General features: G+C 30.0%; 9 protein-coding genes and 1 long non-coding RNA gene across 15 annotated transcripts in view; 5 read left to right on the top strand and 5 right to left on the bottom strand.

Annotated features, from left to right (window-relative positions):
- The first annotated feature begins 1,782 nt into the window (after positions 1-1,782).
- On the top strand, positions 1,783-7,500 carry LOC119668510 (serine/threonine-protein kinase PRP4 homolog). Of its 4 annotated transcripts, none has more exons than XR_005251505.1 (9): positions 1,783-2,109; positions 2,169-2,594; positions 2,677-3,694; positions 3,752-4,018; positions 4,109-4,341; positions 5,222-5,330; positions 5,581-6,088; positions 6,492-6,557; positions 6,619-6,707. XR_005251505.1 is itself a non-coding variant. In XM_038078046.1 (9 exons), the coding sequence occupies exons 1-9, from the start codon at positions 2,090-2,092 to the stop codon at positions 6,992-6,994; spliced, it is 2,814 nt and encodes a 937-aa protein (XP_037933974.1). In that variant the 5' UTR covers positions 1,783-2,089; the 3' UTR covers positions 6,995-7,500. The 4 variants fall into 4 exon arrangements, 1 of the variants encoding a protein (XP_037933974.1); XR_005251506.1 differs by having other exon boundaries at positions 6,492-6,548; positions 6,619-6,704; XM_038078046.1 differs by lacking the exon at positions 6,492-6,557 and adding an exon at positions 6,791-7,500 and having other exon boundaries at positions 5,581-6,013; positions 6,619-6,722.
- Positions 7,501-10,149: 2,649 nt separating this feature from the next.
- Positions 10,150-11,157, bottom strand: LOC119668512 (uncharacterized protein C3orf38 homolog). 2 transcript variants are annotated; one of them, XM_038078048.1, is made up of 2 exons: positions 10,942-11,157; positions 10,150-10,857 (listed from the first exon to the last, which is right to left on the bottom strand). In XM_038078048.1, exons 1-2 carry the CDS (start codon positions 11,069-11,071, stop codon positions 10,232-10,234), a joined length of 756 nt encoding a protein of 251 aa, XP_037933976.1. In that variant the 5' UTR covers positions 11,072-11,157; the 3' UTR covers positions 10,150-10,231. The 2 variants fall into 2 exon arrangements, with proteins under 2 accessions (XP_037933976.1, XP_037933975.1); XM_038078047.1 differs by having other exon boundaries at positions 10,150-10,884.
- A 1,132-nt stretch (positions 11,158-12,289) lies between these two features.
- LOC119668513 (glycerol kinase) lies at positions 12,290-17,979 on the top strand. Its single transcript, XM_038078049.1, has 4 exons — positions 12,290-12,729; positions 16,522-17,417; positions 17,474-17,711; positions 17,766-17,979. Exons 1-4 carry the CDS (start codon positions 12,493-12,495, stop codon positions 17,955-17,957), a joined length of 1,563 nt encoding a protein of 520 aa, XP_037933977.1. The 5' UTR covers positions 12,290-12,492; the 3' UTR covers positions 17,958-17,979.
- On the bottom strand, positions 12,760-14,361 carry LOC119668514 (nitrilase and fragile histidine triad fusion protein NitFhit). Its single transcript, XM_038078050.1, has one exon. The coding sequence runs from the start codon at positions 14,289-14,291 to the stop codon at positions 12,831-12,833; it is 1,461 nt and encodes a 486-aa protein (XP_037933978.1). The 5' UTR covers positions 14,292-14,361; the 3' UTR covers positions 12,760-12,830.
- A 96-nt stretch (positions 17,980-18,075) lies between the features above and the next one.
- On the bottom strand, positions 18,076-20,707 carry LOC119668515 (BTB/POZ domain-containing protein 10). The gene is made up of 6 exons (XM_038078052.1): positions 20,326-20,707; positions 19,775-20,235; positions 19,382-19,579; positions 19,159-19,322; positions 18,942-19,095; positions 18,076-18,468 (listed from the first exon to the last, which is right to left on the bottom strand). The coding sequence occupies exons 1-6, from the start codon at positions 20,475-20,477 to the stop codon at positions 18,308-18,310; spliced, it is 1,290 nt and encodes a 429-aa protein (XP_037933980.1). The 5' UTR covers positions 20,478-20,707; the 3' UTR covers positions 18,076-18,307.
- A 2,478-nt stretch (positions 20,708-23,185) lies between these two features.
- LOC119672183 lies at positions 23,186-25,614 on the top strand. Its single transcript, XR_005251873.1, has 4 exons — positions 23,186-23,508; positions 24,187-24,318; positions 24,380-24,943; positions 25,477-25,614. It is a non-coding gene; the product is annotated as an uncharacterized LOC119672183 (long non-coding RNA).
- A 41-nt stretch (positions 25,615-25,655) lies between these two features.
- LOC119672184 (PHD finger protein rhinoceros) lies at positions 25,656-38,141 on the top strand. Its single transcript, XM_038083176.1, has 6 exons — positions 25,656-26,085; positions 26,157-26,351; positions 26,420-26,636; positions 26,693-26,882; positions 27,534-28,081; positions 28,211-38,141. The coding sequence occupies exons 1-6, from the start codon at positions 25,718-25,720 to the stop codon at positions 38,072-38,074; spliced, it is 11,382 nt and encodes a 3,793-aa protein (XP_037939104.1). The 5' UTR covers positions 25,656-25,717; the 3' UTR covers positions 38,075-38,141.
- A 14,007-nt stretch (positions 38,142-52,148) lies between these two features.
- Positions 52,149-55,898, bottom strand: LOC119673180 (JNK-interacting protein 1-like). 2 transcript variants are annotated; one of them, XM_038084415.1, is made up of 6 exons: positions 55,522-55,898; positions 54,971-55,317; positions 52,975-53,574; positions 52,699-52,826; positions 52,445-52,629; positions 52,149-52,382 (listed from the first exon to the last, which is right to left on the bottom strand). In XM_038084415.1, the coding sequence occupies exons 1-6, from the start codon at positions 55,629-55,631 to the stop codon at positions 52,310-52,312; spliced, it is 1,443 nt and encodes a 480-aa protein (XP_037940343.1). In that variant the 5' UTR covers positions 55,632-55,898; the 3' UTR covers positions 52,149-52,309. The 2 variants fall into 2 exon arrangements, with proteins under 2 accessions (XP_037940343.1, XP_037940342.1); XM_038084414.1 differs by having other exon boundaries at positions 52,975-53,595.
- Positions 55,899-62,277: 6,379 nt separating this feature from the next.
- Positions 62,278-71,213, top strand: LOC119672813 (tryptophan 5-hydroxylase 1-like). Its single transcript, XM_038083953.1, has 9 exons — positions 62,278-62,761; positions 65,979-66,129; positions 66,187-66,352; positions 66,539-66,589; positions 66,668-66,759; positions 67,539-67,728; positions 67,789-67,915; positions 67,983-68,215; positions 70,900-71,213. Exons 1-9 carry the CDS (start codon positions 62,375-62,377, stop codon positions 71,198-71,200), a joined length of 1,698 nt encoding a protein of 565 aa, XP_037939881.1. The 5' UTR covers positions 62,278-62,374; the 3' UTR covers positions 71,201-71,213.
- A 2-nt stretch (positions 71,214-71,215) lies between these two features.
- The window catches only part of LOC119672812, a 936-nt gene continuing 877 nt past the window's right edge, over positions 71,216-71,274 (bottom strand). The window contains exon 2 of the mRNA XM_038083952.1: positions 71,216-71,274. This exon is cut by the window's right edge and continues 645 nt beyond it. The gene's annotated coding sequence lies outside the window, so the exon portion shown is untranslated.

A 71,274-nucleotide genomic window follows, 5' to 3' on the forward strand; every position in this document is an offset into this window, starting at 1 on the left:
TATTACTTGCCCCATCAATTCTCTATAAACATAGTGTTTATAGTTTCAAATGCTTATTTTTTCGTAATATAAGATATAAACGAAACAAATTTTACAATACGAAAATTTTAATTTAGACCAGCTATTATGATTATAAATATAATTTTTCGTGTTATATTTTATTAATTTCTTCTATATAAAAAATTGGAATAAAAGAAATTTGGAATTTATGGGACTCCATTTTATAATAAATTTTGTGTAAAGATTCATTCCAATTAGCTATTTTGGTTCAGTAGATACAACTCCTAAATTATTAATAATAGAATAATATTATTAATAATCCTTTTAATAACTTCATTGATTACTTTATTTTTTTATCTTCGTTTAACTTATTCAGCATTTATAATAAATTTGTTTGAATCAAAAATTCTATATTATAATTTAATTAAAAATAAGTTTAATTTTATTTATTTAGTAATTTCATATTTTTCTAGATTTGGACTATTATTAGTTTCAATAATTTTTTACCTTTATTAAATTAAAGGTTTTAAGTTAATAAAAAATGTAACCAACTTGAAAAAATTTAAGTCCGACATTAAATTTAATATATAGTATGCATATCATAAATGGTATAAATGCAGAGAATGCTTTCTTGATCGATATGGCTAGCTTAAATAAATTTGTAAATACAAATACTAAGCTTCTTAAATCTTTTCTCCCTTATTACTAGAATCTAATTTCAGTCAGATACTTTATAAGTCTGATGGCTAAGGTTTTTCAATTCATGTGGGTTTTGATCCTTTCCACATGCTATAATAAAAATAACATTTATCGATATAATGAAAAAAAATGTGTATAATAGAACTAGGAGCTTCATTTTAAATAACTGAGTGAAAAGATCATTGGTAACATAAGTAAATAAGAAAAGATCATACGAAAAAAAATTCATTTAAAAAATAATTCAAAAGCATTATTTAAATTTCTTTAACTACATATGTACATATTTAGTCCTTTAAATCTCTATATAAAAAGAAGCTTGTAAATTATAACAGTTCGAGGTAATTTTTAGAAAAATTTTCGATAATTTTTTTTCAAAATACTTTATCAATATATTATTATCTAATATTAACTTTTTAATCTAGCTGAAGAGTTTATAATTGTGCACAATATGTTTAGTATTAAATTCCTTTTCTACTTGTGCTTGTTTCATAAAAAATTTTTAAATAGTAATTGATTCTGAGTGTGATGACAAAATATGTATATTAAAACATTGAAAACAGATTTATGTTATGGCATTTATATAAATTGAATTAACTCGTTTTAATGCAGTACTAGACTTAATATTCATAGTACAAGTCTACACTATGTTTATACTGTCGCATTAAACCCAAATTCACTTTTATTTTAATATTTGCATAGCGTTTACCGTATAATATCCTCACGAAATCTTTGCAAGCCCTATGAGATAAAGGTGTATTTATTTTTTAAAGGCATTCATTTAGTGATGGATGTCTTCAAACATTCTTATGAGAAAAAATGAAGCCGCGAATCCAAACAAATTTGAAATTGTAAACAAAAGCACACTAGAAAATGATTTTTATGATGATGGTTGTTGTTAATTAATTTATTGTATACTTTAAGAAATTTAACTTTAATTAAAAAGAAATTATGGCACTGATGGGTATTGAACAGCAAATTTCAAAGAATTTTAATATCTTCGATTAATTTTCTATTCACGAACATTTAAAACTAAAATTCAGTTTAAAAACAAAGTTCTTTTATGCAAAAATTACTGACTCATATTATTTTTTGATCAATTTATATAAATTATGAAAAGTTAACCGATTCATCAATGCAATTACTTCGATAATTAATCGAAACGCTGGCAGTGCCATCTAGCATAAAACAAAAAACATTTAAATGTCAATGTCAAACCATTTGCTTTTGTTCCTTATTTATTGGGCACTATTGGTTATATACTAGTTTTGCATTCTATTAATTCATATTTAAAAAAAAGAATCTATTTCAAACAATAAGAAATTCAATTTCGTGCGCTCATATTAGTTCAAATAAGACTAATCAGAAATAATTTATTATTATATAGTTTGAGATGTCAAGTGATGAAAATAGGTAAGTAAGAAATTGAGGTTATGAAAAAGAAGTTTAATAGTTTGTTTTTCTGTTAATAGCGACGACTTAAGTGCGTGCACTGATAGCGAAAAACGTTCCAAACGTCTGTCCGGATCACACAAAAAATCGAAAAAACATAAAAAGCAGAAGAAATCTAACAAAACTGAAAAATTTCATAAGAGTCACAAGAAATATAAAAAAAGACGTAGACAAAGTGAATCTTCAGATATGGCATCTGAAGTTTCCACTACTAAGCGTACACCAGCCACTTTAAATGAAAAATTTGCGGAAATAATGCAAAAAGCCAGCAAGGATACGACAAGTTTTCTACGTGTTGAACAACACGCCAATGGTAATAAATTTAGTATAACAAGACCTAATATGCAAACAGATCCCAGTAGTTTAGTTGAAGAAATTACTAGAACCATACAAACCAAAGTCTTGCCTGTAATGGAAGTTGGAAGTTCGGGTAGTGATAGCGAAGTGTAAGTAGATTAAAATGTGTTACTCGTATATATAAATATTTTAGTTTCATAATTTTACGTAATTTCTTTTTAATGAATAAAGTCCAAATGATGATGTTAGTCCCGAAGTGGCAATAATTGAAGACGATCTTAACTTAGAAGACCTGATGAAACAGAAAGCCTTACTACAAGCGCGCTTAGGTGCTTACATGTCAGAATCCGAGGGTGAGGATAAACATACAAATTTAATTGAGAAACAGCAAGACAGTGCACAGCAAAATTTTGACATAACTGTGGCAGTAGGAGCCAAGGAAAAGACTTCCAGCCCTTCAACTTCACATATTAGTAAAAATAATAATAAAATTTCTAAATCAAATTCTACTGAACCAGTTGTAATATTATTGGATGATTCTAGTGGTCATAATACACCGGAAAGGCAACGCAAACCTCGTGTTAGCAGTAATGATACAAAGAAAGACCAACGTATAAGTTCACCAAAACGGTCATCAGCTCGCAAAGAGTATGAAAATGAATACCATAAACAGCGAAGACGTACACGAAGCCGAACACCACGGCGGGAATTAGATACATATAAAAATCAACGAGAAAGTAGTCGAAGTCTTCAGCGTCGTGAACTTATTGATCAAAATAGACATAAAGAAGATTTACGTCAGGAAATTAATCGTGATAAGGAACGTGAAAGAAACAGCAGGGAGCGTGAACGCAAAGCAAGAGAAAATAGGTCACGTTATGATGATAGTTCTGTCAGAGGACGTGATCGGGAACGTGATAGAGATAGGGGTAGAGACAGAGAAAGAGGTCGTGATAGAGATCGTTGGAATCGTGAACGTTCACATAGTCGTAGTAAAGAAGAATCAGATCGTCGACGCAATGAACGTGATCGCTTACAACGAGAGAGAGAAGAAAGGCGTAGTGATCGTGATCGTCCTCGTGTTCGTCCAGATAAATATCGTGATTCTCTTAGTGAAGGTCAAAACCAAAAAATGAATGAATCGAGTAGCGACGGCGAACTGAATTTAGATATAGATATAAATGACGAAGATGACGATGAAGAAAAAATTATTGAGATGCGGCGTAAACAACGAGAGGAGCTTTTAAAAGTATATAAATCAAAATTTAACATAACATTTTCTAATCATATGTATTTATTTTGATAGAAATTAAAATCTAATAGCGATACTGAAGACGTAACAAAAGCTGAACCAAATGAAAAGAAGGATGTTAAGCCGCTCCCTATAGTAACGAAAAGCGAAAATAAATCTACAAATCTAGAGAACACAACAGATAAGATAATAGAGTCTACTGAAGGTAACAATGAGTCCGCAACAGGTGAGGGAAAAAAGCAACAAACTAAAAATAGTGGTAAAGAAAAACGACCAGAGTGGGATATGTTTGCAGACCAAGATGTAGATTCAAAGTTCGATGTGAGTTTTGTGTTTGTAACTATCGCAAATGAATAGACATATATATAAAAAAAGAAATATGCTTACAATTTTAATGTTTTTATTTTCAAGTCACCAAATACAATTGTTCATAACAAAAACCAAATTGAAAACCCGGCACTTACTGATAATTGGGACGATGCAGAAGGATACTATCGCGTGCGTATTGGCGAAACATTAGATAATCGTTACACAGTTTCTGGCTACACAGGTCAAGGTGTATTTAGTAATGTTGTAAGAGCACGTGACCAGGCACGTGGAAATGCTAATGTTGCTGTTAAAATCATACGCAATAATGAAATAATGTAAGTATATCTCTATATATATTAATACTAATCAAAAGGGATCTTGAAAGATATACAAATTTGTTTTTACTTAACATTATAAATTACTGGGAAAGCAAGATTTTGTTATTTTTGTGTTAAAACTGTAAAAAATATATTATAAGTGGTACTTACGAAAAAGCATAACGAGTTCGATAACCGTTAACGAGCTCGATGCCTGAGTTACAAGCTCAATGATCAAGTAACACGCTCGATGACCGAATAAGGAAATCGATAGCCTAATAAAAAAACTCGGTGACCGACTACTCGGTGACATAGTAACAAGCTCGATGACCGAGTAACGAGCTCGATGACCGAGTAAATAACTCGATGATCGACTAATGAGCTCTATGACCGAGTAACAAGATCGATGGCCGAGTAGCAAGCTCGATGACCGAGTAACAAGCTTGATGAACGAGTAACTAGCTCGATGACATAGTAAAAAACTCGATGACCGAATAACGAATTCGATGACCGAGTAATGAGCGCGATGATCGAGAAACAAGCTCGATGACTGAGTAACATTAGTAAGAATGCAAAGCGGCAAGACCAAAACACTTTTGGAGTGAATGAATTTTATAACTGCTGCTCTTTATATTGTTACCATTTTAGTAAGTATTGAACTCGTTACTTGTGATCGTGAATACCACTAGTGTATTTTTCTGTTTATCAACAAAATTCATTTAATCTTTTGTTTTTCAACCAATCATTGCAAAAGAGAAAACACTAAAGAATAACATTCATCTCTGAATACAAAATTTCCAATGATCTATTTAGATTTATTTTACTATTTATTTTAAATATTATAAATTTATCATTAATAACAAAATGTAACTTACATGATTTCGTTTTTAAAAATAAGGCATAAAACGGGTTTACGAGAATTGGAGATACTAAAAAAACTAAACGATGCAGATCCAGAAGATCGCTTCCACTGCTTACGCTTGTACAGGCATTTTTTTCATAAGCAGGTAATATTTTCCTATTACAATAAACATTATAATAAACTAGTGAATTTGTGTTATTGTGTTATTAAAGGCTCTTGTAAATCTGAATAAAAAAAAGTTTTAAGTTAGTTTGTTTTATTTTATATAGTTATTATCTGTATAAATATCGCTGACGGTTTGAAATTTCAGATTCACAGAAGCTTTTAATAATACACATAAAACCAAAAACGCGTGAACTCGTAACTATTCTAATAATAAATTTTATATAACGCAGCATCTCTGTATGGTTTTTGAACCACTTGCTATGAATCTACGGGAGGTCTTGAAAAAATATGGTAAAAATGTGGGACTGCATATAAAGGCAGTTCGTAGTTATACTCAGCAATTGTTCCTTGCACTTAAACTACTTAAAAAAACTGGAATACTACATGCCGATATTAAACCGGATAATATATTAGTGAACGAAAACAATTTAATTCTGAAACTTTGTGATTTTGGATCGGCATCAACTATAAATGATAATGATATCACACCCTATCTGGTTTCGCGTTTCTATCGTGCGCCCGAAATAATATTGGGCATACCGTATGACTACGGCATAGATATGTGGTCAGCTGGTTGTACTATATATGAGCTATATACTGGTAAAATATTGTTTAGTGGCAAGAGCAATAATCAAATGCTAAAATACTTTATGGATCTTAAAGGTGCGTATATTTAAGAGCAAAATTAAGGAAGAGACAACCTGAGGTGGCATTTTAGAAATGTCTTTACTTAAGTGGGTTAGTACACAATTCTTAAAAATCACTTTTTCAATGTGTTTAATGCTAAGCAGAGATAAAAGTATATTTTATTAGTTTAATGATATACATTTTGCTGCTGTTTAGTCAAAATAGTGTACAAATAAAATGTATTTAATTAGTTGTTTATTTGAATAGACACAGTTTTTAACTCCAGTCATCCAGTTACCTCTCTTGAGCATGCACAATTAAATGGTTCTGTATGTGAAAGCTAACACACAATTGAACAATTGACAATTGAATAAAACAATCTCTAATGGTAATACAATTTTTTGAAGCTAATGTTTAATTAACTATGTTTGTGTATTACGATTTAATTAACTTAATAACAACTTAAAACTGACTTAATACTGAAATTAAATTTTGATTAATTTTTCTTTTACAGAAAAACAGCAGTCCTACTGCAACTAACAGTAAAGTGAAAACTATAAATGCACCTTAGGTTATAATAGTTAAATATTTTAAAAAATCAGAGAAACTTTTTTTTAAAAATTCTCATATATCACAAACAGGTAAGATGCCAAATCGACTAATACGTAAAGGGCAGTTTAAGGACTTACATTTTGACCAAAGCTGTAGTTTTCTGTATCATGAAATTGATAAGTTAACTGAAAGGGTGAGTAGTTAAAAAAGTTAAGTCAACTTTTTATATTCATATATTTTTATACCTTTAATTTATAATAGGAAAAAATTGTTGTTATGCCAGTGGTTAAGGCTAGTCGGAATCTTCCACAGGAATTGGTAGCAGACCAAAATTTGCCTGACGATCAACACAGAAAAGTTGGACAGCTTAAGGACCTCTTGGATAACATGTTTGCGCTTGATCCCGCGAAACGTATTTCATTGAATCAGGCATTGACACATCCATTTATACAAGAGAAGATGTAGATGCAGAGATATTACAAAGATATTCGATTGCTTCGATGAAACGATATTAACTGCAAGGAGTTCAATGTAATTTGCCTCTCAAGAACACAAATGCTGAGTTTTAAGCTTTAAGTATAATTATTTTGTTATTATGAAATTAAAGAAAACAAACATAAAATTTAACTTGACGATAGTAAGAATTTTGTTAACGGAAATGTGTTTGGGAAAACATATTGCTGGACTGTAAATTTGTAATGAGAACTCTTGTATTTTAGGCTATATTTTCTCACTAATACTAAACGTAATTCAAAATGTAATTTACTTTAAATTGTAAGCCCATTCAATTTTGTAAAAGAGTGTCGACTAGACATTTTTTTTATTAACATTGACACTAACATAAATTATTAAACGATAAACTCAGTTAATGTGTAAATGAAGTATCTTTTATTAATTTTGTTAATTGGAATTACTTCTAACAGAACATAAGTTTGTTATTTTTCTATTTTCTCAATCTTAAATCATTGTTGTTGGAAAAAATCTAAAAAATTGATTTAATTTCAGAGCTTGCAGAAGAATCGTCGCTGATGATTGCAGAAGAATTGAGCAAATTTGCACAGAAATAATGCGCTGTTATTAGCAGCTTTTCACTTTCTTGGGCATGAAGAGAGTTGCGTCTCTGGTAATAATATGGGCCATTAAACACTTATTTATACTAAATATCAAAATGTTTGAATTACTTTACTACTTTACTTATATGACGTCATTGTAATTTGTTAATTTGATTACAATTTCATAAATTTTAAAAATGACGTAATATAATAATTATTGACAAACAAAGAAAAAAAAACAAAACCGATAAGTACATTAAAATTGTATTCATTTGGAACACTTTTTCCACTTTTCAGGCTTAAAATTAACAACAAACTAGGAAAATTTCGTTTGGGTAAAAATAAAAATTTCGCATTAAGTGGCGTAAGTTAAAGAGTTCGCAGAAATTAATAATGTTAGTAAAAGATATATGTTTTTTTTTATTTTTTAGGGGCACAACCTCAAATGAAAACAAAGCTTTTGTCTTTCCATAATAGAAAAAAGCAGCAGCTTAAGGTTTATTTTTCGACAATCACCGAACACTTGGACATTCCATTTTTATGAATTTGTTCAACGAAGTCCACACCAGAAACCAAGCGTCTATGTTAAATATTGAGAGTTATTAGATTCGAAGATTCGATAATAAAATCACTCAATCACTACAGTTTATGATCAGCATTAAATTCATTATGCGTTTTATAATTTGCGCAAAGTTATTTATTATTAAAAATATATGATTTAGTCATATAATTTACAGTAAGCTTTTCTGATATTTTTAGGACTCCAAACATCAATCATCATAGAATAATAATACTTTTCTGAAAAACCTGTCGATCAATATCTGAAACAATAAATAATTCGACAAATAACAACAACTGTTATGTGTGGGTATGCTTATTGATGTAACCATTTCAGTAGGCAACTCCAGATTTATAATCGAGAGACCCCGCCTCGCCGCACTTTAAAACAGCGTCACATCAATGATGAATATTTTTTAAACAGAATAAAACAAAATTCTAACATATATCCCTAGAAAATTACTACATGCATAATACACATTGAAACAAAAGCATAGCCTGGGTCAAATCCCACCGTCTGGTTTAAAAACACGCTTTAAAAGTCTTCAAAAAATACTATGATGGCTCCATAATTGGGAGCTTCAAGGAGTATTAAGATTCACAAAAATAATAACTATCACAAGTCTACACAGAAGTTCACCTCCAGCGAGTACCGATAGAGACCAAAATAGGTGTATGCGTTGTATATGGTCAGCTAGATTTAAAAATTTAATCTATAACTTTATGCCGAAATAACATAAGTGACATCTGTGACAAAGTGATCCAAATATAATAAGTTGAAACATACAATTATCTGCACACCACTACTTATCAGAGTAGGAAAACACATCACAAAAGCCTGAGGTCAAAATGTCAGACAGACATGCGGCAATGGCAATAAAAGATTTTATAAAAGATAAAACAAATATCTTTATGTCTGTATTGGATGTGTGTACATCCGTCGGAAAACGGTCTCAAAAAGCATCCTTTCATATCCGTTTCAATAATGCATATACATGGGTTTTAATTAAAAATATTCTGGATGAAGGTAGAGATGCTTCGTCGTTTCAATGTGTCGAAATCAAAGATCGATATGGCTCAAATTGGTGTGTGCATTGGGTATCAGAGCAGACTATATGGAGTTGAGTTATGGTTGTGGCATACATTGAATTCATGATCTCAATTGGGTTAGTAAAGTTTTTGTTAAACCAGGAAACGCCGTTCTTCCCTAGAGATGAGTTGATCAGGTGGTATTGGGAACTTTGTTGTTATACATTCATGTTCTCGAAGAGGAAACTGCTTCCGTATGGAGGAGGAGTGTTAGCTCACTTTTGTATTCAAACACAATTATTCAGTTGCAACATGCATCTGTATATAAGGATACAAAAAAAGAAATCGATCGGCGGATGCTTCTACGAATAATGTTACTATTGTAATGGCCATCTGTTTAGATAATACTTATTGCTTAGACATTAGTTGATTGGGCTCAGTATAAACCGCAATAGCACGTCCTATGTTTTGTTTCTCCAGCAGGGTTATTTTATTTAAACTTAAATGAGCCTGCGGAGGCATTTAGGACATTAGTCATTTTGGTTGAGTTGTATTGGGAATTCTGAATTCACGGATGTTAATGGACAAAGTCATGGGTACCTCTTTAATCCATTTGGTAAAGACGATAGCAGATTTCATTCATTTTTATCACTAAAGAATAATGCCATAGTGTGAAGATATATGATATGACACTGATTCCTTTAGGAGGTTTCATTAGTGGGAAATTGTGATACTAGCCTTTGTAAAACATGCGTTTTGGTTATGACCAAAAAAAATCTTTAAAATTGTCATGACCATTCCTCACATGACCGTTAGTTTAATATGGCCCTTAGTGCCCTATGGAGTAAAGGCGTTATTAAATTCAAAGCAAACCAATCATACTAAAGATTTTGTTATATTTAACTACATTTTATTAAATAGATGTTTTTGCTAATTGTTACTTAAGCTGTATATAGTTTTTTATACATTATAAATTACCTATTTTCATATATACAAACGTTAGTTATAGTTTATTAACTTAACAATATTAGATCCGAACTTATAAATACATAAACTTTAGAATTTATTCCAATTCCTTCAGACTTAGATTTGGTGATATTGCTTGACTACGGAAGCAAGATTTTATTGTTTTTATTTTGTAATTGTTTTCAGCAAAAGGATCACGCAACAACCCAAATGTGCACTCAAACACGCCAATACAGATTTCTTGTTTATGAAGCGTTCCACATATAAGTACAATCACTAAACCGTGCATATCAACGCAACCTTGACAACCATCGTTGTCAAAGTTTGGATGGAAATATATTTGAAATGTGTGTTTTGTATCCAGTAAACTATGCAAAACATTAGAAGCACCAGTAATTTGCTTTTCATTAATGCGATCCCCATCCACTAACTGCAATGTCAGCTGCGCATCAGCATAGAAGTCATTTGCATTTAATGTTTCATCATTATAACGTTGGAAAAACCATTTACTAAAAGTGTGTGCCAACACACTATTGACATCTTTCTCAATAATCGTTTCCTTAACATCAGTTAAATTATTGCTTTTCCAATAAGCTAATGTACTTTGAATTAATGCCAATTTTGTGAAATCAAGTGATACTTGTACATTTCTTTTGTGTAAATATTTGAATAACACTTCTTTTGTCACATATCGTTTATTTAGTATGGTTATTGAGTCGTTCACTGTTGTAAAAATAAAATTTAGAGTATCTACAAAATGGTTAAAATAAGAATGTAAAAAAAATAATCAAAAGAAATTTATTATACCTTCAGGTTTCGTTGCGTTACATTCGTTTTTACTAAAACTTTTCGCTAGCTGCCACAAAATACTTTGATTTTTCTCTTCAGTTATAAATAAATCAGAAAAGCCTGCCTTTTCTTGATCGGTAATATCCATAGTTGCATTAGAATAACTTATTTGTTGTCTTAATATTTTTAGATTATTAAATCACACACTTTTGTTTTTTTTCTTTTTCGACATATTTAAACAGAAATGTCAAAACGAAAAAAACTTTGACATATGATTTTTATTTATGACTCTATTGTGAATTTTTGCGCTATTGTTATTGTTTGAGTCGTATAAGTAACTGGTTAATCTATTGAATTGCAAAACCAATAATTATCACCTATACTCCGCTACATATAATTTGGATTATTCAAAAGTGCTTGCTTACTCGTTGAAGTGAAATATATATATGGGTACTCACCCTTACGAGTAACAAGCTCGGTAAATAGTAAAATCGGGTACTCTAAAAACAGTGAGCATTTAAACGTATTGATCTATAAAATGATTTTACCTCAGAATACTTTAATAAGTTTTTTAATATATTTTTGTCCTTTCACGTGGACTTTATTGAATATTTTAATTTTGTAACTTATTAGCTTCTAACAAATTAATACGTATTAAGGTATAAATATTCTAAACTGTTATTAATTTTGTTGTAAAAGGAAATTTTAAAATTTCCTGCATTCTTAACATAGATTTAAATAAATTAATTTAAATTTCTATATTAATTGTTAATTTTTATACAAAAAAAATTATGCTTGCATTATGTGTACATACATATGCAAAATTTCCTACTTGCGAAAACATAACAACAGACCCTGTTGTGACAGATTGCAACAGTGATACCAATATCTCGTTTAGTGCCTATACTAAGCAACTCGCTGTTGTTTTTCTTATACATTTATATAAATTTATTTATTAATGTGTTTGTATTTATAAGTATGTAAACTGTGAATAAAATATGATTTTAACGGATGACTGAAATTTTGCAATATATTTCTAGTGAACATTTGTAATAGACTGGTTATTGAGTTTGGCTGCACTAAAACTTAAGACGTAAAATTTTTCGTTAGCATAACCTAGCTCAGAAGATTTTAAGAGCATTTTAATTTCTTCACAGTTTTTCTTTCGTAAGTTGCGAGTATCTTTTTCTTACTCTGATTGAAAAATTTATGGCTAGTGATAAGACATGTGAACTTTTATTTTTGCTTTTTAATAAAAGATGTCACTTCATAATTTTTGACGGGTGATATGCAAATAAAAAATTCGTGTAAATACAGTAGAAGATATTCTTTGGTGCTTATTTTGTGGTGTAACGACTTTGAACTCTGATTACTTACTTCTGTGATAACTAATACTATTGTGAATAGCTTTGGGTGAAGAAATTGATAAGAAACGGCAATAATAAGAAAATACAAGAAGTTGTTTTGCAAGCAATTATTCTTGCCTTATCGTTTTAACGTTTAATGCCATAATAGCTCTCTAAATAATTGTTAAAAGAAGTGTTCAAAGTTCATTTGGTTTAAGATAAAATGGATATGAAATTCGGAAAACTGATTGGCGCCATAGACGAGGGAACTTCATCGGCTCGTTTTATCATATTTAAAGCTGGAACTGACGAGATAGTATGCATGCATCAAGTAACAGTAGAATCTTCCTACCCCCGTGAAGGTTGGGTTGAACAAAGCCCTACGGCTATATACGATGCAGTGTACGTTTGCATTGAAGAAGCTGTGTCAAAGCTTAAAGATCTTGGAGGTAACCCTAAGGTAAGAGATAAATACATTGCTGAAGTTTTTTACTTTTATTTTCAATATAATTTGTAAGATTTTTTACATATGGTATACATATAGTCTTATATATTTTAATTTCAAACTATTTTGTTATCGTAGTTAGTGTTTTCAGCTTTTAAAAACTCTCGATATATTTGTGCTTCACTGATTCGTTCTTCAATCGTGCGCTCCCGTTGATTTTCAACTCGGTCCTCCAGTTTAACATAAATTTGATCATTATGCCCAAAATCGCCTGGACGTCTGGGCATTACATGAAAATGTACATGTGGTACTGTTTGGCCTGCATCGGTTCCATCCTGTACGGTCACAGTTGCTGATGTAGTCTTGTATATTTTTTCAAGCATACGTTGTATTTTACAAACGGCTTCAAAAAGTTCTGCCATTTCGTGACAGTTCAAACCGCTAAGTCTTGGCGTAACGCGTTTAGTAGATACCAGAACATGACCTTCCACAACGCAAGTTAAATTAGTGAACGCATAACAATGCTCCGATTCGTAAAATATTGTTTCCTTCAGGATTTTGTTGTTGGCAAAATTGCGGTCTTCGGTTGGCTCAAACGTGGCTGTACCGTAAGCAGTAAGACAATAAATATCTCCGCGTCTATGATCAAAACATGGCATGCTTTTGCGTATTGGTAATATTGAGCTTAAGTCAATTTCTACTGTTGCAACGGCGGATTCGCACTCTCCACCCATGTCAGTCAATATTTTTCCCCAAGGATCTATTACCATTGCATGGCCCCAGCTGCGACGTTTCTGGTTGTGATAGCCAATTTGTGCTGGAGCAATAACAAAACATTGATTTTCAATCGCTCGCGAACGTAACAAAGTTTCCCAATGCGCTTTGCCTGTCGTGAAGGCAAATGCGGACGGATATGTAAGAATTTGAGCACCAGATTTTCGAAGTAACACACTTGTTTCAGCAAATCGTAAATCATAACAAATTTGTAAACCTAAATAACCGATAGGCGTTGCTATAGGTGACACCAAACGAGGGCCGGCTGTTACGACATCAGATTCACGGAATCGAAACTCGGGCGTGTCAACATCAAATAAATGCAGCTTCCTATATACTGTTACCACTTCTCCCAGATCATTTACTATTACGTGAGCATTATATATTTTATCTGTTTTGCAAGAGTTATCATCCAATATGCTTTCGTGTATACCACCGAGTGATAACCATATTTTATGCTGTTTTGCTAGTTTCTGGTACTGCTTCATTGTTGCGCCTGTGAGCGGTTCGGAAAGCTCAATTGTTTCCTTTCTGTTTTCACCCACAAAGTCACAACATTCCGGCAAAAATAAAAATGAAGCTTGTTGTGATTTTGCCTCTTCCACTAATTTCTGCACTTCAGCAAAATTTTCTTCTTTGTTGTTTGTTGTACGCATTTGGGAAATCGCAATTATGGATTTTCCAGTAGCGCCTTCCGATGTAGCTGCGGACATTCTGGATACAACACCACTATGGAATTTATTTAAATTTTGTCTGGTGTTGTTGCCGACTTTTCTGACAACCACATTCAACACCCGTAACATCGAAAATTGTTTTAAGTTTTTATGTTAACTTCTATATAATCTTATCATATGCCTTTTACTTCTTATTTTGTTTTTATTATCCAATTTCTTTGCGCAAGGTCATACGTAATTCACAATATTTTTTAGTGCCGATGGTTGTGTATTTGGTACTTGATTTATCAGTTACTTTTGCAACCATGACCAACTCATTTGAATAAACAAATTTAAAATAAATTAATTATTTTAATTCAAATATAAAAAACAAAATTATTTTACTAATAGGAGAGGTATTAAATAGTAGTAAATACTAACAACTTCAAAATTTTCAAAATTTCGTCAACCTATATATATTATATATTAATATTGGCATTTTCGGTGGCTCACAAGTATGGCAAAAAACAGCAAGTTGCTGGCCTATACTGGGCAAAATGTACGCAAAACAACAATACTTTTTTCTCTATCTAGGTCAGTAGTTGTATACTGGCCCCACACTTCGGCCAGTAAAAAGAAGTGGTATCAACACAATAAGCGAACTATTGTGAACCTTCTTTGGAAATTCCAACGAATATTGCAATCATTTGTCAAAAATTATATGTAAATAAAAATTGAAACGAAATTCAAAAATTTCATAAACTTGAAAATTGGGAAAAAAGTAAAATTTCAGTGTCTTATTTTCAAATTTCGCAAATTTTTACCATTCCTTTTCATTCTGTATTAATTTTAATTTCCAATTTAACACTTAATTTTCATAACACTTGACAGTTATAACAGTGATGCCAATGTCTCGCTTAGCGAATATAGCCCATCATGCCTTTTTTTGGCACACTTGCGAGCCACCGAAAACGCCTATACTTTTAACATAACTGACTTTAAAAATTAAATTTAATATATAAAAAATATTTTCCAATTTCCCGTTCTCACTTTTGCAATCGAAGAGTAACATGAGCATAACTTTATTGTAATAAGTTATAAAAAAAGATATATTTCTATATAAAAAAAAAAGAAAAACTGTAAATATATTTATTACATAATGTCTACCAAAAGAATATTACTTAAATTATCATAATTAAAAAATTATAATAGTTAATAGCAATTTCTTTAAGCTCTGACCAATAAGCTTGCGACAAGTGCTTAGGTTGTTATCTTTTGAGAAATCAGAAAAGAATATCAAAAATGTTTAAATTTGAATAATAAAAGTTTCGTGCAGTTTTGTCTATTTCTGTTAAAACATGCTACTAATCTTTGTCTTTGCTAATAAATTGTCCTATTCAAAGTTGTAAGGTTGATACTAATAAGTCAGACATTAGGTCTGTTCCACGATCTACTCGTAGTAACTTTGAGTAACACTGTGTATATGCAAGTGTGTTCCACCAACAAATTTTCGAGTAAATGAGATCATTTTCGAGAACATAACATCCCTGTCGAAATTTGAAAATGCTACACAGATTATACTCGAACATTTTATTTCAAGTAAAATTTGTGTTAATGTGTCAATCAGCTGTTTTGGTTTGAATTAAAATTTTTATATTGTTTATTTGCGCGGCACTGATAATCTCAGCAGATTTTACACAAAGCTTTTCCATGAAAATCTGTGAAAAGAGCGTAATTTGGCTCTTTATTTGTGTTACGCTCTCAGTTTGTAATTTACTTGTGTTTTACTACGAGTTGCCCGTGGACCAGATCTATTATATGATGAGCATATAATGAGCATTTCAAAATATTAAAAACAAACAGACAAGTATGCATTTAGTTTAAAATAGAATTCTGAAAAGAGAACATTTAAATTAGTTGTTAATATAAACTATATCTTATAATTTATAAATCCTGTCTGCAGACAATCTATTACTTTAGACATACTTAAAAGACTTCTATTTATACAGACTCCAACATCTTAATAAATATGTTAATCAGATGTACTGTTTTTATCGGAACAGTTCCATTAAACGATCATTAAATTATATGCAATATTTTCTTAATTCAATTAATTTTTGTATTTTTTTATTTTCTTACCATACATACAAATAATAATATATATAGCCATAGAGTCTATATATAGACTTTAAACATAGCTAGATAAGTGAGATCTTCTACCAAATTAGAATTAGAATTCATAATTTCTTTCCTCTCATTAATATTGAGTAATATAGATACATTTAAGTTAGTATGGACAATCTGGGACTTTTAATTTAACGGAGTAATTGAGCAACATAATATATATATATATATATCACATAATCTATTTTATTTCTAGGATATTGTTGCTATTGGTGTAACTAATCAACGTGAGTCGGTTATTGTATGGGATAGGCGTACAGGTAGACCATTACATAATGCAATAATTTGGCTAGATAATCGAACATCTTCCACTGTGGATAAACTATTGGACGGTATACCAGAGGAAGTTCGATCAAAAAGCTATTTACAAAAACGATGCGGCCTACCTTTATCACCTTATTTTTCTGCCTTGAAACTCCGTTGGTTGTATGATAACGACACAAAAATCGCCAAAACGATGGAAGAAGGCAACTGTCTTGTAGGTAATGTTGATTCTTGGCTAATATATATATTAACGGGCGGACCAAGAAATGGTGGTATACATGTAACAGACGTAACAAATGCATCACGAACAATGCTTATGAATATCAACACATTGCAATGGGACGATGAATTAATTAAATTTTTTGGTTTACCAAAGAAAATTTTGCCAAAAATTCGTTCTAGTGCTGAAAGATACGGATATGTAAAAATTGGTAGTTTAACAGGTGTTGAAATAACGGCTTGTTTAGGTGATCAGCAAGCTGCATTGGTTGGCCAAAGATGTTTACAACGTGGCTTGTGCAAATCAACATTTGGCACGGGAGCCTTCCTACTTTGTAATACCGGCAACTCTGTTGTATATTCGGATCATGGTTTACTGACCACTGTTGCATACCAGTTCGGTGCTGACAGCAAACCTGTTTACGCTTTGGAAGGTAGTGTTGCGATTGCAGGTGCAGCTTTAAGTTGGTTACGTGATAATCTGGGACTATTTAGTTCAACGCAGCAAGTTGAACAAATGGCGCGAATGGTGGACAATGTTTTGGACGTATATTTTGTTCCCGCATTTAATGGTTTATATGCACCATATTGGGATCAGAACGCACGCGGGTATGTGTATTTATTGTTTATATTTTGAATTTTTACATTATTTTTTTTTATAAAAGTGTTATATGTGGTCTGAGCGAGGAGACGACTAGTGAACACATTGTCCGTGCCACACTTGAAGCTGTGAGTTTTCAGGTTCATGACATACTTGATGCAATGAAAAAGGATTTTGGTTACCCAATTGCTAAATTGATGGTTGATGGAGGAATGACTGTAAACACGCTATTTCTCCAGTTGCAGTCCGATCTGCTAGGCATAGATGTTATCCGTTCACGTATTGCAGAAACAACAGCATTAGTAAGACAGTTAATAGTCAATTAAATATTTCCTACTAAAATTACGTTTTAACAGGGCGCAGCGTTGGCAGCATATAAAGCAATTGAACCAAGCTTTAATATTGATAACGATTTGAATCAATTTGATTCTACATTGTTGTATAAGCCTCTTATCAGCAGTAGTGACAGAGAGTCCAGATACAAAAAGTGGAAGATGGCCGTTGACCGTTCTCTGGCTTGGGAATCAGCTGAAGATTTAGAAGATTAAAATATGCTTTTGAATTATATTATGGGAGGCAGTTTTATTTTCATGAAAGCTTTAAAATTTTAACATAGTTTTTATAATTACATAAGTGACGATAATTGTTTTGTTTTGGTTTAAATTTTTTTTTGTTAATGGACTACAATTTAATTGTGGTATCAAAATTGACTATAATAAATTTTGTTGCTTTTGCAAATGCGAAATTTAGATCTTATAAGATATTATAAATATATTTGTATACATATAAATTTGTAAAAACCGAACGAAAAGAAATATTAATATCAAAATAATGAGGCTTAGTTTATCGCGTTGAAATATGATCCCGTTAGAATATTTTACTTTTTTATATGTACGCCTTAACTTTCGAAAGATTCATCAACACCTCCACCTCCGGCTGCCTGCTCTAGCTCATTAAGCATAATAATTCCCCCAGCTGCTTCATCTACTGCAACTGGCTGAACCCTTGCTTCTGCATTACCATTTAAATTTGCGTTAGGCGGCGGAATCGGGTTACCACCTAAAAAGTATAAAAACGAAACAATAATTACAAAACTAAGATAAAAAAGGAATTTTTTTTTTTTAAATAAAACCTGATTCAACCAAATGAATTATAAAGTTTAAAGCTATGAAACGCACATGTAAAATAAAGGACATAATCTTCTTTTGTAAAAAAATCTGACAATAGCATGGTAACTAAATTATCTAAATGACGATAGAAAAATCCAAATTATACTTAGTTAATGTTATATATGTATATATATTAGAACAAAGATATCGGTAACTATAATATTTTCAAGGACGCTTTCAGCGTTCTTAACAATAGCATGTTGTTATTTTTATGAAAATAAACGTAAAATTATTTGCGCTTAGTGTGATTGATAGTAATTTCTATCAACTTCTATTAATCTATAGTAATTTTAGCTAATGTTTAAAATAGTAAATAATTTCTATAGTTTTTTTTTTAGATTAATGAGTCAGTTTATTACTTACTTGAATCAATTTCCAATGGAGGATCAGCAGTTGCTTCAGCCAAATTTGTTACAGATTTCGATTTGACACACTGGAAATCTACATGACGACTCTTTGCTTCCTCTTTTTCCCACGACATGTGTATAAACGGACGTTGCACATAACTATAAATAACCTAAATTGTTGTTTGTTTATTGTTAATTTATGTACTTAAAAATTTAAATAGACATAAATTTACTTCAGCACGGCCACCTGGGCGCCTGCGTATCTTTTCTTTGTGCGTTGGATATCCTTCAATTCCGCATCTAATTTTTTTTAGACCTCGGTCTTTCATTACTTGCTTGGCAACATCTCGGTTCTCAATATACTTGAAAAATCGATGCATTGCTGTGCTGTGTACAGCTATTAAACATTACCATTAATCACAAATTTGTTTCATAAATATTATTTGTATTATATACTTTGACAATATTCTTCTCCCATTTGAGGTGGAAACTCCTCATCCCAATCGACAACATCATCGTCTAATAAAACTACAACGTGACATTCTCGATCACCGCGTTGTGCGCTATCAACCATCAATGGCAATATTAAGTCTTCAAGAAAAACTTCAAATTGTTGACGAGCACCTTCATTGCTAAGTTCATGTAGAAGACCTCCTTTTTGGAAAAATATTTAGTAAGGAAACGTGGAAGCAATAAATAAAAACAGTAAAAAATAAAAAAAAATATATTACTAAGCTAAAAATTCCTATTTTGTCCCCATAGCATAAAATTTGTTTTAGGTGTCCTTTCGCATTATATGAATGCATTTCTAATATATTTATATTTATTTTGATTATCAAGTCAACTTACGCAAATTTTGGCAGCGGACTGTTGTGGCATCAAATGGTATTAGTAAATAATCACAAGCTTCTTTTAATTCTGGTACCGACACTGTCGGTGGGCACTTTATAATACCACTTTTATAATATTCCAGAATAGCACGAAAAACTATGTGTGATATGCCTTCAGCAACTTCATATTCACCACGGTCGTTCGAATGTACAAATTGGAATCCTGTACTGAACATTGTACCGAGCATCGTATTAGGATGTGCAGTCACCAATGCCTGTTCAATTACAAAACGTACATTATCTACTAACAGCGTAATACGTTCACCAGGTGTAGTTCTAGAACCACTTGCGCTACTTGAACTGGCAGTGATAGCGGTATCACTATGCTTCGACACAGCACCACTTGATGAACTCATAATAGTGTTAGACTTTTGTTGTGGTAATTTGTTACTTATATTACGTTGCATATATGATGTGCTTCTATGTTTGAAATTAAATAAATTTTCAATATATCCATATATTAATGAAAGGAAATAAAATCTGTGCTAACTTTCAAATAGGAAATCTTACCTGTTTCTGTTTTTAATGATTCTTCGTCGTCTTTCTTCAGACTCTAAATTTTCCTCTTCAATGGAAGAGTCACTGTATGAATCTCCGTTCCTTTGTTGTACCTGTTTCTTATTGCTGCTACTATTATTTGAGTTTGGAGAAGTTGTTGACATTTTTTGTAACCAAAAGCAGAGAGGATTTATTCCTCTGCACCTACTCCACTTTGAAGTTGATATAAATCAACAAATTATATGTGAATTTGAGCTGTAAGTCTAAGTTTATTTTTTGGGTTATTTCATTTTGATATAAGGAAACAGAAAATATATAATAAACTGTTGCAAAACTATTTTATTTTTCTCAAATAAAAAATTTTCACTGCAATTTTCTTTGTGCAATATATGTTACTATTATTGACAGAGTTGCCAACGCTGAAATCTTAACAATTTACGTATACTATAAAAGTGTATACAATAGGTCACACATGCGAACTAAAATTTTACTATTTTACCGTATATCATATATACATTCACAAATTTATAAAGCTATGTACTGTATTTATATTTTTACAAACATTTACATTTATTTTAGAGTTACGAAACCCAGGACATCGAAAAGTTTTTTACAAAATCAATAAATGTTTTTATAACAATATATATTGTAAAATATATGTAGCTCAAATATGTGTATTATATCGCTAATATTTGTAAGCAATTACACTAAACTGTTAATTTAATTTGATATTAACATAAATTTATCTGTGTACTTACATTTTTTTAAATACATTGACCATATATAGTAGTAAGTGGACACAAAAAAGCGTTAATCAAGTTCGATAATTGTAGGTGTAAACATAGTAAACCCTTTCAAGGCCCTAGCATAATATTTCCGTGTTAAATAGCAATAGTTTCATAGTAATAATTTCCTAAATAGAAACGTTTTATGAACAAATTATATAGCAGCATTTGACCTAAGAATGTAAAAAAATATTTGCTTATAGCAAAAAATACATACACCAAGCTAAAAAGCCAAAATAACATGCTGCGTGTGAAATTATATTCTAAAGTTTGATATTTTAAAATTTCCTACAAATATTTAGCAAATATTTTGGTAGGTTAACATTTTAGTTATTTAGTACCCTAGGTATATATCATGAAGTAAACTAGTAACAATTTTTTATTTAATCATTTTCGTGTTTATCTGGATAAAATTTTACGGTTTAAGCATATTGGCCATACAAAATCATAGTATATGTGTGCGAGATAAATGCGTACTTAGTTATTAAGTTTATGGGTTTAAAAAAAAATTCCAATATGGCAGTTATGTATGCAAGTTGTAATGAACTCAAAGAGAAAATAAAGCTGCGAATCAAAATAAATTTCAAACAAAAACAAATTGTAAATAAGTGCAGCAGCGAATGAATTTTTAATTTCTTATATAAAATCAATTTTATTCAATAAATTTAAATTTTTTTATATATTATCTATTACATACCGTGTAATACTTAATTTTCAGTAAGGAAAACTATAGTGGGATAATATTAAAAAGTATTTTTAAAAAAAATATTTGTTTCACCATTCGATTAGATAACAAATTGCATATATTAAAAGGTTTCTTAAGCTAAAATTGGTAATTTATATAAGCAAAAATTAAAAAATACTATAAAATGTATAAGGATTTTATATTTTTTTTGTAAGTAAAATTTGTACCAATTTGTAAAAGCTTTCACGAGTTTTTGGTTCTCGTTCAGTACAAATTAGTAAAAACTGTTAAGTGAGATAAGGAAAAATTGTAAGTTTTTACTAGCAATATAACGTATAAAAAGAAGACGGTATACTTCCAGAACAAATGATTTTTTTTCAACTATTGGCAAATGTACAGAACTGCAAAATTTATAAAGATTTCAATACAAAAGTTAGAGAAAATATTTGTTGTATCAAAATTTCAATAAATATTCTATGAATTATTTAAAATAAAACTCATATATAATAAAGTTAGAATTACTTATTATTTACTTAATTAATGATGCTGATATTATTTTTGCTTTTCAATTTCATTTTCCCTTTTTTTTACAAATTTTAAATTTACAAATCAGCTCTTTGTATTTGCTTCATAAAGTGTTTATTGCTAGTAAAAATATGATATATATTATATCTCACTGATTCTGTTCCTTGTACAATTTTAATTGACTTTTGTTAAGGGAGTGCAGAGCTAGCAAATATCAATACTAATTGCTTTAAAGTTCACATGTGGGAATACACCTAATCTTATTAGTTAGAAGCAGTAAAAGAATTCAAACAATTGAAAGCAGCTTATTTATGTAAGCATTATATACGAAATTCGTTAATAGAAAATAGAATAATATAGAAAATAAACGTGACAACTGTATTAAGTTAGAAGAATTTTGGTTTTAGCACATAACTCCTTCAATTAAATTTATAATTATATATAAACTTTTGATTTTACATTTTGTGATCCTCCTTTAGTTACAATTTGTGCTTAATGTATGTTTCCGTGGATTTTCACGTAATTGTGAGAGTTTCAGGTCAGTTTAAATATTTCATTAAAGAGAACAACAGTTATATATGCTTTTATTGAGAAAAATACAGGAACACAGCTATTGTGTTATTTGATCAGCTGATATGTTTTTCATCTTCAAGTACATTGATGTATGGAATGTAAAATATTTGCATGTAGTATTCATTTTATAATATTTACAAATAATTGCAACACGAAATATGTACGATTGTGAAATATTTAAAACTTTTACTAATAAATTAATTTATTGTATAATATTCTTCTTAAATGCAACACTGCATAAAAATATTTTCACAAAATGGCGGAATTCGCCTGTGAAAAAAAACAACAAAATTAATTGTGACAAGAGCAATTGTGCACTAAAGAATAAAAAAGAAATAATGTAATAGAAATTATAAATACAAAGTGTAACTAATTTACGCGTGTTAAATAAATCGCGTACTATTTGAAAACTAAAAAATTCTTAAAATGGATTGTACGACGAATTTGTTAAAAAGTAGATAGTGCGGTGAAAAGCGCGACAAGGGCCATACGATTACGGCACGGAGTGCTAGAGCAAAAATTTTTGTTGCAATTCGCATAAACCGATCATGCCTTAAATGTAATTATGGGCGATTATATTGGTGGCAGATATGTTTTTTTCATGGTTTTAAGGGATAAATAAAAAATGTATGGAAAATATTTAATTAAAGTTGATATAAAAACATAACATGAAATTGTGTAAAAGAATCTTATTTTCAATAAAGTTGCGGCGAATAAATTCATGAACACTTTTTTTTTAGAAAATGCATATACAGTGAAACTAGGAAAAAAATTTTTTAATATGTGTGAAGAAAACAATTATCATATGGTTGTTTCTTTCTAACCCCACGGAATTGTTGAAAGTAAATAATAGCCTGTTTTGTAGAAATTCGCAGTTTGGTAGATTAATTCGCCGTGCAAATTGTATGACAGCGCGCGATTGAAGTGACATCTCTAGTCCAAAATATATACCTTAATGATGATTCCACGGCGAAAACAAACGAATTTACGGAAAAAAACAAAAGCGATGTAAATTATAAAATATACTTATTTGTTCAAAATTTAATAATACACAAATCATACACTAAAATTTATGTACTATATACATAAATATATACATGTAAATATATGTATATAATGTATATGAATTTTTGAAAACATTGAATTTCTTCCGCTATTGTGTTATTAATTTCATTTAATACACAAATGTATTTATTTAAATTCTATAGTTGATAAAAATTCTGTAGTTAATTGATTATGTTTATATAACCTTATAACTTATTTTTGTTTAAAATAATAATTTTTATATTTTCTTTGACTCGGTAGAAACATGTTAACAGCTCTGTTATTTAACATTGGTATATGTGGCGAAAACAATAAATAGCAATAAAAGAAACAACAAAAATTACAGCGAAAATTTAATAAACCCATTTTGTTTTCAGTTCATACAAAACAAGCGTAAATATATTAAATATAAAATTATATTAATTAAAATAAAAATCGAATATTCCTCATAAAGATGAAATAAGAACTGAACTGAACTGAGAAGCATAAAGTAAAATTTGTGGCACGTCTAAAGGAAAATATACATAAATACACACTGCGAATACAGTGCAAAGTGAAGGCGGAAAATCGACACTAAAAAACAATAAGGTGAAAAACTGTTTTCATACATAAAAGTAAACGCAATTAAAAGTATTCTAAAAAGTTGATTGTTTTTTAAAAAAAGGAATTTATTGTAACTATTTTCGCGCCAAAAAACACAAAAACACAAAAAAACAAAACAATTTTACTGAACTAACAAATACGACGGGAGTGATGAAAGAAGTTGGTGGATGACTTCCACACCTACTTTTTGTTAAAAATTATTATTGCAAAAGTGGCTTTTCTGTGGAATAATTTGTGTGTCTTCATGTTGTCCAGGCGGCGGCTGCCACCTCCACACTATTCGCTCAGCAGCGTTACAATTCCCAATCCTCAAATTGTAATTTTATATTTATTTACATTATTGATCCGAGAGGGTCTTCTTCATAAATACAACACAAGTTGCAGTTGGTGCGGCGTTTGTGGCCTTAAGCATGTAGTGAGTATAATAAAATTCTATTTATTCCTAAAATATTTGAAATTGCATAATATTAATTAATATGGAATGTTTAAGATATTTAAACACAGAGCGATTAAGATGTATATACCTTGGCGGTTACTCTAAGCAAAATATAAACTTTTCCTAGCTTTAGTTTTGGTTAAGCTGAACGATTGAACGATTCTAGAAATTGAGATATATCTACCAAGTACCAAGTCAAGTAGTTAAAAACTTATAATAATGGCATATATGGAGTGGGAGTTTGCACATATTATTATCATTATTTTAATAAAGTCATAAAATAGTGAAATTTCATTTATATGTTCTAGTTAATGCAAAATTTGAATACATCATTGAATTTTTCTAAACTTCATTCTGATTTATTTGAGTCCGCAATTTTTGTATATTTAGCTTTAGTCGTATCAAAACATTCAGTATTGATTTTATTATTTCATCTTTAGATTGTATATTTTTATAAAACAAAATAAAACAAGTGTTAAAATACTTAATTATATCAATATTTTATTTTTCAGGTCTTGTAATCTTCGTTTCTAAAGCGCGCAAAAAAGAACAAATTAATATATCACTCCATCCAAAAACGAAAATCATACATACCTAAGTTAAATTAAAAGGATTATTGTAAATGAATATTAATAAAGTGCACACCACAGCATAAAAAATAACATTATAAATGTTGTGCTAAATAGCGTTAAAATAAAAAAAAACATATCTCTACTATCTCTTTCGACAATATTTTCTTAATACCAATGAAAAATGTCACAAAGAGGTAAACGAGGTAATCACCAGCATCATCAAAGACTTGATGTTGAACCACAACCACCACCTACGAAACGGCGTAAAGGTCGACCGCCTAATGGCGGAGGTGGGACAGGTAGCATTGGACCTAATAATAATGCTGCCTTAAATTTTGGATCAAATGCATCTTCTATAAGCAATAGTAATGTAAATAATGAGAATAATCCGATAAATGACGATGCAACACCATCAACAAGTACAAAGGTTATTGCTAGCCAAGGATCATCCTCTTCGGTTGCGGCTTGGCAAGCACGTTCTGTTGCAGACATTAAAATATCTAGTATATACAATCGAAGTTCAACGGAAGCGCCTGCTGAATTGTATCGGTAAATCAAGACAAACTATTTTTATTTTTGAATTTTTAATCTTTAATTTTTATATTTTTAAAAATTTACAGTAAGGATCTCATTAGTGCAATGAAACTGCCCGATTCTGATCATTTACAAAACAATGAGTATATTATTGTTACTGATCAATGGAAACAGGAATGGGAGAAAGGTGTGCAGGTACCTGTGAATCCCGATTCGTTGCCGGAACCTTGCGTGGATGTACTGTCTGAACCACTTGTGCCACCTGCGAACGACTTCAAACTGTAAATGATCAAACTTATGGTTTTGTTTATGTTCATATAATTGAATTTTATCATTTCATCTGTTTTAGACCGAAAAATCGTTTCCTGCGCATTACCAAAGATGATACATACTCACCCGATAAACATTGTTTAACGAATGTAGTATCAAGAGCGGAAAATACTTGTGCCTATGATATTGATCCAGTTGATGAAGAGTGGTTGAAAATTTTGAATTCACATCGTGCGGTCTATGGTGCTTTTGCGATTAATGAAGCTCAATTTGAGCGTGTTATCGAAGAACTCGAAGTAAGTAACATATAAATATTTATTTTATTTGATTTTGAGGTAATATTTTTGAACAGGTTCGATGCTGGGAACAAATACAAGTTATTCTGAAAAGTGAAGAAGGCCTTGGCATTGAATATGATGAAAATGTTATATGTGATGTTTGTCGTTCTCCCGACTCTGAAGAAGCAAATGAAATGGTATTCTGTGATAATTGCAATATATGCGTACATCAAGCTTGTTACGGCATTACAGCTATTCCATCAGGTAAGTACAACTGTTTTGAGTATTTAATTACGATGGAATTATATCGATTTAATTTATTCTGATATATATCAGATAAGGTGTGTTTTTGGGGAGGTTGAACCACATTTGGTCGTCGAATTCGACGAATGCCTCCAGGAACCTTAAATTTACTTTGGTGTTATATTAATATTTAATTAATTCAATTAAATTATTGAAAAATATACTTTGAAATTATTGTATAGAGATAATAATTGCGAATCCTTGCGATTTTCCAGCAAAGAATTTACTAAAATGTAAACATTTAATAGTTCTATGCATTAATTTTTTTAGTCTGAGGACTTAATAGTATGTATTTGAATTACCAGCAAAATACGTAATCGTTTATGTTAGCTATAGTATTTTATATTTTTTAAAAAAAAATAATCTTATTTAAGAAAAAGAAAATTTATCTCTAATTATTCAGTTAACACTCTAAGTTTAAAATGTTAGACTGATTTGTTTTGAGTCGTTTAAAAATCTGACAATAACATCTTGTCACAGTCTTGACTTCTTATTGAATGTGTGAGGTATAAATATGTATAAATTGTGGTAGTCGAAAATATATATAAATATTATTATTATTATTATTTTTATATTGGAGTTTAACATTTACTTTATTGTTAAATTTTGAAGGTCAATGGCTGTGTCGAACATGCTCGATGGGCATTAAGCCGGAATGTATGCTTTGTCCGAACAAGGGTGGCGCAATGAAGTCGACTAAGTCGGGCAAACATTGGGCGCATGTATCCTGTGCATTGTGGATACCCGAAGTTAGTATTGGATGTGTGGATCGCATGGAACCAATTACTAAAATTTCAAGCATTCCACAAAGTCGTTGGTCTCTAATATGTGTTTTATGTCGGGAACGTGTAGGAGCATGCATACAATGTTCCGTGAAAATTTGTAAGACTGCTTACCACGTAACTTGCGCATTTCAACATGGTCTGGAAATGCGTGCTATTATAGAGGAAGGTAATGCTGAAGATGGAGTTAAGTTACGATCGTATTGCCAAAAGCACAGTTTAAGTAAGGGCAAAAAAGAGGGAAAGAATTCTAAAAATAAAAATAGTAATTCGGCGTACGGCTCCGGTGGCGAGGATGAAGATGTTCGTAGGAGAAAAAATCGAAAAAACGATATGACGTCAGAAGAACGTAATCAAATAAGAGCGCAACGTTTACAGGTAAGTAATCGTAAATATTGTGATAGTTTACATGTTTTACAATTCATCCAACCATATATTTATTTGTTTTTTTGTTTTTTTGTTTATTTTTAAAACTATGTTAATAAATTTTTTTACACAATGTAATAGGAGGTCGAAGCGGAATTTGATAAGCATGTAAATATCAATGACATTAATTGTCATATTTTTGATGTCGACGAGGGTGCAATTGAATCCATTTATAATTATTGGAAGTTGAAAAGAAAGTCAAGACAGAACCGGGCTCTGATTCCACCAAAATCGGAGGATGTTGAAATGATTGCACGTAAACAGGAGCAGCAGGATTTGGAAAATCATAAATTATTTGTACATTTACGGCAAGATCTTGAACGAGTCAGAAACCTTTGTTATATGGTTAGCAGAAGAGAAAAGCTGTCACGCTCCCTTTTTAAATTACGAGAGCAAGTATTTTATAAACAAGTGCAAGTTTTAAATGATGAGAGTTTACGTAATGGAGAATCTAATTCGAAAACTGAATTCGACGAATCGTTCAAAAATGCTGTTATTTATGCAAATGACGGACCTACATTATATGATAGATTTTATTCTTCTTCGAATATCAATACAATTCCATCAGAGTGTACGAATTTGGACTTCATCACTGAAAAACTACTAGGTAATGGAAAAGGTAAAAGTTCAAAAAGCATTGGAAGTAGAACATTACCATCAATGTCAACATCAACTTCAACATCAATATCACCGACAAAACGGAAAACAGCTTTATCAGGAGTTAATAAAACGTTTCCAAATAAAAAAGTTAATAATGGTGCAATTGGAATTCGTTCATTGTCAAGTGCTGGAAAAACTGGTGCGACAGAAAAATCGAAAACTTTAAAAAGTACAAATGCTAGTCGTCGCAGTAGTTTATCTGTTGGAAGTAGTATTGATAAGAACTCCAGAGCAGCAACTATTAGTAAAAATGCTACGAAAACTAGAGGTCGTGCTGTTAAAGGAGCTGTGAAGAACTCAAGTGAAAATACTGATAAAAAGTCGCAAAAAAGTTGTGTTGGAAGCAGTAAATCTTCTTCAGGTAGTTCTTCTGATGATGATTCATCTACTGAAGATGGCAGTTCATCTGGTTCAGGTAGCACAGCTTCGGGTTCAGAGTCGGGATCAAGTTCATCTGCGTCAAGTTCGAGTGGTAGTATACAATCCGCAGGCAAGTCCGCAAATAAAGCAACAAACCGTAAAAAACAAACTTACTCTCGTTCTGTTGAGATGCGTCAAAAACAAAGAAGAAAAAGTATTAGTATTAGTGCTCAAGCTGGTGTTAATTCTAAAACGCAAAATACGGCGCTATCATTTTCAAGTGATGAAGATGATATACATGACGCAGTTAAAAGTAATAAATCAGTACCTGTAAAACAAGTAAAGCATTCCAATTCGAACAATTTAAATCTCCTGTCAAACTCTACAGCTACGTTGTCAAATCGTGGCAAAGATTTTCTTTCTCAAATCGAAAGAGAACTTCAAAAAGATAAAGGATCTGGGTGTTCATCTAGTGATGAGAGTGAAGTGTTATTGCCTTTAAAATCAACAGTAAATAAAAGTAATAGTGCGAAAAACTCGAGAAATACAAACTCAAATGTTTTGGGAGTCGCTAGTCGTAAGACTGTACAGGAAATATATTCAGATTCGGAAAGTTCTTCAAGTCCTGAAGATAAAGAAGAAAGAACTGCCGAGAGTAATGTAAGTGATTCACAAAATCAGCAAACTATTCGCACAAAAGCAGCTTTGAAAGAATTTACACTTCAACAGCAATCCAGTAAGGCTAAAAGAGATTTGGCACTGGCACTGGCACCACAACAAAATGTCATCAAGGCAGAGAAAAAATCGAGCCGATCAATTGAAAGTAATATTTTAGAGAGTTCTGTTGAATCCAGTAACAAGAATAAAAAGCCAAACGAAACAGTAAATAAAAATCAAGTGCAATCTAATAAGAGCAAGAATGAACAGCTCAAATTTCCAGCAGATTTGTTGGTTGTTCCTCAGAGACAAGCAGCCAAGAAAGCTTCTGAAAATATGCGCTCTACAAATATTTATAGTGGACCTGTTAACTGCACACAACCAATATTACCTTCAGTGGTTGGAGCTGCAAGTGTTCCTTTACAGCGAGAATGTGATAAATCAAAGGAAGGTGAAAAGGCAAAACCAAAGGATTTAATCTCAGGAAACAAAAATGATGAGAAGGCTGAAAAGTTGCGTGCCAAAGAGAAGTCTTTAATTAGCAGTAGCAGTAATGTAAGTGGCACGAAAGCTTCAGAAACAGTCGAAAAACCATCTGGAAAACGAGGTCGTCCACCTAAAGTGACAAAGGATGCTAATAAAAGTATAAATAGATCTTCTGCAATTCTTCCTAAGGATGTGGAATTGATGTCTGATATTGGTACTTCAATGATCAATCCAAAAGAAGATAAAAGTGCCACAAATAATGAAAATATCGAAAATAGTGCCAAACGAACAACGTCTTCTGTCGCAATAACGAAAGAGCCAAGCCCAATACGAGTACTTTCAGAATCAGAAAAGTCCGAAAATAAAAGTGCTTCCAACGCATCAAAATCAAACGATGTGTCAAAGAATAATGTGTTTGTAGCTTACGTACCTCAACGGCAAGCAGCTAAAAAAGCAGCCGAACAGCTTAAAAGTAGTGGAAAGATTCCATTGGCATCTGACGTTGTTACTCCTACAGACGAAAAAGAGCGAATTGTGACTGAAAAGGATACCAAGATAAAAACTCCAGAAAATCGACCTAAGCAAATGACAGGGCGCAGAATGTCAGTTCGTGATACAACACAAACAACACTAATTTCAGGAAGTGGAGCAAATGCAGCAAGTGCAGCAGTTAAAGAAAGTGTGCCGAAAACACCAACTAACACAAGGCGTCGCTCTAAAGATGTATCCGACATAAATCAACAACAAACACCGAAAAAGCAAGTGGAAAAGCGATTAGCAACAACTACTTCAAGTTCAGAATCTGATAGTAGCTCCTCTTCGTCATCTGGAAGTAGTAGTAGTAGTAGCTCTGATTCCTCAGATGAAGCAAGCGAAGTTGAAGAAGAGCGTGTAACTCGTTCAGGTGCTGTCAATAAGAGATCGCCCAGAAAATCGATTGATAAACCTATACCTGTTACTCGTCAAAATTCGATAACAAAATCTCCAAAAGTTTCACCTCAAAAACAATTACGACGAAATATCAGTAATACCAGTAATAGTAGCTCAGGTAACAATGAAGAGAGTTTATTACCGCCAAAAGCTGTACAGAAACCAGTTAGGAGAAAATCGACAATATCTGAAGATAAAACGAAGAAAACCGTCACAAAAACAGTATTAGAAGACGATAACAGTCCCGAGATAACAACGAATTCTGTGCGAACAAGAGCTATGCGGCGATCAAAATCTGGTGCAATATCTCCGGTACCAGTTCTAAGTACAGAAGAAAATGAGGTCGAACCAAAACTTGATACTAAAGCAATATCACAAACAACAACAGCAACAACAACAACAACAACAAGAACATCAGATGGAGACCGTGAGATTATAAATGAAGATATTAATGAAATTTCAGAGAAAAATAGCAATAACAAAGTCACATCGCTGGCTACTCTTAACTTAGAAGAAGAAATTGCACAACGTAAAGCTTCAAATACGAATATTTCAACGTCAAATATATCTATTGGCGCTAGAAACCAAAATAAAAACCTTGGGTCATTGGATAAATTGCTTAACAAGAAAGAGTTGGAAATTATTCGCAGTAGTTCTTACTCTTTAATAACACCACTTACAAGCGTGGAAAAGCAGGAGGAAATTGACAAAAGCAATAGTTTATTAGCACAAAGAATTATAATTGATACCAAAAATGAAGCTGGTGAGTTACCAATGGATATAGACGAAGAACTAACGACTGCATCTCGTCACACAACATTGCCATCTAGTAAACTTGCTGAACTGACAGATATTGATGACAAACCTCCGGCAGCACCACTACCCGCCTCGCCATTACCTTCTCCTGTTGCTTCTAATGATGAATTAACAAACGGTTCAAACGGTTCAAACGGTTCTGATGATAATAATTCTGATAATGACAATGATACTAATTCCCATCGACGACGTACTCGTCGTCGACGCATCAAACCTGGTAGCTTGCCAATGTCGCCCGAAGAACATACACATCACACACAACATTTGCTTAATGAAATGGAACTGGTTCAAGCTCTGAGAGAAGAAGAGGAACGTAAAAATGAACTGGCTAATGCAAGTAAATATTCTGCTTCGTCATCTTCGCCGGCTGTTGCAGTAATTCCACCAGAACCTCCAGAAATTATTGAATTGGATTCAAATTCCAATTCAGTAGAAAGTGAACGGCAAAAACAAGAGAAATCACAGGATACACTTAGTATTGGAAAAGCAGCTGCATCTGTTTCAACTACAACTCCCTCAACGAATTCATCTTCAAATTCTTCAGAATCTTCAATTAAGAAGAATACTCAAGAGATTGCAAATGAGCTTCTAAACGAATCAAAAATGCCACTTAATGAATCTCAGACAAGTTCTAGTTCTAGTTTAAATAAAAGTGCTATTTCAGATATAGAAAGTGGCCATCAACCAATCGTCGACACGATACTAGATATGGTGGAAGATAATGAAAAACAAAAAGAGCAACAGAAAAAGCAACAAATTAGTTTATCAAACTCCCTACTAGGACCGGTCGCTTTTAATGCTACTGTAAATCCAGATCTGGGACAAGCAACAGGTTTAAGCCTTTTGAATACAACTGTTGATTCAGTTAAACAAATCTCTGAAGAAGATAGCTTTGAAGCTACTAGAAATCTGCTAGAAAAATTAAGAAAAACAAAAAAGAATCGGCAAGAAGACTCTAAAGATCCAGATTTGCTAATGCCGCCTCCCACTCCCGCAATACCATCAGTATTTCCATTTCATAATGCTGCTGATCCAGAAGATATTATACATGTGCAAAAAGAAAACGCTGCTGCAGCTGCTGCAGTTGCGGCTGCTGCAGTTGCTTCTGCTGAGCTCAGTAATAGTCTGTTTAATGTTGAAAAGAATATATCTACGGTGGGTTTAAATGATGTTTCCATACCAGTATCAGCAACAAACTCTTATAATACGACACCTCGATCGGTCGGATCTACACCGGACGCAACACCAAATGCAGCAATAATGAATAGTAACAATAGTAGCAATTTGGGTCCAAATGGTCTTCCGTTTGTTGAGAATACTGTTAATTTTGGCGATAAGAACGTTCCAATGCCTGTGTCAATATCGCCAATGCAACAAATTCAAAGCCAGCCGCACACTCCTATTGTTAATTATCATCAACAACATCAAATGGAAGTAACACCTAATGTTGCTGAAATTTCATCCTATCTTCAAAAGGAGCTTAATGAAAAACCACAGTGCGCTAAAACGAGATCTGGAGTTGAATGCTTTAACAAATTAACAAATGTTGGGACAGCAAATACAACACCAGATTTTGTTGATTTACATGCAGCTGCAAATGCTAAAGATAATTTAGATTTTATAACAGCAACCGGGTCTGTTGGGAGCAATAAACTAATTGTTGATTGTGATTTCGATGAGAACACAAGAATGCAATCACCATATACAATGCGTGCATCTCGAATTTGGAATGAAAACGATTTAATTGCTGCTAGGCGTTCTTCTTCACCGAGCTCAGTATCTGAGTCTAATGATCAAGCTTCCGCAATGGAACTCCAACAACAACAACAGCAACAACAATCACATCAACATCAACAAAACAAACAACAGCTTCAGCAACAGCAACAACAACAGCTTCAACAACAGCAGCAACAACCTAATCAACAACAGCAACAACAACCTAATCCAACAATACACCAACAGCAACTTCATCAAACGAATCACTCTCAGCAAATTGGCCAGTCATTAAATCCGCAAACGCATCTTGCACAACAACAACAACAACAGCAACAGCAAAGACTTGCACAGCTGCCATCAAATAGTATGCCCAACAGTAATGCAATAAACAATCAGAACGTAATGCAAGTGAATGATACTCAAAACTGTAAAAACTACTTTGCGTCTATGGATGCATTTGGGTTGCAAACATCTTTTAATCATGCGATGCCTCAACAACAACAGCAAACTCATCAACAGTCACCAATGGTCAATGGTATAGATGCTATGATGTCTTATGGTCAAGGTTACAATCAGCAAACAACTCCCACACATGCCACACATGCTAATCAGCAACAACTCACACAGACGCCAAATACAGGTAATCAATATAATGGTGCAGTCAATCTATTCCATAATGCTTCAACTTCATTATCAAATTTAAATCAAATTCCATTTGGTTCGAATGCATCGGGTGGTGGTGTTATGTACCCCTCTGGAAGTTGCATAGGTGGTAATGTCTCTATGACAACAGCAACATCCAACGCCTCGAATGATCCGTCGCAGTCGCATTCCCTCTATGGAATGGGAGGAGGCGATGTGAATTCAGCTGTAGCAAATACAGGCATTAACAACAATGCTCAACAACCGCAATATGGTGGAGCGGCCTTTAGTTCATCTACTCATAATATTTCACTTACTGCATCTATTATTGGTACACCAACTGGCCCTTCACTAATAAATCATTCACCCCATCAAGTACAAATGCATGGACAGCCACAATCTTCACAATACAAATTCACTCCCCCAGATGGTGCTAATTCTGCTTACAATGCAATGATGAGTAGTTGTGTTGAATCTATGCTACCTACACAGCCTCAAACAGCAGCTGTTTCGCAGCAAAATCAGCAGCATACGTCACCGACGAAGGAATCACCCACAAAACGTTCTTCAACCCGCTACAATCAGCAGCAGCAGCAGCAGCAACAGCAGCAGCATATACGAAACTCACACAAATCACCACAAGTGCAGCATAAATCACCTGGAAAATCACCGCGACAAATGGAATTATTAAACAAATTGCAACTACAACAACAACAACAGCATACTCATACTGATTTTACAAATATTCCGCAGAAACCGCCGAAATATGATCCAATGACACACACTTTGGCAGGTAAGCCACGTCAAAGAGCACCGCGTGGTACTGGAGCTGGTGCGCGTGGTCGGGGTCGTGGTCGGGGACGAGGACGAGGGGGCAGTACGACAAATGCAATCATATCTTTACCAACCGCTATTAGTGATTTTGGTAGTAATACACACATTGTAAATAATCTAGTCGGTACTCCATATGAGTTTAACTACGATGAAGATTTGGCATCTTCTGGCGTAGAAAATCTCCAAAGTTTACGAGATCGAAGACGTTCTTTTGATTGTCGAAATAATCCTAATGTGTTGTCACATCCACAGACAGCGGCAGATCAACATAAATACACAAGTCCTTCATATGCCAGTTGCAAAGTTAGAACGGCTGGATCGACTCATTCAGCAGCTGGATCAACAAGTTCAATGTCCAATTGTACTAACGGAAGTAGTCGGGTATCACATTTAAGTAATGCTCTTAAACCGAATACAACAAATGATCACACTGCACAGCAATCTATCCTTCACTCTATTGTGCAGCCGGTACTGCCTGGTCCAGTGGACATGCGTACCTATAATCTTGCTTTCGAAGCACAACATTCCTCCGCGTCTCAAGAAGCGTACAATAATAATCTATTAGGTGCTTTTGAGTCAGGAACAGCCGATCAAACGCTATCAGAATTTGATGAAGAAGATGAAAAAGAGTTTCAGTCGGTATTACGAGCTACTGGTACAACAATTTCTGCAAAACAGTTAAATCCGAATGCGTCAGCTGCTCCTATTAGTAAAACCGATTCAAGTACATCAAAAAGTAATAATGTAGGTGCGATGTTGTCGACGCATTCAAATGCTGCAGCATGTGGAATTTCGAATACAGTTGTATCTGATTTGATATTACCGCCAGATTTACAAACATCAATGGAAACTACTTCAGAAGAAGTGTCAATTGATTCCGATACAACACTAGCAACGAAAACATCTCTTTCGGATTCACGTAATCAACTGAAGTTAAAAATTAAAGGTCCGCTTGCCTACCCTGACAACTACAATTACAGTACGAGCACAGTTAATTCGTTGTCGCTGAACTTAAGCTCACATACAAATAGTGTAGTGCAGTCCAGTGCAGGAATGGTGCAGTCATCGGTATCGGCACAATTGACAGCTACAATTGTCAGTACATCAACAGGTGGAGGAAGTAGCAGTAGTGGAACGAATTCTAGACGTATGCGTAAAAAAGAACTTTTGAGTTTGTATGTTGTGCAAAAAGATAACAATGACGATTCGTCCAGTGGTCTACCAGCAACAGATGTGAACTTGTCGAATGTGATAGATGGTATGAGAAAAGTTGATGCCTTAGGCAGCGGGTTAGATGAATATAGTGCAGATTTAAGCACTGGTACAACAAAACGGTTTAAAAAGAATTCTAGTAGAGAATTAAGATCGTTAGATGTTGCTGATATAAGTGAAGTTGGTGGCAAACCTGCAGGTAGCGAGGGTCGTAGGCGTAGTGCGTGTTCGTCGGGTAGTAACGATAATGGTAAAATTGGTGCTGCATCAAGTGCAGGTAAACGACGTGGTCGCAGTAAAACTCTAGAAGGCCACGATGATGAACCTACACCGAAATTAAAAATTAAAATACGTGGATTAGGTGATGGTAATGTAAGTGCGACAACTGTGACAAATAACAAAAACATAAATAATAGTCATGCCACCGAAGCAACTAAACGATTGGTTGCTTGTCCACCAAAGAAACGTTTAACAACTAATTACGCGCCTCCTACATTAGAAGACCTTAGACGCGAGTCCATGAACTACCGTAAATTGGTTATGCAAGATTTTGGTGATGATGAAGATGAACGGACTCGACACAGCAATACTAGTACACCATTGCTGGAGCCGACGGAAGAGCTGCATACTAAAAAACCGAAGTCTTCGAAACCGAAGAAAGATAAAAAAGAAAAACGGCGCAATAAGGAGAAAATAAGCATTAGTATTGGAGAGAACGCAGAGAAAATGACAGCTACTATTGTCGAAAATAATACAAAGGCATCAACGGGTGAAGTTCCTAAATTGATAATACACTTGGGTAAACGAAAGAATGAAACTGATTTGCAAGCACGTGTAAAAACCCCTCCTCCAACAACAACTGACAATGCAACAATAGCAGCACCAATACGTTTAAAAATTGCACGTGTGTCTGATGGTGGTGGTTATGTTATTGGATTTAAGAACAAAAAGGCGAAAAGAAATTCAATTCCAAATACATCGGAACCAAACTCAGCTATTGGAAATAAATGTGAAACTGAAACGCTAAGTAATACACCAGCTGCTGTTGAAAATAGCAGCGCGAAACTGAAAACAGTGATTCCATCACCCACTGTTGTAGCTGAGCCAATGAATAACTTTATAAATACCTCACATGATCAAATGACAACTGCCTTAGAAATGGCAAAAGATTCGGGTACACCGTCACCACGTCTGGTAATCGATGCGGGAAATGCACACGATTCTAATACGGCAAGTTCCTTTCACGAAGATCACTCAGCGGGCGTAGCAAACACTAAAGTAAATAACACAAATTTGCGTACAAGCAACCAACCAATATTGATGACCAATTGCAATGATAACAGCAACAGCAACAGCAATACCAACAGCAGCTTAAGTGTTGCTAATAATAATAACAATAACAACAACAACAATAATAATAATAACAGCAATATGAACAATAACAGCAACAGTCTTACTGGTACCAACAGTAGCAGTACGAATAGCAACAGCAACAGCAATAGCAACAGTAACAGTAACAGTAACAGCAACAGTAACAGCAACAGCAACAGTAACAGCGACAGCAGCAGTAACATTAACAGCAGCAGCACTAGCGATTTACTTCCATTAAACAAAGACTGTGAAGTTAGATGATAATCATAAAGTCTATTCCAAGTAATACTTTATTTAATTTTTTGTATATTTCTGAAATTTGTAAATTGTGCAACAACTAATAATTGTATAATATTTCGCTTAAGTTATTCATTTAATTTATATGTTAATTAATAATTTTTTATGTGTTTAATATGATTTGATTTTGTTCAATTTGTTTAATTTTAGTCTTTTTATGTGTGTACAGTTCATTTATATTGTTTAAATGGGTTTATTTATGTGTTTAAGTTAAATTTTTACTAAGTATATTATTGAGATTTTTTCTATTTTATATATCGTATTTATTTCTATATTATTTCATGGTTATTAATTATATCTACATATGTTAATATTTAAATTTTTTTTTTTTTTATTAAACAATTCGTTTTTCAATTACATATATCCTTACATATGTATGTATCGCTAATTTTTTCCTACATAGCGTTTATGCTTCTTATACGCATACATACTTACATTACATTATACTGGTATAGGTTATACATATATATATATTTATTATATAACAATTACGTTAGCGAAAAGAAAAAATTTCATATATTTAAGTCAACAAAGCGATAAAACGATAGAACGATAAAATTAGTTACAAAATGTTGTATATATAACGTGTAAATAGTAAACCTTAATTTTATGTATATGAAGCATGTTCACAAATATATATAATAATGCGAGTATATAAATATTTATTAAAGTTTGTGTACTCGAATTTAGTAAAATGAAGCCAAGTTTGTTATAATTTAGTTAGAAATACATATTTAAGTAATATATTAGTCGAAAATGTAGTAAATCGTTCACAGATGAAACTCAAATTACAACCACACAAACACACACAATCATCGGCAATTTATTAATAAATTTATATAATTAATAAAAAATTTATATTACATAGAAAAGGAAGAAAACTATACAAAAAATATTAGCATTAAACAAAATGAAAAGAATAAATTATATATAAAATTATATAAAATTAAAGTAGCAAAAGCCTAATTAGGCAAGAGCAATTAAATTTAATATTTCGAATAATTTTTACTTCTAAACTGAAATATAAAAAAAAATTGAAATATTTTTTTAAAAAAAAATCATATAACTAAAAGTGATTGGGTGTGTTGGTGGAAGGGTGGAATAGTAAGCGTCTGTGCTATGCAGAGTGTTCAGTCTTAAATAGTGTGTTTATTATAAAAAATGTATTGTTTATCTTATACCATAAAACGATGCATGGAGTGTATGTATATATGTAAGCATGTGGATGATGTGTGAAAATTGTGGGACTAAAAGTACTCTTAATTGCGCTCTTAAAAATAATATTTGACAACGTAAAAACGATTGTAAAAATTTTGAATTAATTTTTCCATTTCGTTATAAAGCATAAAAATAAATTATACTCAAGTTTCCAATGCGCTTCAAAAGTACCAAAAATTATAAATAAATTTGCATTTACAGTAATATGTGCTTGAGTAGTATCAAAAATAATTTTCAAAACCACTTTTAGTTAATACTTGAGTTCTATTCTTCGTGTATTTGTAGAGATGATGGTATTAGGGGAAAAAAAATTAACCATGAATAGTAAAATAGTAAATAGTAAATCTTAAGTGATTAAATGAACTATCGTAGCTGATATATCTACAGCCTTTTAAGCACAGTGTAAAATTTTTAACAAACTAATAATGTTAAACATTCCTCTTAGGGATAATTTTAAAAGTAATGAACTATTTTAGACTTTTAAACTATATCGAAAGTATAATCGAAGAGGTTTTTGTTTTAAAATAAATACAGAATTGCTTGAATTATATCATATAATCTCTGAAGTCGCCGAACATGATTAGTTTCATCCACAATTAATGAGTTTACAATCTTAAAATATTTAGAACTACATATCTAATCACATCTTTCATGTAGAAAATATTTACATTCTCTTTCTCTTAACATTAAGATGTTCAATTATATATAATAATTTTATTAACAATCCTTATAACTGCATTATGTTTCGTCAGGAGCGAAGTTTGACATTAATTTTATATAGTGCATTAAAAATGTCTGTATATTAGAGTGTGAGAAGTTCAAGAAAATATTAAAAAAATCAGCAAATATGAAAGTGGAGTATGTAGTCAAGTTTCCTTAAAAATATTTAGTTGTCCTTTTAATTAAAATACCATTTAACTCATAGATAAATAATTTTATATACATATTAATATTTTTGAATTTATTTCATTTATTTTATTAAAAAAGTTTAAAATATTGTAAACCCAACAATATTAAGTACGTCTGATAACAGTCAGCAGTACTCTAATTATCGGTTTACTATATCCAAATTTCAGCAGTCCTGATAAGATTACCATTTAACGAGCTTTTAGTCCCCAGTATGAGTGATTGGATATAAAAATTTGTATTATACAAAAACAAAAACAAAAAAAAAAATTAAAAACAATTAGCCTTGTGTATATAGATTATATAATATATTATTTTCTTTTGCAATTTGTTATTCGACACTTTAATTGCTATTTATTTTTATTTGTAATAAAAAAAAAATTTTTTAAATTTTTAATAAGGCTGTTTTAAATTACACTGAGATTTGTATTATGAGAAATTATAAAATTAATTTAAAATTGTTTAATAATTTAAATTGGAAAACAAAATAATATGTGAGGGCCTAAGGCCGGTGAAAATGTGCATTCTGAATTTTTTTCATTTTAATTTATATTTAGTTATATACAACTGAAAATATACTTTGCAGTTTAAGTATCGCTTAAATGTTGTTTATGATTTTAAAGACACACACACAAATATAAATATGTTATTTTTTCAATTAGAAATTCTATTTTTTTTTCCAATACAATATGTACAATAAAAAAAAAATAAAACAAAACCAAAATCTTAAATAAAAACGCAATTGTCAATTACAACAACAAAAACATATGCATAGTTTAAAATTTTTATTAAATGTATTTAAATAAACCATATAATAAAATTAATAAAATAAATATAAGATAAATGAATTTCTGTAAAATTTCACAGTTAAAATATTTTGTATCAAAATTGAAATTTATATACATAAAAACATAAAAGCAAAAAAACAGAATTTCTGATTAAAAATCCATTAAAATGATTTCAATGTGCGTTTTTTATTCAAAAAAATGTAAAAATTCATAAATTAAATAAATTAATAATGAAAAAATTTATTACAAAAAAAAATTATTTACTGCAATAATTTAGATTAAAAACACTTGTTAGTCGTAAATTCTTTTAATTTGTATTAGAACGAAAAATGTTTAAATGTCTTTATAAAAAATTTTTGTATTACAAAAATAATTAAAAAATTTGTTTTCTGTAAAGAATAATTAATTGTAAAATAATTTTATGAAAAATAGGCAACACTTATTGATATTCAACTGCAAAATATTTTAAAATGTTATAGTAACAATTGTATTGGTAACAAAACTGCAAATGATTGTGAACAGAGTCAGTCCCAGAGCCTAATTGTGAATAGAGTCACTTGAATCCAATAAAAGGCATTTCGGATGAAAAATAATTCGCAAATCTTTACAATAGGTAATAAGCAAAAATAAGTTCCTGCTTTAAAAATGTTTCATGTCTTAGTCTCATTACTTTTATTTTTAGCTATTCTGTTCATTTATAATAATTTGCATATATTTTTTGCATCGATCTTAAAAGTTATAATTATTTTTTTAATATATAAATATTAAATTTAAAAGCCAGTAGTTTCGTTTTCCATTACTGTGAAACCGATAAGTTATATCCGTTTATACTTATAAATTTTTCTCAAAATTTCTTGCATAGTCGAAAAAACGATCAAACGCTTTCAATTTTTATTTGGAATAGTTAAATTATGATTTTACTCGGTTATATATAAAACATATATTTTTAAAATTTGTTAGTTTAATAATGAAAAATTATTATTTTTAATAATTTAAATTTTTTCTTTATAAATTCGAAGCCGCCACATTATGATTTTACTCGGTTATATATATATTTAAATTTTTGTGTTAGCTTTTTAATTAAAAATTATTATTTTTCATGATTTTATTTTATTTTTTAATTGAAATCACTAAATTATGATTTTACTCGGATATATATACAGTTTAAGATTTTTTTTTGTTAGCTTTTTAATTAAAAATTATTATTTTTCATGATATTATTTTTGTTTTTAAAATTGAAATTGACAAATTAATGATTTTACTTGGTTATATATATGTTTTAAATTATATTTATTTTTATAATTTTACGTGATAATATTTATTTTTTTAACATTTTTGTTTGTCTCAGTTTTATAAATAATAATTACGATTTTAAATATTTAAAAATTATGCAATATGTATAGAAAATAGTTTATTTAAACTTTTGTGCATTTTATTTACAATATTGAATTATATGTTATATTAATTTTTACTACATAATATTTGTATACATTCTTATTTTATTTTACATAATTTTTAATTGTATTGTTTTTTTACTGTTTTTTTTTATTAAAATAGGTCTAAGTGGATCCTTAGGATCAACGGTATAATCTAACCTTATTATAATTTATAACGTTTCTTTTTGTTTAATTTTTATAAAATTAATTTGAAACCTTTTTTATTCTTTTAAATTTATAATGCTTTGTTATTTAATTGCTAATTGTATATTTATTTTATATTGTACGTTTTTACGAATTATTTTTTTATAATATTAAGTTTTATTTTTATTAAAATGTTGTTTTTATTAAAATTTTATTTTTATTAAAATGTTGTTTTTTTTAAAATTTTATTTTTATTAAAATTTTATTTTTATTAAAATTTTATTTTTATTAAAATATTATTTTTATGAGCTTTTAATATAATTTATACATATTTTACTTTCTTTTTAATATTTTTTTAAAATTTAAAAAAATTTAAAAAAAATTCTTTAAATATAATTTAGTGTTTAATTTTTTTTTATTTTATTTTTCAATAATACACTTTTTATGTAATTTAATTTTTTTTAATGTTTTTTATTACTTGTAAGTAAATTTTTTATAATTGTAATTTGTCTAATTAAGTGTTTATGTTTGGTTTTTTAATTTTTAATAAATGTGTTTTTATTTTTTTATATTTTAAATATTTAATAATTTTTAATTTTGGCATTTGTTATATTTATTTTATTGTTTAGTTTTTAATATTGTTTAATTATAATTATAGTACTACAGTAGTCTGTATTTCAACTAAGCATTGATTTATGATGTTTTGTATAATCACATTAGAGATATTCCGACAGGCTCGGTAATTGAGTAAAGTGATAAAGTTGTGTGTATGTTAGTTTTTGTAAAATTATCCGCTGTTTTGCAAATACAAAATAAAACATCGTTCAAATGTTTGTCATTTTATAATTTTACCGATTACTGAGTTACCGAGTCACATCCGAATATCCGTATCATTTGATACTGTCTACTTGTCTTAAACTACACAACTGTATGTATATATATTAGCTGCTTTCGAATTGGTAACTATATAAGCTAGGTTTATTTTTTCTCGGTTAGCCGAATTACTTTACATACAACAACACCAACTAAGCAATTATGAGTAAGGGATAAGAAATCAATATTATATTGATTTAACTATTAAGCCCAGATAGCTTTACCACATTATCTTGCCAAATGTTTATTGAAAATAATTTTTTTTTTAATTTTAAAGAACTTCTGTATTTAGCAATTGTTACATCTTAAGGCTATAATGTCATTTAACTTGAACGTAAGGTGTTAATTCACTTCCTATCTGTCCAATCGAAGGTAGCAAAATTTTCTTTATCAGCAGTAATCAGATTTAAATGGTCAATACTGTTTTTAAAATTGAAATTTAATTAATCTATTAAAAACAAAACCTAATATGAACTATTGAAGTGTACTTTTTAATACTCAACACCACACAGGTTTTTTTTTAATATTTGAATCTGCAGACATGTTTAGTGTAATATAAATAAAATTTAAAATTTTAATAATTATATTATTTTTTGTTTTTATTTTTAACACTTATTTTTTATTTCTTGTTCAATTATATAATTTTTTATTTAATTTAATTTTATTTTAATTTTTATTTGATTTATTTGATTTTATTTGATTTTATTTGATGTAATAAACATTTCACTTTATTATTATATATAAATTATTTATTATTATATCCTTTACATTATTGACTATATTGCTTTGTTTGGGTTTTAATTATATCTCATTATGTTTTTTTTTAAATATCAATTCAAAAAATTTATGTTGGCTCGCGAAATATGTTTAAAGTAATTTTAATTTTGTTTTAGTACATTTATTTTTAAACTTTTAAAATGTAGTAGCTGTTATATTAAAAATAAACAGTTTTTTAAAGATGAGAAAATTTATCAAAAGGAATTTGCACTTTGTTACCAATAATATTTATAATAATAAAATAATAAAAGTATGAATATATTATGAGGATTAAAATTAATGTGACTTTATTGAACTTTGATCATCATATCACAGTCACTTTTATATTAATGAAAAAAAAACAAAAACAAAAAAACAAAAAAAAAGAAAAAATGATAACTAAATACTCATTTTTTATGATAAACAATATATATGTTAAATAAAACACAAAAAAAAATAATAAAAATATATTAAATTAATTAAAACAGACCAAATTTTTTATTAAATGAAACAAAACAAAAAAAAAACATGTATAAAATTCTACAAAATTAATAAAAAAAAATAAATTTATATAATTAATACAATACAATATACTGTACATATATACATACACATATTAAATTATAGGTGATGTAAAAAATATTTTTACTTTAAATTAAAAGCAGTGTAATCAAATAAAATAAAAACTAACAAACACAAAAGAAAAATCTAGAAACTTCAAAGCATTACTAGCGTTTAAGAAAATTTCAAAAAAAAAAAAAAATCATATATATATATATAGTAAAAATCCCAAAATGTAAATGAACTCTTTATAAATAAATAAGTTTATAAAAAACAAAACTAGAATACAAACAAGAGAACAACAATCGCTAGAATTTTATATTAATAGATAATAGTTAACTTTCTAATATTTTAAAGTAAAATATTTAAACAATTGTATATTTATAAAAGTTATTAAGAACAGAAAAAGAAAAATATGATATATAAAGCAAAACTAAAACAAACAACAAAAAAAAAAACATTTCAATAGATCTTCGTCGAATTCTCGGATAACCTCTAAGATTGCCTATAATATTAACGTTAAAAGTAATTGAATGCAACAAATATTTTTAAATATAAGTATTAAATTTGTTATTCTATGTTCTAATGTAAAAATGTTTGCAATCATTTTATCCTTTATACTAGTGTTTTGTAAAATATAAAATAAAAAATAAAAAATAAAAACTAAAAATGCAAGTAAATAAATTATTAACAACAAAATCAGTTTAAGTCTAATGTTAAGTAACGTATAGGGAAATATACATTATACATCAAATATAAATCGTATAAGAAATTTAAGAAAAGATATTTAAGTAATGAAAAATATATATACATACATATATATGTATATATATTAAATACAGATCAATGAACAACTTATACTTATTATTATTATAATTATTATTATTAAAATTAAGAATATGTAAAAATTGCATAAATTAAATTTATACAAATAAAACAATTTTAAATAGTTTTAAGTTGTTTTATGTTGTTATTAATTAATAGAAACAACAAAATCCAAAAACTTTATATATTATAAATAATTGATAAAGCAAATTGTAATTTATTTAGTATGTTAATATAGTATATACAAATCTATATATATTTAAATTATGTAATATGAATATGTAAGATATTACAGTATACATAAATTAATAACATTGAAAACAAAAAACATGTACTTTTAAGTTGTATTATAAATACAAAAATATAGAAAGAATTATGCGTAAAAATTAAATAAAAATCTTTTATTGTAGTATTAAGTTTACTCTGTAGAATAGGTGATTTCTTTAACCGATTTTGTAGGTAATTTTTTTTCAGAGACGGCATTACGCTACGCACTCTAATGTGTCTCGTAAAAATGTTTTATATATTATTATAATTAAAAGATTATTTATAATAAACAGAAAAATCATACATAATTATATATCATATATAATTATAATATATATAATTATATATCATAAATAATTATAATATATATAATTATATATCATATATAATATAGAATTATATATAATTCGATGTAATCATATATATAATACAGTTAAACTTCTATAATTCGAATTTTCTATAACTCGAACTAAAAAGAGTGCCACAGGATTTCAGAGAGCAATTATACAATTCTGCTTCCATAACTGGAACTCGTATTTCTCTATAACTCAAATGAAAATATTATCACGTGCCAATAGGAATGTGGGAAAGTTCATTCTATAAGTCGATTTTTTGTATTTAGCATGAATTCAGAATTGGTGTTAGGGGAAGTACTTTTTTCCAAACCAAATGTTTAATTTTTCTTTTCTTATGTTGCTTCCCTGTGCAAATGTCCGTCGCTGGCAGCGTGGTTTAAAGTAAATAAAATAACTTCCAAACCTACTCTTAACGATTATATTGAGCTTGGCAATGAAATTTGTACATTTCCTCATTTCCTCGTCATCCTACAGATGACAATATTATTGAGCATTATAACAGAGCTTTGAATAAGTGGATCCGATTCTAAGCGGGACAGAAAGTGATGATGAGGGTTTGGTGAATGAAATTGTTTAGTCTTCCAAGAATGTCTTATTAGTCTTCCAAGAATGAAGTAGAAGACTCATTCAAAATTCTGAATTTTTATTTACAAACGAATGCTACTCCCTCCAACTGATGCTCACCATAAGGCTTGGAATAAATGGGAATCTCTTTTTACTGAAAATAAGAAAAAAAATCTCAAACCCTAATTTCTGAATGTTTCACTTCACTATAACTTCTGTGCTCTATTTGATTTCAAATATATAAATATCTTAAAATGTAATTCTAGTTTCCTTCAAAAATAAAAAAAAAATTCTCTAACTTGAAGTCTCCATAAGTCGAACCTTTTCTTTGCAAAATTGTACTTACTTCGAGTTATAGAAGTTTGACTGTATATAGTTTTCATTATGTATAATTGTAGTACTTCAGTTCTTTGTTTTTTAACTATGCATTTACATATGCTATTTTGTATAGCCACATTAGGATGTATACCATTCTCGGTAACTCGATAAAGTGATAATAATGTATCTATATTCGTTTTTGTGAAATTATGAAGTTACTAATTTAATGGATTACCGAGATATTAGGTCTGATATTTTTTTAGTATTCGGTATTATTCGGTAATTCAGCAGCTAATTTTTATTTTTATATAGGGTTAATTTAAAATTTAAATACTTAAAGAAAAATACAAAAAAAAGTTAATGATTAAAATAAATGTGACTTTTGTATAAATACTTAAAAAAAATTAAAATTATATTATATATAATAATACATAATTACACAAAAAAACAAAAAAAACAACACAGCGGTATATTATCCATGTCATAAAAATGGGAATTATTCGTTTGTTATTATTATTGTGAAAAGGGGTAATGCATTGTGATCGAAAAGATCTACTGTGTCCCTTAGTCGGATTAGAGTGTTTCTCCAAGTGTGATTTCTTGAATGAAACACAGTATAGAGGCTATTCTAGCTTTGAATTCATGTCAGGCACTCCCCAAGCACATGGTGTGCAGTTTCTCTCTCTTTATTTGCAGTCTAAATTGGATTAAATTCCTAACTTCGTTAGATGATTATTCAGTGCCATCAATTTGTATGGATCTATGATAAATATTATAAATTATTCGAAACTTAATTTTGTTTCATTTCGGTAAAACATATTAAAAATTGGAAATTGTAAATGAATTTTTCACCTACCGATATATATCATATTATTAGTATTTTAATATATAATTAAGCCAATAATTGGATTTCAGTAGAACTAAATTATTTTAATAATAGATTCTGTCACCCGTTTAACTGCAATAACGTGAATATTTTCTTTATTTAGCATAAATTGATTAGAAAAAATATCTTTAAGATAATATATAGGTCAATTTCAAGTATCTTTAGGTCTTCTGTATATTAGCCTCATAGCACATGAAATGTTTTCTTTCTAACTCTGGAAAGAACCAGTTGGAGAAGACGATTAGTTGCAGGATAAGTTGCAGTCACGAGTTTAAATAGATTGTTGACAAAATAACAGTAATTCAATTTATAAAGGCTTTGGGTACACGATCTGGAACATGTGATACACTTACCGGTGAGTGCAGTCACCAAAAATATAATTTCAAAACAATGTTGTGGTGCAAGGGCGATGGGAATAGTCTTAAAAAAATAGATTGAAGTGGCTCGAAATGATCATAAAACGATTAATGTACATAGTAAATAAATAATACCAAACAATTATTCAGATGAAGTGACTACAGATATACACACCCGGCATGAGTAAGCATAGATGTAATGGCGCTGATAAAATGAGAGCCGTAACTGGAAAATAATATTCGTATCTTGACAGTGATGAAAATGATATACAACGGTAAGGTGTAGATATATAAGTTGGCAATAGAATATGTAGATTACTTATTGAATACTAAGTTATTAACAAGCAAATTATGTGACCTCGCTTAAAAATCAGAATCCGTTGAATTAGGTTTAAATTGGATAGAAATAATATGCTTTAAGGATTCTTGAGCCTACTTTAACGATAATCTATGTAGTAGTGATAAAGGTGTAGAACATGCAGTTGATAATGAATAGTGTCTGATTGTGTTAAGTAGCGGTGCTAGCCTTATTGGTGTTACTCTTATTTTTTCATAAACAATTTCCGAAAAAATTATCCCGATTTTACCCAATCACATAAACGAAAATCAAATAGACCATTTGCGTATTTAAAAAATATTTCTGTAAATTTTTCGAAAATCAAATTGACATAATTTCAAATTGCTTATTACTGACGGTAAGCGAACTATTCCTGGAGTGATATATGCCGCGAATCAAATAACCGAATCCGATATAAAAATATGGTAGAGACCCAATGCTCCACTGGGAGATAAGGATAAAAGAGAGAGAGATTACTGAAGGTAAGAGTGCTTGGATATATTTTATATCGAACAAATGCAAGGTGTGAATGAGTTGGATAGTTATAGATGGAAATAGCTTTTTTAAAGGCTTTGCCCTTCACCAGCTTTTAAAGCATAATAATAACTAAGAAAATAAAGTACAGTTTGTACGTTAAATGTCACATTAGTTCTTGTGCTATAGTACTCCGTCTTAAAGCAAAAGTGTTCTCTTGAAATATTCATATACATAAGTATTCAGATGATTTACTGACATCATATGCTTCTCAACGACCTGAAGGAGTTGATGGTAATGATTATTCTTCCTTTTTAATTGATTGTTTCTTTTGCATATGTCTGGTATGACATATCCTACATATAGGCTCAGATCTAGTTTGAAAGCAATAAAACAAATACACTTCAAAACAAATAAAGATACTATGGCTTTTATTGAATATAGACTTAGATATATATTTATATATATATATAATATTTGTTTTACAATATATATATAATAGAATTCTTTAATTTTAATAATACTAATATACTTTTAACTGAAATTATGTATATTATGAATAAATATGTATACGAGTATATTTTCAGATAGCTGACGACTCAACTTCTCGTTATTAGTATTTTTGTGTTCGAAATCTTTCAAATTCAGTTTTATTATATAGTCTTTTAATAATCAATTTTATTTTTTTATTTATTTTATTTTTGAATCGCAATTTTGTTAATTTAAATATTAAGTAACAGGATGTGCGCATTTAGGATCATTACTATTATTAGGGATGTGTTGGTACGGATGAATTTATTTTAGTGACTTTAATAGCTGCAATGAATACCAAATAAAGAATATCTGTTTAATGAACTACAATACAAAATATTAATAAAAAAATTATATTGATAAATATTATATGTAAAAATATAACAATAAATCATAATTATTTTAATTATAGAAACTAGAACAAAAGAGTATTTCAAACTACAATAATATCGTTTTTACTATTCATTCATAGTATTCACTGAGCTATAGGTATTCTATAATTTCTTAATGTATAATTAAGTTAAAATTATCATATCATTATATGATTTAAACTATTATATTGTATTATATTTATTCTGGATGTTAATCAAAGTTCAAAATTGTATGTTTCTCTGGGGCTGAGTAAGTAACTTCTTCTGCTTGAGATTTTTATAAAAATAGTTTTAAGCTTCATTTCATTATAATATTATTATTATTATTTATCTTTTTTTTTTATCTAAAATTAGATTTGAATTGTCTGACTGTTAAGCTTTTCAATGCCATTGACACAGTAACACTAAATATTTACATAAGTTTAATCTTCTTATAAGCACATTTAATAGTATGCTTATCCATCTATATTTTTCACATTCGATTTAGTTGTCTTCCTTGGGGAGGATTTCATTGTTTCAAATGCTCTACTTTTAAATCTTCTCTCCACACAATGGTTGTCCTTACTTTATTTTATTTTATACTTTTAATTAAAATTAGAATTAAAATTAAATAAGATGTGTGAGCATTTCAACATATTCTTAAATACATACTTATATATAATATATTCAAATGTTATTAAGAAGAAAACTAAACTGAAATCCTTGTACAGAATAGTGTACAGAATAGTTTCAAATATTTTTAAAATTAAATTTATTTTTTTTTAAATATGCAAATAATGCTATAACAATATATTTTTATAAAAAAACTATCAAAAAAAAATATTAAATTAATTTGAAACTTTTACAATGAAATTAAATAAAAAAAGTTTTTTTGAATTGTTAAAATAATTAAAATAATAAATGTTTATAAATAAATAAAAAAATTAATAATACTAAATAAAAATAAATTTTGTATCACAAAATTATAATTAGTTAAAATAAGATATTATATTTATAATTAGACTAATAAGTTATTAGATAAATAAATTATATGTAAGTTAATATATTTTATAGTGAACAAAAAGTAAACAATAGAAAAAAAAATTGTATAAAATCTAAATAAAAATTGTTAAATAAATATATAAATAAATGAAATTTACATAATAAAAGTCTTATAGATATTAGAAAGTGGTATATATTGAAGCTTACATAAATACATTAAATTTATATACATCCAAACAAAATATTTTTTAATATTTTATAAATTATAATTAATTATATAAAAAGAAATTAAATTTATTATATTTCTTTCAAGAAATTGCTTTAAATAAAATCGTATAGTATTCAGTACATATTAATTAATTATAATATGATATTTTATTGATATTTAATATATATATCTGAACATGCTGTTTAAATAATTCGAAAAATTAAATTCGTTTTTAATATTTATCTAAATTTTAATTAATTAAAAATGATTATTTTTAAAAATTGGTACAATTAATAATAACAATCAGTGTTTATAAATTTATATATAAAACATATTTAAATAAAATGCATATATATTGTGAAATAATATATGCATTACATTATTAAAATAATAATTATTCAAAAAAATGTAAAAGATGAGTTTTATAAATATCTAAAATATATCAAATATAATATAAAATTTAATAAATATAAATAAATTTAATATAAATGTTGTTATAAAACTAAAGACTAATGCATATATCTATTATATATATACACACATGTGTGTATAATATATAATTATATATAAATTATATTGAAAAAATTAAATATTAATATAAAATGTAATATATATATAAATCAAAATAATATAAATGTATAAATATGAATATAATAAATGCAAAAAACAAAAAAAATTAGATGATGATAATTAAGTAATAATAATAATTATTCTGAAATAATTAATCTGAACGTTTTTATATAAATATTTCATTTGAGTAAAAAAAAACTTAATATATTGGAAAATTGTATTAAGAAATCTAAATAAATTTATGAAAAATGAACATTAAAACTTTGTAAGATGTACGATATATGCCTGAAGACTTTAATTTCTTTTCTTAAATATATGTATATATAGCATATATGTATATATTAGATTAATACTTTTTTATTGAAATTTTCGTAGATCCATTATTGATTTCAACGGTATAGTTTGACTTTAATAGATTTTAACTCGATTCTTGTTAAACAAATCAGTACATTTCCCAGTACTTTTCCATTTGCTTACTCTATGTAAATGTCCTCAATGGGATAAGCTGTTTCTATGAACTTCTGATAAAAACGTTGAAATGCACGTCTAACAAAATAAAACATAATATTAATTTTTAATTCAAATTAAATCGGAATTATAGTATATACCCCACAGCTTCTGCGACCGGTCTTGTCGATTCAGACCCCTTGAAGACATGACAAGCAAAACGCTGCACAGTTGGATGCTTTGTTATGAAGCCAATAAAGCGATGATCACGGGGATGAAATGCACAAAATGATACATTTTTCAATGAATAGAAATAATCTATGCAGGGTTTCTTTTCCTTTTTATTCTATAATTGAAATAATTTAAATCAAAAAAGGACAACAATAATAACAACAATTATAGCATGACAACTTACATTCGGTCCAGAACGATCCACCATGCGTAGACCTTGATCAGATACTTCTAAAATGCATACTTGACCTGATGGTGAGTTACCATATTCACCTACAATTTTACGCACTGCTTGACAAACCACACCGGTACCTATAAAAACAATATTAATTTAAAGATATATATTGAAAAGAAATTCGTATTATACGAGTAATAATAGATGAAATTTTTTTTGATAACACCACATAACTATATATGAGCACATATGCATACTTGTATAAGTGCTGTCATCAAATTTTACCTTTATGAGCCAATGTCTCTACTGAACCCAAATAACCCAGCAGATAACGTTCTTTTTTAACTTGTTGCACAGTTGGATCGAACTCATTGTAATCAAGATCAACAGCATACGCCGAGGGAAATATACCCTGTCTACCGGTACGTAAGTTAACACCTTCACACCATAAATCATCGGCTTCCTTTTGCACGTATATAGCATCCCCTATTTCAATTTCGATTTCATCATGATGACGTGGTATGAATTTGTGCAGACCACGATGTGTAGCTTCCAACATCTCCAGCTGTGCAAAGGGTATGCCACCGAAGGGTTGTGAAAATGGTGACTGAGAAACGGGGGATGTTATTTGTGGTGACATACTTTTAAAATCATTAGGGGAATGTGCAGTGCTATGACCACTGTCAACATCACCTAAACTCTGTAAACGTTCTGAGTCAGGACTTGAGTCCTCATCAAGCAAATAGCCGCATTTGAGTGTTAGAAACGAACGTTGATTTTGTCTTAGACCGGTGTTATTAAGACCATTACCCAAAATGAAGTTATCGTTTAGACTGCGTCCGCGTGTCATCTCATCTGCTAGTGTGCTTTGTCCGTAACCACTACCTAAAAGATGTAGAATGGAAGCTGCAACGAATGCATGAATAAAATTTATTTCACTACATTTAACTACGTACAACAATCCAATTGTGGCTTGGCAAAAATAAAAAGAAACTTTGTGGATTTTGATGAAAACTGAAAAAATAAAATTCTATCTAATATCCATGCAATCAGAATGTTCAAGTCAGTTCTATCTAATAATGGATTAGTTGATATCTTGTATATAACCATCATTGACATTAGGTAGATCAACATTTTGGTCAAACTTAATAAAAAAATTAGGATCTCAGAGAGTCAAATAAATGGAAAGAAGTAAATATATCCTTAACTGGACCATTTAAGTTTATGACGTGTTAGAGTTAATAAAGTGTATAGCTACGTCAAAGCGCAAATATAAATATTTTTAATATAGCTTCGTTTTCAAAAAATTTGATTGATTTTATTTGGACTCGAAGTTCAAATTCTTTTATAATCCTGTTTTAATCATGAAGAAAAAAAATACATACGTAGTTTTGGACTTGTTCCAGTTTCAATACTCTTCACACATATAGTTTTGTTGCAAATCAATTATATTTTACTTGATTACTATATATTTTTCTATAATTAAAAATGTTTTTTTTTGCCATGTCTATAATATTATTTATATCTGTCACCCATATGTTCGATATTTCTATTTGTACTTAGTACTTAGAGAATGTCTCGAACACAACCTTGAACCGATTAGTTCAAAATCTGACAGCTCAGTTTGTATAAACACAAACAACACTTCTAGCTATAGAAGTGTAGATAGACAGACAGTTTAATAGGCAGAAAGATAGACTGGCAGAGATGAACAGATGGAGAGAAGTAGAATTCCCTCTTGTATGTTATATAAGATGAAGCAATGAACGTTGATAAACACTTAAGGGAGTGATTTCCGTAAGCTGAAAATAAAATTAGCGCTTAAGCTGTGACCACGTCTCACCTCATCTACTCCCTGAACCTAGCTTATATATATAGGTAAGTATATATAAAAAAGAATAATACGAATGTAACACTACAAGCACCGAATAGTTCGATAATAAATAGTAGCTATAATAATATACGAGTATTGGTTAAATATTTTTAAAATTCCAAAGATCGTCGCTATGAATTGAAAACAAATCAATAAATCTTATAGTATTTCCATGACTGGATAAAACTGGAATAAATATAAATGTAGTTGCTTGAAATATTTCTACAGGATTTCTACTCGTTCACGTACACTACCACTATTTCTAAAATCACGATTTGGTTTTGAAAATTTTACAAAGGGCTTGAAAATTATTTACAATAAACAAATACAATACAACAACAATGCTACAAATGACATATTTATACAATGAATAAAGATGGATGTTCCTGATTTCAACACCAAACTTACATTTCTTGTTCTTTGGTATCTCCGGTAATTTTCGTCTCCTTCTCTGTTGCTGTTGTGCAGCAGCTGTGTTTGGTGACAATAACTGTTGGGTCTCCAATGGATTGTTATTAGCACCAATACCACCAATCGCATCCTGATGACTTAATGGATGATGACGATGTGAGTTAAATGAGTCATTTGTATCCAATGAACCATCAGAAGATAATGAAACAACCTTTAAGCCATCGCCGATTTCATCATCTTCAACGTGACGTTGTATTTTGGATTCGCAAGTAACAGCATCTTCCTGATCGGAAGCATCGCTTTTCGATGAAGGAGAATCCTCAAGTTCGTCATTCGGTATGAGTCTAAAAATAATAAAAACATAACAGATAGTTTAATTCCATTAATCACTTTCATCAACTTCAAGAAGAACTTCAAGTCAAGAACAATTTTTGATTGCATTGATTTTTCCCATCCGCATACAACGTACAGTTTTAATGGTTATTTTGGCCTCATTTGTTTGGTATTTTCGATTTTATTTTCGAAATATTTCAGATTTATTTACTTACGAGTAGAAGTTTTGTGGATTGTTTTTCTTATTGCCCGCTGAACTATTGTTCGTTATGAGATGTGGCTCATATAGTGGGCGATAGAATTCTTCAAATTCACTATCAGCCATACTGTGTGACGGGCTTATTAAGCCCCGTAGGCTTGTTCACGTGGAACTTTACAATTAATTTTCACTCCGTCGTTCACTTTTTTGCTTACACTATTTTAATAGATTAATTCAAGTCTAATTAAGATAATTAATTTTAGCAAAAATCAAATCAAATGTCGAATGACTTCTTTTCTTCTTTTATGCCAAAATCAATAATTTCCTTTTCTGCTCGGATTACACTACACTTAGCTTCAGATACGTAATGTTCATGGTTGTGAGTGCCTTGGAACTGACTTTGACAAGGGATGAACCAGCAGGGAAATTTAGCTGTCAACTCTTTATTTTGATTATGCGTAATGCAGAGTAACTGTTTATGTTTACAACACGTTTGGCTCCCACTTGTGCTCGTATAATGTGGAGGGTTAAATCTGGAAACAGGATGTCATATGGTCGTCATGCGCACTAAACCAGTTTGGTTTTGTTTTCACTGACAATGGAACAATGGGACTAATCGGTGCATATATTTAAATAAACTGAAAAATTAAAAAATATTTTTAAATAAAATATTTGTGACCACTCTCACTTTCATATCAGTATATTGATATATCATTATATTAAAATTTTGACAAAATTGTTTCGTTTCGCCGTTTGAAAAATTTACATTTATACTAACCTCAGAACTCTGAATTTATTTTTATTTAGACCCCCTAGTAACTCACTAAATCCACTTTTTTTAGAATTTAGTGTGATTAAACATAACACTCAGACCGTTAATGTCCATTGTATTACTCGTTGTAATCTTATTCCGGTAAGTTACAAATTTTCGGATCTTTTTTAAGAAGTGAAGGATATATGAGATTAGAAACTAATATTTAAGTTACTTACGGTACACATTCGACTACTTAAAGTGTCAGTATTGACAGAACAATTGAATTATAAGAAAAGCTCCATTATGTCATCGTTCTCTCAACAAAGTGGACATTTTTAGTTCGGTTCATGCAAATTCGTCCGCAACCGCATTACTGGATATGCTAAACTGAAGGGGAACCTATTCAACAGTTAAATCGTTGTGTCTACCGACTCAATATAAACATATACATTTGCATTTTGGTGAGATAATTGCGTAGATCAGATTCTCAGTCATATTTGCATGTATTCTATTTTATATATAATTTTAATTTTTTACAATTTGATCTACAGTCTTTCTCCGAGAATCAGTGCACCGGAGTACCCATTGTATTTTGGAAAAAAATTGTTTTTCAATATATTATTTGGATCGTGCCATCAATAAACATTCATGGAACATTTTACAGTGCTGAATCTTTTGGAGATAATTTTGGATTTTTATAGCTTGCGTCATAATCGAGTTAAAAGTAAATAACTTACACAACCATATCTCCAAAATCATTCGATTGGGAATGAATTTAATATGGTACATAATTACTATTTTTTAGTGGGTTTTTAGAATTTGAACGTGTTGAGTGGATGTTAAACGATTTATATTGTAAAACGGCAAACCATTGGTTAATCATTTGTCTTGGATAACAGTATGCTTTAATACACGTCACTAAAATAGTGCTGTGAAATGAAGATACCGATATGTATAACCAAACCCTTTGTATAGAATAAAAGTATCGATTCCAGATATAGATTTAGAGAGTTCATTAGAGGTTGATAAAGTGATCATTTTTTAGCATCATTGATTAAATGATATTTTAGAAACATAATTACCCTGATAGTCATTTGTGACAGTTTGATCTATATTGTTAAACCGAAAATATTGTTCTTGCTCTCATCAGATCAGGGCATGAGCAGAGTATGTACAGTAAGATTTGACTGTTAGAGGTATGGATCTGTGTTAATCCTGTTTTGTTCTGTAGATAAATTTTTTCATCTTAAGTCAGTAGCTTTCATAGTTTTGTGATCTAAAATATAGATTTTTGATTAAATAAATTTTATAGTATTTAATATATAAGCATTCTGTAATCCTGTCCGGTGGTTAAATTTTGTTATCTTAAGTTTGGAAGAATCAATCGTTCGTTAGTGATACTAGTTGAGAGAGAAACATTCAATGTATATTTTATGTATCGGCACGCAAAGACTCCGATCTTTCAATTGTTGCAAGTCGATAACAGTTGCACTAACCGTTTTGCAATATAAAAATAGAAACTTAGTTGAAGAATATAAGTTGAGAACACTGAATCGTTAATTTTAGAATTTAACTGATTTAAGCATATAACCGCCAATAGTAGGCAGACGATATACAAATCATTGCACAAAATCATATGAATATATATATTTTATTTTTAATGGTTATTTTAACAATAAATTATATTACTATTACTGTTAGGGGATGTGGCACCGCGACCGTCGGGTCTATTGTGCCCTCTTCTGGGCTTAGAGTAAGTCTTTAAGCGCTGTTGCGTCAATAAAAAGTAGTATAGAACCTACTTTACAGAGTTTTATTGCCACTTCCGTAAGAATATACATTCCTAAGAGCCTATTTCGTATAGATAAATTATATAATCTTATAAATTTTATAAATTATAAGAAATTATAATAATAATATATTTTATAATAATAATATATTTTATTTTCAATGGTTACTTTAATAATAAATTAATATAAATTATAATAAATTATAATTATAATATATAGTATTTTATTTTATTTTATAGTTATATTAAAAATAAAGCATATATGTTATTAATAAAAAAAGTTAATAATCTAATTGGTTTTTTTTTATTTATAAAGTATGTTAATTTTATTGACTACATACAATTTATTAATATATTTTCTAAATATATCTAATTATTAAATAAATAATATATCTTAAATATATTATCAGAACAATTTACAGAGTTTCTTGTATGTCAATATGTTCATTAGGATAGATTTGCTTATTGTATCATTCAAATTAGATTTTTCTCAATGATATAATTTTTTATAAAGTTCTTATTGGCCTAGAAGCTCCAAGTTTCTATCTCTCCTCCCCTCAAGGCTCAACGCTAATTTAATTACCTCAATAGATTTTAAGGCTAAATCAAATGAACCATTGAAAAAGTTAAGTTGCTCGTGTCTTAACGTTTCGTGTTTTTGTTAATGTACCAAATGTACCCGATAAACTGCAAGTGAATCTATCTGTCTATCTTCGTATTTCCGCATGCGGGTTGAAGTGTCATTACTCATGTCGAATGCTTGAACTGCATCTATTTAAGGCATAACCAAGGCAAATCAAAGACACCCTCAATGAGACGACTTCCCCGAATGTATGTTCGACTCAACAACAAGTGGTAAGTTAGGAAGAGCGTCAGAAAATAAATCCTCTGGAGTGCCAACATAAACGGTTTGTTGTGTAAATAAACCTTTTATACTCGCACACAATCACTTAAATTGCCTGGAAAGAAAAGAATTAAAAATAACATAAAAGAAATAAATTGTTACAAAAACTAAGTTGGCGATATTACTAAAACATGGGGAAGACGGTTGAGTAGATGGACTTGGGTGTGTAGTTTTGTACCACAAACTGAAGGTAGGTTGATTTGTAATTCATACAGTTACCATTCGTACCATTCGTGCTGGAATAAACTATGCTCACCCACTCCACAATTCATTCTTTCTTGTACTTCTCTTATCGCCGGCAGTTGATGTCGTATCTGCCCATTGTTTCAAATCTCACACGCATATTTTAATAGTAAGTAGCATTTTTCTTAATTCTACTTCACTACTACTTGACATTGATTTCCCAGTTCCTCACACTGAAGAGAGCTTTGCAGCAGGCAAAGCCTTGACTTTTCCTTTCCTTTCTGCATCCTTTAAGTGAGTTTAAGATAAACAAATATTGGCAATAAGAGTGGCCGCAATAAAAAAGCGTTTCGTCTACAAGTTTCATTGACAAATTGACAATATTTAAAGAAAATCTCAATATTCACTTTTACCGAAGTGGGTGAAGTACTATAAAAGGTTACAATATATTTTAAGTTAAGACTTTGGAAGTTTGAATTTAAAATACATTGTGACTTGTTGGAAAGATGCCATAGATATATTTATAAAATACATACTTACTATTAGTAAAGTAGACTGTGGAGTTTTCTCGAAGGGACGTAATAAATCTATATATTATAAGCTTCCTGATCACTGTACCATTTTGAGGTGGATTTGTGATCACTATTAGAGGAGCTATAGTTTGTCTGGAATTGGATAATATATTTAATAGGAATATAAACAAACTATTAAACAGTTAAGCTGTTTTAAAATTTCTACGTTTAGTCCAATTTATGAGTCGTTGAAGGAGTACATTACTTTTCTATTGTGGGTGTCGGTTCATAGGTACATTTTCAGCACTTGAAAGGCAGACTGATTGGACAGAAGAAGTGCTTTAGGTATTCATTCGGAACATCTGAAAAATCGGAATATAACGTCAGAGTCATGCCAGCAGTCTCAACGATGATCAGATATGCAAGTTTGGTCCAATTTATGTAATGAACAATCTAGCAACCTCATTGAGACGCCCCCATTGAGATGTATATGACTGAAGTTGTTACCTAAGTAAGTAAATTAGTTGATCATTTTCAAATATATAATAATTTTCCATTAATGTATATACCATGTGTTAGTGTTTTCCTAAGAAGTTTGTTATAATTTATAACAAATATAAGGATTTAACTATGAGTGCTAATTTATTTATGGATTGGTTCCATTAGGATCATGTGGCAAAACAATGGACTTAATTTACAGAAGCGCGTTAGTTTTCAAATATTGGATGCTCATGACTCTACGTATCTACCTGTCTTCATAGAGTAGGCATTCTGTATCCCTTTGTTTTTCTCGATAGCACAATTCCGTATCATCTTTATTTTGTTCAAATAATATCTATTTGTTAGGCTTAGATTTTTGGGGGTTCCATTTTTTGACACACTCAGCGATATCTCCAGTATTACCATTGACCAGACTCTCGTCTTTATAAATGCTTCTGGCTGATTCCAGTTCGATATTCTTCTACCCATTATTACGAGGAGTTGTGGACTCAAAACTACTTTTTCATTTATTTACTAACTATTTTATCCATCTTCTAATTTCCTCTGTATCAAAACAATTTAGTTATTGTAATTGGGACCTAAAATTACAATAAAAACGACAATTTGTTATAGTTATACGAAATTAACCTTCTATATAGATTATAGGTTAGACTATATAGAATATAAAATCCTCATTCACTTGAAATACAGATTGTTTTCATTCGTTTTTTTATAGTTTATATAATTTAATAATATTTCGAAAGGAATAAATTCTTCCTAATACTTTGTTTCTTGAGATATTTCATTATTCAGTTTACATTCTCATTATTGCCATCGTTATATTCTCTATATCCATTGAAAAACATATCATCGTGGAACTGCTTATACGAGTATTTGGTTTACTTAAAATCTTTGCTTTGCACTTTATTTTTTAATATAATTCCTTAGACACCTAAGGTATTCGTATCTAGAGTTAGGGTAATAATGCTCACCTTTTTGTATTTATTAGCTATACTATATACTATAATTATGAACCATTATATATTGATTTCGATATCAAGGTTAATACATTCTGATTTTTATCTGTTTATACCTGTTCTTAATTTAATATTCGATGGATTATTGCCAGTGAAATATGTGTGAAAACATAGGTAAAATTCTCAAGTAACACTTTTAAACTATTGAAATCCTCTGGCGTTGATGGTATGCTGTTAGGTATTTTCATAAAGATTGTCAAAGATATCCTGATTTTCTTCTTTAGCCAGGATATCTAGAAGTAGCACCGGAATATAGGTAACTTACCAACGATCTGAAGGGTAGCAAAAATCGGTTTTGCACTAAAGGTGGGTAGAAAGAATCAGCTTTATCTGTAATCCTTCAGACCCATTTACTTTTTATATTTTCTATTATTATAGTTCTTAATGTCAGTAATTCCTTTTTTTATTTTCTGAAAAATATTTTATAATTTAATCCTTAGAAAACTCTTGATGTAGGGTGACTACTCTATTGATTCATAAGAATCGAATACATAAATTAAAGTTTTCGAATTATTTAAAGACACATCGTTTTCTTTGTGAATTAATCTTCGTGTAAGCAAAATTTATTTAAAAGTTAAAATATAAAGAAATGTATTTATAAACAATAAAAAGTTTACCAAAAGTATTTTTCTAAATCTTGCAGTTCAGAATTAAGAATTTTCCTTCTTCGTTTCATACGTAATGATCCGAGAAAAGCAGAAGCAGAAGCAGAAGTTGACGTCATTTTCAGCAATGAGTATCCTGATTTTGTAATGATTTGGCCAATCAAAGCAAACTACAGACAATACTCCTACGCAATTTCTATGGGAGGAGTTACCAATGCCTTGCCAAGTGTTGCTTCAGAGGCAAATAAACTTGCCACAGTATTCATCAGAAACGTTAGGAAAGTATTGGGAGGGGGCATAAATAATATCACTTGTAGCTTTTATAATCATCACATGCGAGAAATGACACACAACTTCAGCCAAATGGATTTGAATAAGTTATGTGGGCGATGTGGAGAGATTGGAAGGAAATATGTGAAATCTATTGCTGCGTGTCACTATAAAAGGACAACACAACTTACAGGATCTTACAGTTTGGACTTAAAGCAGTTCGCGTGCGGTACTCGGTATTTCAGATAATAAGCAACAGTGCAGTTGTCCCAGGATTATATATAGCTCTAATTTGGATATAAAATTTGTGGAATAAATAAAATTTGTGTTCTGATATGAGTGCTTCTGGTAAAAGTTTACTTGGCCTATGGCTTTACCGTAGTGGCGAGCAGGAATGGGCCGTGAAACATGGCAGTCCTTTGCATAATATTAAAAAGAAAAGCTTTGTAAGACAATCAAAATCAGACATTTATGAAAAATTGTGTTTATTGGGTGTTAATCAGTTGCCTCCGCAGGATAATGGCGATGTTGGCATTAGTGATAAGAATGTGGATTATCGTGGTACTAGTAATCTGGTTTCTCCACCAGGTGATCGTATATCCATCATTTTCACATTGAAAAATCAAGTTGGAAATTTAGCCAGAGCTCTGCAAGTTTTTCAGGAATTGGGTATTAATGTATTGCATTTGGAATTATCACCTCTGGAGAATGCTACAAATCAGGTAAAGATGTAGTAGTTGTAGAAATTTTTATTATTGTTGCACACGTTTAAATTTTTTTAAAGATTTATTTATTTATAATTTATTAAGTTATAAAATAATTTTTTTATAATAAACTACAAAATCAAATGTGGTAGGGGAAAATTTGGTAAAAAAGTGGAGGGAGGATTTTTGCTTGTTTCTTAAGTTTTGGTGTTGTTTGGTGTACAATTCTTCAAAGAAAAGCCTAAGATAGAGTTTTTAGAACATTAAGAAGGATACAGTTAAAGTCAAAATTTAAAAAGAAGTCTATTCAAGTAACCAATTATTCCAGTTTTCAGCAAACCAAAAATTGAAAAATATTTAGAATAAAGAAATCTAATTACATAGAATCCACTACTCTTCTTTTAGGTCTTCTTTTAGACTTCATTTAAAAAGAATTCATTTCATTTTACTTGTAATATATATAATATATATATATGTATATATATATTTTAACAAAATGTTAATACAGAAGTTTTTCGTATTACCAGGCAAGTTGCCAAGTTCGGGTTCAGACACACCGAAAATAGTTGCAGAACTAAATGTCTATTGATTATTAATGTATGGCGACTAAATGGTATAGTTCCTTCAGCATTTTATCTGAAAGGTCTCCGAAGTAAGTTTCTGGTAACGGGCATGATACTTACTTACTTAGCACTTTTTCGTCATAATATATTATTTCATTCTGTGTTTTTAATGCAGTTAGTTATTAAATAAATGTTATACTTGCATGCTTGGTAAAATAATTTAATTACTTAAAGGTAAAAGATCGAAATTAAGGTCATTAATAGAAACTTATTTGTAATATCAAATTTAAAGCGATTCCTTGACAATTTAGAGTCTTTCTTTTTTGAGGATCTAGGCGATAAGCTTTACCAAAGGTTCTAGATGGATTGAACAGTAGCACAATAGGTCTATAGCGCTAAGTGGATCCCCTTGGGATCGCCGCTATAACCTAATCTAAACTACTAAATATTATAGAGCTCTTTAGAATCTTATATAACTTTACAGAAGTTTAAATGTTTTTCACTTGGAATTTCTTCAATAACATTTCTTCAGATTAAGAAATGTACTTTAAGATTAAGAAATGTCTACTTTATGTACTTTAAAACAGAAGTACATTTCTACTTTCTACATATTTACTGCTGCTTTCTAAATTTGTCGTTAGAGTTCTAAACAATTATGATTGATAATGTATATAGTATATTTGATTTCGATGTATGTTGTAGTTTTAGTTGTTTAATAATCGAGTCCAGTAGTATACAGATGATAACTAAAAAAGGGTCTTTAACATCTCATTAGAGAGAGCAGTTATATCCAAATTTAACTGTGTCTATTCTATTTTTATTACAATATATACGATTAGTATATTTATATATATTTTAATTCACATTTTCATTTTTAGATACTTTATTTATATTTATTTATTTAATTAATAGATTAGTTGATACAATTTCCCGGGCCTATATCGTCTTAATGAACGATATTCAAATTGTTGGTCTCCTATCCTGATATGTAAATATTCACAAAGGCATTTTTAGTTAAGAATCAAGCACATAATAAATCAAATCGGATGAAGATCAATTTTTTCTAAAACATTTTTCTTTCAGAGTTTTTAACTCATTGTGATAAGTTAGGTTAAAAATTTTTTTATAATAAAGTAATAAAAATCGCTTGCAAAAATCATCGTCAATGTCCTTTAGCTACTCTTGGAACATAACTTCTCCATAAAACTTCTGAATCTCGTGCTAATGCTATCAGTTTCTTTCAACTGTTTCCGATATCACGAATATCATATTTTGCGACTGCTCTTCATAATATTCTTGTTGTACGAGATTCCTTACTGTTGTCCTGGACATTTTGATTTAATGCGTTGCAGCTACAGATGGAAGCAAATTAGCATACTTACATTATTTCACAGATGTAGTATCCTCTTCGAGATCAATATTATCATACAAAAAGGTTCTCAACATGCCTCCACCTAACATCTCCTTGGAAGAACGACATCTTCCCCGTGTAGCAAGAACAGTTCTAATTGAACAGTTACTTGGCACACATAAACACGTCTATTGCTAAAGCGTGCGCAAACTGCAGCTCTACTCCCCATGACGTCGCCCATTTGTTCTCCTGTCCTACAACGCTCAAAAACCTCCGTCCAATTTATCATTGGACCCATCTCATTGAAGTGGCTAGGTTTCTCAATCGTGATATTTTACATATAAATAAAAATTTTTTTAGTTTGATTGTAGTGGAAAATATAAATAGACAGGTATAGAATTCTAAGTGTTTTAAAATTTTAACTGACTATATATTTAGTAGTGCTGTTCCTATTATTTAATATTTGAACTATTCGGGTGTTCGGTGTGGATATCCACATTATCCACATTTATCCAAATAGTCAGCGTTTGATAGTTTGTATGAAGTTAAATTGACTTTAAGGTTGACAATAGAGTTGTTAATATCCACACAAATACGAATATCCATACTTGCATCGGTTAAAACTATTCAGATACCCACTTAGCTAATGCTTAATATTTTGTATGAGGTTAAACCGACCTTTGGATTTGCAATAGGGTTATCGATATCTACCCGTACACAAATATTTGTATTTGCCTCAGTGTGAATTGTTTGATATCCAGATATCCAAATACTCCACATTTTAGTTTGAGGTTAAATCAACTTTTGGATGATAATATGGATTTGTAAATATGTGGACTTACAAATAAATAAGACTTATAAAAGATAAGACTTATAAATGGAGATATAGAACTATCTCCAGAAATGAAGATATAGAAATAAATTTGTTTTGGCAGTAATATTAGATTAGTTATAGCTTTTTTTATTGTAGTAGAAGAATTTTATATAAAAATTAACTATTGTCTTAATGTTGTACACAATACTATTATTAATATTATTAAAACTAATATGAATATTATTAATAACATTAATATCGGTTGAATAATATTAATATAATTAATAACATTAATATAAATAACATTGACATTATTATGAATAATATTAATGATAGAAAGAAGTACATATTGTACCTAATATTTTTAATAAATAAATATTACACACGTAAGTATTAGAAATATCTTAATATTATTTTTGAATGGATCGTCATATAGTTGCAGCTATAATCCCTTTTAATTTTTTTTAAATTATAAATATGGTATATGTATTCATTTATCAAACTCAGGCGGATGTGCTTGTTGATGTCGAATGTGACTCCAAACGCCTAGATCAGGTATTACAGATGCTAAATAGGGAAGTGCAGTCCGTGAACTATACTTCGGTGAAGTCGAATATGTCGGCAAGAGCACCGTCGCTTTCAGCTTGTTCCAGTTTTGGTAAATCTATTAAAATACAAACATCACAAACGTTCTGATGATTTTATTACTTTTCAGACTTCGGGGAAATGGTTTGGTTTCCTAGAAAAATATCAGATTTAGATAAGGCGCAAAATGTTTTGATGTATGGTTCAGAGCTTGATGCCGACCATCCTGGTTTTAAGGATCCAATATATCGCAAACGCCGTGAACAATTTTCGGCAATTGCTAATAATTTTAAGCAGTAAGTAAAAATGCGTCATGCGGTGTAGTGTGACTAACAGAGTGTCAGATACTTGATGATTCATAGTCCAAACAATTTATATACATTTACTAGAAATATTTTAAAATTAGTGTCTATAATAGAATAGTTTCTATTTTGAGTTTAATTTTCATTTTGTCTACTTTGATACTAAAACTTTTAATTTAGTGGCAATCCCATACCACGCGTCCAATACACTGAGGAAGAAGTGAAGACTTGGTGAGTACGAGTAAATTGGCGTCCAAAAGTAATAATAAGATTTTATGGTAACCATTTATTTGCATTTTCTTCTTGCAGGGGTACAGTATTTTGTGAGCTACATCGTCTTTATGTGAAGCATGCGGTACCTGAATACATGGAAAATTGGCCAGACTTAGAAAAATATTGTGGTGTGTATATTAAATGAATTTTGAAATAACAATATTTTAAGAAGAATATGTTGGTATACAAATTAATATTTTATCATCAAATATATCCAGACAATTGAACCCTCCAAGTACTCATGCCATATAAGCAATGATTCGCAATCTGGCAGTTAACTAAATTGTCTGTAGTTTTTTTTCTTCAAATCTAAAATTTTCTATGTAAACATCTTTAATAATTTCCAGTTGATGGTAGTTATCACTTTTTCAACGAACTTCGTGAGAGCGTTCCACTTCTAGAGAGAGTAGTAGTTTTAAGTATGAATCTTGCCCTGTACATTGAAAGTCACTTAAGCACAAATAATGGCCTGTTGTGATGTCGTGAAAGAAACACCGTCCATACGCTAGACCTAAACAACCATTTTAAAGGTAGAGTCAGTTAGGAAAAGGTCTCTGAGATTCTGAATACTCTCCTAGCTAATGATGGGAACTGACACATTGAGGGAGTGTATATTTTCCACCTCATTTGCAGAATTACAGTCCCATCAAATGTGTGTTAGCCCCAAACACTTGGGGGTATTATGGCAAGCCTTGCTAATAAGCAGTGACATTCTAGTATATATACCGTAGTACTAAGTTTTTCCCGATTTAGTTAAAGCAGTTGATGTGAATTGTGTTCTATTAGCACCAGAAGAGTCTTGTGACCTAACAAGAATCTTCATATTTCCACAAGTTCCTTGTAAGAAAAAAATATAGACTAATATTTTAATTATATTTCCAAACCATTTAATACTCTTATATTATAGGATATCGTAAGGATAATGTACCGCAGCTGCAAGATGTCAGCATTTTTTTAAAGCGCAAAACTGGGTTCCAATTACGCCCAGTTGCTGGGTATCTCTCTCCTAGAGATTTCTTGTCTGGGCTGGCTTTTAGAGTTTTCCACTGCACACAGTATATACGTCATTCCTCAGATCCTTTCTATACACCCGAACCGTAAGTTAACCGAAAAGAAATCACTTTTAATTCATAATATATGTGTATTGTAATTGTTAGTGACTGTTGTCATGAGCTATTGGGTCACATGCCGCTTTTGGCCAATTCGAGTTTTGCTCAATTTTCACAGGAAATTGGTTTAGCATCTTTGGGTGCTTCAGACGACGATATTGAAAAGTTGGCAACTGTAGGATATATGATTATTATTAAGATATGATTTTAATCAAATAACAATTTAACTTTCAATATTTTAGCTTTATTTTTTCACTGTTGAGTTTGGTCTTTGCAAGCAGACAGACAATTCTTTTAAAGTCTTTGGAGCTGGTCTTCTAAGTTCCGTAGCTGAATTGAAACATGCTATTGAAGCCAAGGAAAAAATAAAAAAATTTGATCCAGAAATAACATGCAGGGAGGAGTGTATTATAACATCTTATCAAAATGCCTATTATTATACGGATTCATTCGAAGAGGCGAAGGAACAGATGAGGTAAATAAAGATATTGCTACCTGTATTATTTCTGGAATTTTTGTTGTATTTGGTTTGCTATTGCCTCTTTTATTCTTTTATGTTGTTATCACTATTTTTAATTTAATCTTAATGTTTTGTTTTTTATGATAATAAAAAACAGAAATCATGAAAAAAACTAATGTGCTCACGATTTGTAAGCCAATCACGCTGGCCGTAAGCCACGCACAAACATTTTGATCCTCACTGATAGTACATAGTACTCTAGTCAATATAATCAAAATTGCCTTTATCTATATTTATAATTGAAATTAGTCAAGTAATCACATCCATAAGATGGAAAAAGTGGATTAAACTTTAGGTTTAGGCAATTAAAAATGATCTTCTTAGACTTATTGGCCGATTGTATTAACTTATAAGAGAAAAGTGAGCGGTTTAAAAACCACATTAAAAGGTGATATAAACCACCTCAAGGAAGAAAACATGATAAATAGAAAATTCCTTTAGAAATAGCTGACAACATAGAACATATATTAAAATCAAGTAACAACGTAAATAAATCATTGTGGGTATTATATGAAAAGTATATTAAACCAAATGAGAATTATATTTGTTAATAATGTCATTTAAGTAATAATAATTCTCACTGTGTATAAAAATAATTCTTCATTTATGACTATATTTGAGGATAATATATTTGAGAATTTAATATACAATTTTGACTGATATCTTATTGCATGAAAAATGTCTTTGCCTTCATATAAGTTAAATACGATTTGAAGATCTGTGTGTGAGCGAAATATTTTTTTTAATTGCTAGATAATTTTATTGTGTTAATGATGAAAAATAACTTTAGTCAATTAACCATTATGGAAATATCCAAGAAGCCACGTTAAGTAGCTACAATTTTCAACAAGTTTTTCGAGTATATAAGGGTGCATAACATGAAAGGCGTGTTCAATATTTACTATCTATGTGTAATCATAATTAATTCCATGTAATTTTACTTCCATGTAAAATGCTTTACTTGCGGTAAATCAGATAATCTAGGAGGTTATGCCACAGTTCCCATTTTGGAGTCAAAATTTGGAGTCCATTAAACAGAAGTTTTAGGAAAATATTGATTTCTCTTACAATAAAGACTGCAAATTCTAGTTAAAACAAATAGCCGTTTAAGACATGTCCTTTCATACACGAAAAAATAAATTGTTGTTTATGGAGTCTGTTCTGGTTTCCTTTGATAGTGACTTTTCGATTTTTATATTTGTCCAGAAGTACAGTCCAATGAATTCACCAGTCCATAAAAAGCACTAGATAAATACACTAAGTACATCGGTATCTGATGAATTGTATTACGATCGTGTTTCATTCAAATTGGATTAATAATTTATAAATGTTGCTTGGATGCTAGTCTCTTCTTGCTGAAATGATATGCCATTTATTATTTAATAATACTATGGTGTTAGTTAATGGATTAATTATCAGATCTTCACGTGTCACTATATTGATAAAATTTTGATCTTACTTAAAGAAGACTTTGCATAATTGAGAAAACGTTTTATAGTTTTGTTATGAAGTTCTCTCTCTCTCTCTCTATATATATATATATATATATATATATTTTTTTTTTTTTTAATAGAAGTATAACCATACATTAGAATATACTAGAATAAGTTGTACAATAATTTTTATTGTCAGATGGATAGCCCCTGACTATCCTGACTATCTGAGGCAGAAACGTATCTCAAGTTATAATAAACTGGCAAAGCAAAGAAAAATCCTCGTTTCCATATTTTATTCATTATCCTATAAATGCAGCATAATGTCTTGTAAATTTGGAGATCTTCTAGAAGCTCGATGCTTATCATCGTTCGTTATGTATGTAAAAGAGATTAAAGGTTTAAGAGATTAAATTTTTAGATTAACTTCCATAATGTCTTCAAACATTTTGTAATTGGAAGTTATTCCAAAAATTTGAACAAATATTCATTCTAAAGCAAGAAAGCTTGGTTAAAACTTTGTTTAGGATAACAATCTATAGTATGTCAAAGCTATTTATATTTATATCTAGGTAAGCTACCGCAACTATTTGAAATCTCCTACAGTTTTCTTTTCATAGTATCCAATGATGGGGAGTGATACAAGAGATGGAGTGCAGTTTCCTCCTCGAAATGAGTTAGAGTACAGTTTTCTCCTCATTCAAGTTAATAATAGATAGATGTTAATAATAATAGATGAGATACAGTTTTATTATCCACATAAGTTGGAGTACAGTTTTTTCTTCATTTCAGTCAAATATGACCACTGCGACCGATATACCCAGTTATGGTAGTTATGGTAAACCGTGGGGATCTGCTGGTATAGCTCTTTTTGGGAATGGTAAATAGCACTTGTTCGTCGAAATTTAAAAGTGGTTCCGGGACCCAACTCTAGCCACTTCTGAAACTACGTTATTAGTTAGTTGGTTTCGCTATAGTTGACTGATTGACTGTTTTTTTTTCTATTTGGATCAATTGAGTCTTGTGATATGACATGAATCTAAGTCTATCCAAACTTTGTAGTTTTGATTAGTTTAAATTTATTTGAATTAAATTAAATATTAATTACTAAATTAAGTTATACTATACTATACTCCACTCTATTGACTTATCTATCGATAAGAAAGTGAACGGATATTATATATAATTTTAATAATTATTTTTTAGGGCCTTTGCGGACAGCATACAACGTCCTTTTGGTGTGCGCTACAATCCTTACACTCAAAGTGTGGAAGTTCTCTCCAACGCACAGAAAATAACTGCTGTTGTTACGGAGCTGAAGGGGGACTTGAGCATCGTCTATTCGGCACTACGTAAAATATCAGCAACCGATGAAAATTTGGATGTGGATTGCATTGCAAATATGCTCTCCCATAGCTTAAATGTGCGTGGAGGTGACAAGAGTCCTTTGAATTCAATAAGTCCCGATAATTCGGATAATTCGCAGCGTTCCTTTGGAGATGAATAAAGAAACTAAATATTTAAAGTTAAAAGTTAAATAGTAATTTATTTGTTAACTTATCGTAAGAGAGAAAATTTATA

The sequence above is a fragment of the Teleopsis dalmanni genome, chromosome 1, assembly GCF_002237135.1.
Source record: "Teleopsis dalmanni isolate 2A chromosome 1, ASM223713v2, whole genome shotgun sequence".
Classification (NCBI taxonomy): domain Eukaryota; kingdom Metazoa; phylum Arthropoda; class Insecta; order Diptera; family Diopsidae; genus Teleopsis; species Teleopsis dalmanni.

Excerpts from the sequence above, each read along its gene's own strand:
- LOC119668510 (XM_038078046.1), top strand. The coding sequence starts at position 2,090 with ATGTCAAGTGATGAAAATAG. Across the intron at positions 3,695-3,751 it reads AACGAGAGGAGCTTTTAAAA|AAATTAAAATCTAATAGCGA; the intron begins GTATATAAATCA and ends TTATTTTGATAG. Across the intron at positions 4,342-5,221 it reads ATACGCAATAATGAAATAAT|GCATAAAACGGGTTTACGAG; the intron begins GTAAGTATATCT and ends TTTAAAAATAAG.
- LOC119668512 (XM_038078047.1), bottom strand. The coding sequence starts at position 11,071 with ATGGATATTACCGATCAAGAAAAGGCAGGCTTTTCTGATTTATTTATA. Across the intron at positions 10,885-10,941 it reads TAACGCAACGAAACCTGAAG|ATACTCTAAATTTTATTTTT; the intron begins GTATAATAAATT and ends ACCATTTTGTAG.
- LOC119668513 (XM_038078049.1), top strand. The coding sequence starts at position 12,493 with ATGGATATGAAATTCGGAAAACTGATTGGCGCCATAGACGAGGGAACT. Across the intron at positions 17,418-17,473 it reads TGGGATCAGAACGCACGCGG|TGTTATATGTGGTCTGAGCG; the intron begins GTATGTGTATTT and ends TTTTTATAAAAG. Across the intron at positions 17,712-17,765 it reads TTGCAGAAACAACAGCATTA|GGCGCAGCGTTGGCAGCATA; the intron begins GTAAGACAGTTA and ends ACGTTTTAACAG.
- LOC119668514 (XM_038078050.1), bottom strand. The coding sequence starts at position 14,291 with ATGTTACGGGTGTTGAATGTGGTTGTCAGAAAAGTCGGCAACAACACC.
- LOC119668515 (XM_038078052.1), bottom strand. The coding sequence starts at position 20,477 with ATGTCAACAACTTCTCCAAACTCAAATAATAGTAGCAGCAATAAGAAA. Across the intron at positions 19,323-19,381 it reads GGGAGAAGAATATTGTCAAA|CTGTACACAGCACAGCAATG; the intron begins GTATATAATACA and ends AATGTTTAATAG. Across the intron at positions 19,096-19,158 it reads GCCCAGGTGGCCGTGCTGAA|GTTATTTATAGTTATGTGCA; the intron begins GTAAATTTATGT and ends ACAACAATTTAG.
- LOC119672184 (XM_038083176.1), top strand. The coding sequence starts at position 25,718 with ATGTCACAAAGAGGTAAACGAGGTAATCACCAGCATCATCAAAGACTT. Across the intron at positions 26,352-26,419 it reads CCTGCGAACGACTTCAAACT|ACCGAAAAATCGTTTCCTGC; the intron begins GTAAATGATCAA and ends CATCTGTTTTAG. Across the intron at positions 26,637-26,692 it reads GTGTTATCGAAGAACTCGAA|GTTCGATGCTGGGAACAAAT; the intron begins GTAAGTAACATA and ends ATTTTTGAACAG.
- LOC119673180 (XM_038084414.1), bottom strand. The coding sequence starts at position 55,631 with ATGGCTGATAGTGAATTTGAAGAATTCTATCGCCCACTATATGAGCCA. Across the intron at positions 52,630-52,698 it reads TGGATCGTTCTGGACCGAAT|AATAAAAAGGAAAAGAAACC; the intron begins GTAAGTTGTCAT and ends TTTCAATTATAG. Across the intron at positions 52,383-52,444 it reads CCGGTCGCAGAAGCTGTGGG|ACGTGCATTTCAACGTTTTT; the intron begins GTATATACTATA and ends TTATTTTGTTAG.
- LOC119672813 (XM_038083953.1), top strand. The coding sequence starts at position 62,375 with ATGAGTGCTTCTGGTAAAAGTTTACTTGGCCTATGGCTTTACCGTAGT. Across the intron at positions 67,729-67,788 it reads CCTTTCTATACACCCGAACC|TGACTGTTGTCATGAGCTAT; the intron begins GTAAGTTAACCG and ends TGTAATTGTTAG. Across the intron at positions 67,916-67,982 it reads ATATTGAAAAGTTGGCAACT|CTTTATTTTTTCACTGTTGA; the intron begins GTAGGATATATG and ends TCAATATTTTAG.